This window comes from Parasteatoda tepidariorum, chromosome 2 (genome assembly GCF_043381705.1).
Source record: "Parasteatoda tepidariorum isolate YZ-2023 chromosome 2, CAS_Ptep_4.0, whole genome shotgun sequence".
In the NCBI taxonomy this organism is placed as follows: domain Eukaryota; kingdom Metazoa; phylum Arthropoda; class Arachnida; order Araneae; family Theridiidae; genus Parasteatoda; species Parasteatoda tepidariorum.
In genome coordinates, this window is record NC_092205.1 from 65387460 (window position 1) to 65459548 (window position 72089).

General features: G+C 27.7%; 1 protein-coding gene across 2 annotated transcripts; it reads left to right on the forward strand.

Annotated features, from left to right (window-relative positions):
- Window positions 1-18590: 18590 nt before the first annotated feature.
- Window positions 18591-53176, forward strand: LOC107453572 (XPG-like endonuclease). Of its 2 annotated transcripts, none has more exons than XM_043041626.2 (14): window positions 18591-18708; window positions 18968-19125; window positions 20763-20943; window positions 24265-24354; window positions 26033-26119; window positions 28202-28383; window positions 32704-32801; window positions 35789-35976; window positions 38276-38362; window positions 42173-42312; window positions 43262-43323; window positions 44862-44984; window positions 48080-48144; window positions 52561-53176. In XM_043041626.2, exons 2-14 carry the CDS (start codon window positions 18968-18970, stop codon window positions 52630-52632), a joined length of 1533 nt encoding a protein of 510 aa, XP_042897560.2. In that variant the 5' UTR covers window positions 18591-18708; the 3' UTR covers window positions 52633-53176. The 2 variants fall into 2 exon arrangements, with proteins under 2 accessions (XP_042897560.2, XP_042897562.1); XM_043041628.2 differs by having other exon boundaries at window positions 18677-18785.
- Window positions 53177-72089: the final 18913 nt, after the last annotated feature.

Sequence of the window (72089 nt, forward strand, 5' to 3'; positions counted from 1 at the left end):
ATAGATGTATAGTTACTCAACGAATAAAATTACCATAAACAAAATAGTCTCAGGAAATTAGAAAAGGGGCATATGCGAATTCTTAGACAAGAGCAATTAAGTTTTTAGAGGGGAGAGGAGGCTTTCAAAACTCTAGTAGTGGATTGATAGCAGTAAATGATGAAGATGATTATGATTAACATAAAGCATAAATATATTGGTTAAAATATTGATGGATATAAGATAAAATATAATAAATAAAACAAAACAAAGTAAATAAAACACAAATAATACCAAATGACAAACCTACCGTAGTAAAGTACCTTCAAGTTAGTTCCACATAATTCGTTGCTTAACCATCCAAGCGTAGAGCCCCTGGGTAAACTACGTCCTGCCAAATATCCTGCCACGCACTAGTTTCCCATTCAATTGCATGGAAAACCCGGGTTTTTTTTATGCATGATAAGCTGCGTCAGAAAGTTCGGAAAAAGTCGAAACCAATGCTCAGAGGGTTAACTATATTCATCGACACTGATGAAGGTTCTTCGTTATAGAAATGAAACTATTGACAAATAGCATGGTTACTAACAGATATATTTTATTAAAATACCTTCATTAAGGTACAAACATGGAACACATCATTCCGTGTTCGGATACAGTTAAAAGCTCTTAACTATAATACCGAAACTATACCTGTTACCTGTTCCGTGCTATTATTTTTTCACGCTGTTTGGCAATATTCATATACGCCGAAGAGCCATTGCATTATGACCACCCAGCTAAAAACATGTAGGACCACCTTTAGCCCTCAAAACTGCTAGCACCCGCTGTGGCATTGATTCCACAAGGTGGTGATAGGTAGTCTGAGGTATCTGGTACCAAGTGCTGACCAACTGGTCCTGCAATTCCTTCACATTGCGAAGGGGTAGCGTGGCAGCACGAATTTGGTTTTCCAAGTAGGACCACACATGCTCTATTGGATTAAGGTCAGGTGAATTTGGGAGCCAAGACATGACTTGAAAGTCACTGGAATGTTCCTCGACGATTCGACCCTTATGACATGGTGCATTATCCTGTTGGTAAACACCGTCCCCGGCAGAAAAAACTGTTGCCATGTATGGGTGAACCTGGTCTGCAACTATGTTCAAGTAGCTTACAGACGCCAGGAATTGTCATTTCCTGCCACGCACTAGTTTCCCCTTCAATTTCATGGAAAACAAGGATTTATGTGTCCTAATGGGCCCCTTGAAGACATTGTTACTGGACGAGAAACCATGAAAACCTGGGCGAGCCCATTGTTATAAATGGAGGGTGGTCATAATGTAAGGGCTGTTCGGTGTATACCAAAAACATAAACTCTTGCTACACTTTTCTACTCTTGGATTGAATTAGAATTTTTCTTTCTAATTATCTCTTTAAGTTACATTTTGATAAAAATTATTCTATCATTTTCGCTTAGTTTTCCTTTTCATCGATAATTAATCGTGCACATAATAAAATTAATCCTAAATTTCTCATTCAACAGATCTTCCAATTACTCTGATTATTTTGAAAGAAAACCAAACTATTTAAATGTTTATACATCTACAAAATACTTACTATGCATTAATATTCCCGTTACTACAACAATTATTCGTACATTTAAAGCAGGAGATTAAAATAGCAATTATTTGATAAGATATTTCTAAAGGGGCTCTGCGTGCAGCTTGGGTTGGTTTCGTCTCAAATACGTAACTCTCATAACTCTTACCTATCAAGAGAATAGGAAATAATTCTAAGTTATCTTTGCGTCATTCTCCTACGTTGTCTAAACTCTTGATTGTGAGTCCCATCATTAAAAGCTTTAAATTCATACACGATCATTTGAAAAGCTTTTCAGACTACGGACGTCACTTCAACAATTTTCATCTGCAAGACTTTACTCTAATGTAATTTCCTTGACTTCCACGATAAATCCTGAAAATTATTACCTACACAACCCTTTAATTTCCATCTGGAAGTTTTATCTTTAAATAGATTGTAACTGAACAGGATGCTGTGTAAATGGAGAGAACGGAAATTAAATAAGGGTGTATTTTATACGGATAAAGAAGGCACTTGCCAATCACATTGATTTATTTGTATCACAAATATTTTTAACATGATTAAATTCTTTAAAAAAATGTCTTTGTCTGTATCACCATATCTACGTAGATATTTTTTTTAAATTTAGTTTTGGCTTTAAATATATTTGAACTACTGTCGAACAAACTCAGATTCAGAGCCTTCATTACACATTTACACTAACTATGACATATTCTGAAAACATGTTTTCAATTTTATTTGATATATTTTTGAAAACATAACCATTTTTTAAAATCTATATATTCCCATAACCAGTCAATCAGTAACTGGTATTGTGTATAAGACCATTTAGGACGTCCAAATTCCCCTCTGTAGTTAACTAAGCATAAATATTGTATGCTAGTTTTACACTTAATTAAATATTAAAACTTCCATTGTGACTTACTCATAAAATAATTAAAGATGAGTAAAACAATATAGGATATTTATTACAGTTTTTCAAAACACCATATAACAAAAAATATAGTGATGGAAAAAAGTATAAAGTCACTGAAGAAAGTGATAAAACGAAAAGAAGAAAGGACGAAAGTACTTTTATAGTTTTATTTTAGAATAGAGTCATAGATTATGTTATTAAATGAAAAGCAAAATGAAACTAATGATAGAAAACATTGTACATTACTTTATTAGTCATAATAAGATTTTAATGCAAAGTAAGTTGGGAAAAAGTACAAAGGCGGCACAATTACTGCATCAGTAACCAATATGAAATCCTTTCTTTTCAAATACATTTATCAATATCGCTTAAATGGCCCCAGATAGAATTCACAAAATGCTGGCATCAATATTGTTCCAAGACATCTTGATTGCATTAATAGAATCCCACTTGCCCTCGAAATATCGTCCTGATCTGTATACTTTTCTCACGAACATGACCCAATGGTTTTCTACCAGATTCAGATCTGGGCTACAAGATGGCCACTCAAGGGATTTAACCACATTTTGCTTTCATCCAGGATTTAGTTGGATATAAATTATCGACTGCTGCATTCTCCTGTCAGAACATCTAGTCTCCGGGTTTTATAAGAGGAGCAACATTGATAAATTATCTCCCAATATATCTTGATAAATAATTCAATTAATTTAAGTTTGTATAAATGTATTTGGAGATGCACCGCGTGCTGCAAAAGTAGCTCAAACCATAACAGGCCCTGAACCAAATTGACGTTTGGAAAACTACTGTGGTTTAGTAGTACCAAAATTAATATCGACAGCCATCTGGTTCATTCAACCATCAAAAAACTCTAATTCGTACCTTTCTTGAAATCTTACTTTGCAAATGGTAAACGAGAGTCTTTGCGTAATTTAGTAAGCGGAGGTTTTCTTTTAATATTTTTAAATTGAATGTTCGGATTATTACTAACAGAGAAATTATTATTACTATTTAATTTTCGCTTTTTGTCTAACATACAGAGAAAGTCTGTAGAAAGAACGGCAAAGTACAGGGNAAACTCTAATTCGTACCTTTCTTGAAATCTTACTTTGCAAATGGTAAACGAGCGTCTTTGAGTAATTTAGCAAGCGGAGGTTTTCTTTTAATATTTTTAAATTGAATGTTCGGATTATTACTAACAGAGAAATTATTATTACTATTACTATTTAATTTTCGCTTTTTGTCTAACATGCAGAGAAAGTCTGTTGAAAGAACGGCAAAGTATTACAGTGCATGGATACCAGTTAAAAAGAGAAAAAAACTGTATTTTCCTTCAAACAATTTTTGTTTGTGAAATTATCTCAGAATTTACAATTATTTTTCTCGCTGTATCTTTTGTTGTGCACCAATATGACACCAAAAGGAGTATAGGTTTATAAAAAAATTTTACTATTTAGTAATTTGAACGTTGTTTTAAATAAAAATCCAAAGTTTATTGTTAGCATATCTTTAGTGATATTTCCTAATCGGTTATAGATCTTTCAATTACATAAAATATAATGTTTTTCTTTTCATATTAAGTAGTTCTTCTGCTTCCAACTTATAAATGAGCTATTGAGTGATGATCTGAATAAGTCAAAAAACCGGCCGCGCAGTTAAGAAAATGCATAATGACTCAATTACAGTCAAGTCATTACGAAGGTTTCTTTATTCATCCGAAATGAATTTCGTGAAGATTTATTGCCAGCATTGTGCCCCTATAGCACAAAACTAGTTTATCAAAAGTCTATCATTTAAGTAGACATCATTAGTCATTTATTTTGAGAGGAAAAAATCAATTCATGATTAAAGGAAGAATTTTTTAGCTTTGAAATTAGTATTTGCTATTTCTTAAGGAACTAATTCATATTAAATTATTATCCATGAAGTTTTTATAAGATTGGCAAAAGTTATCCAGAAAACTAACAAATATCCCTATCATTTGCAAATTAAATTGTAAATGTATTTTGATAGTTTAATAACTTACTGAGTAGAAGCACCGTTTTGTTATTAAAAAAAAAATATTCCTGTTTTAAAAGAGAAGAGGAATTCCTGATGAAAAGAGGAAATTAACAGTACAATATAAAAAATTCCAGATCAAATTGCAGTAAAAAAGACTAACACTTTTTGTGCATTATCCGTAAAATTTATTTTATTGCAAAATATACGATAATTTTTAAAGTAATATTTATTAAATTACAGTGATTCAAGGATTTTACGGTAATTATTACTATAAAAATTACGGTGTATCAGATATTTTGCTCTATATCATGTTCCGGAAAAATGGATTTCTACTAGAATTTATTGCTACCTAAGAACTAGTTGTAAAGTAGTAGTAGAAAGTTTCAAATATAAAAATTTTCAAAAAAACAAAATCTTTTACATAGTCTCTTGTGAAGGAAACAGCTTTCCAGCAATCTCCTAAACTTCTAGTTTTTAGAGGGCATTTTTTACTTTTAACTAATACAGCAACAATGCTTTTCGGTTGAGTATAGCTGAGTTTGGCTATCTAATTGAGCTTCTTTCAAACCCTTTTGCTTAGAAACAAATATGTTTTTCATATTATGATAAAAGATATAGATGACATTTTGACTAAAATAGAATTTTGAGTTTTTTTCACCCCTAGAATCTCGGTACATTAAAAGTTAAAACCCAAAAATGCTAAAATCATTTTGATAGAATACCGGGCACAAATAAAAAAAACAATTATCAAAATGTAAAAATTTACCAGTAGTTTTTTCGACAGTGCATTTTAGGATAGTACATCATCTTGTAAAAAATGTAAAAGAAGAAAAATTTTCACATACTTGACTAAACTTTAAGGAAAATTACTTCTACGGTCAACCTTAATATAGGTACTTTAAACTAAAACACGGTGCAAATTTTTTCACTCTTATTAAGGTACACGGAGAAAACATTTTTGTAAAATTACTGTACTATATGGTAATGACATTTTTAAGAAGAAAAAAAAACCTAATTCTAGTTTTATAAAACCAAACAGTATGGTATTTAAATCATTGATTTGATAATTTGTCCGATCATATGGAAACGGTTTACTGGAAATTACAATTTTCAAAATTATAGGTGTTATTACTATACATTTTGTAAAAGATGCAAAAATGAAAAGAAAGTTTCACCTAAAAAATGGTTTGTATGCCATGTGCTAAGATAGCATGATAAAACTGAAATTCTACTACATTTACCAGACTTTATCATGTATTATAAAACCATATTTTGTTTTCAATTTCATCAAATTCATTACAAAAACTTTTCGGTAAAAATTACAAAGTTTTATGGTGCTCCCATGGAGCCAGAAGCACGGTAAATTTTACATCATAGTAGTTTCTTTGCTTTACTTTTTTCTCAGTGTATCAAATAGAACCGTGTTACCATTCAAGTTGAGTCAAATTATAATGCAATCAAGTTAAAGAAATGCAATAATACGGTTAAAGTTAGCACCATATTAAAATGAAAGACAATTTGAGGTTCAACACACCACAAACCTTCTAACAACGTAAGCAAAATGTTTAATTTTTTTAAACGCAAATAATTATTATTTAAAAAATGTCATCAGTGCCGGATTACCCATTATGCCAGAATAGGCCATGGACTGGGGCCCTCAATGATTAGGGATCCCCTTAAAATGGATTTTTTGAAAATAAATTTTAAAAAATTAAGAAAAACAGTGATTATTTTTTTAAAAAATCAATTTCAAATATATATGTTATGATTATAAAATGTTATGATTATTTTTTAGTTCCAATTTAGCAAAATAAAGTCAAATTTAATTTGCTATTATTTATTTTCATTTTGAATATGCTTTTTTAAATGAAAAGATATATAAATACTTTTATATTTGAATAAATAAAAAATATACGAGAAAAAAATTTAATCTAAGGGCCCCAAAAATTTTAATGGCCTAGGGCCCCGCGTACGCTTAATCCTGCCCTGAATATAATAAATATTTTACATTGTACGGAACATCGGGAAACAAAGGAGAAGATTTTGCTAATTATTTTGCTCCCTTCTAAATAGTTTTCTCAAACAAAAGGGCACTGAAATTATTTCGATAACTATTCGTTTGATGTAAAATTGACACAGCAAAAGTATTCGAGAAATTACGCAAAACTTTATAAGACGCCTCTGGCATCTATAAAGTTCGAGCATATTTATCTACATCAGAACATTTTTCTACTAAAATACATAACTATGTAAGCATTCGATAATATTTCTCATTTGAAGAACCCAATTAATTTTAAAACAGCAGCGTTAGAAAAATTAATAAATAAAAAAATACTAGTACACCAAATCCATCCGCTTGATTTAATTTAAAATGAATCTGAAGAAACTTTGACGAGTCAGAAATAAAAATTCCTTTCATATATGTGCGCCAAAATATATTTCTGAAACTGTTTGTGCAACAGCTGCACGACTCGTTACAGAGTTGCACCAAATTTAAAATTGCAGGCGACATCCCTTCATTTCGAAACATTTCTTTTGAAGCTGGTGTATGGAGTCACGCAGGAGATATTACTTGATCCATCTCATATCTCTTCTCGCCCACCCCCTCCCCAGAGAATGTTTAAAAAGAAAACAGTTTTGAATTCGAATTTATATACTGAAAAGATATTAAAATTGAATTCGTCATTTAGGTGGAGGTTCATTTTTAATATGAAATTTGACACGTTATCAACTTTTATCAGTTATTCAAAAGTTTAATTAAGCACCAAAACAAGAAAGAATATGTACTTGTAATCATTAAACAAACTCTAAGCTTATTAAACATCGTATTCTAACCGCAGTATGAAATATGGAGCGTTACTAATCAGTAATTTAAAAGTTTATTTGAATATTAGTTCAAGAGAGAATATGTTATTGTACTTATTGGAAACATTTTAAATGTAATTTATTCTATACAAACATATCACTTGAACTATAAGCAAGACTTAACGACGAGTTTTAAGGACAGGTTGTATAGTTTTTCATGGTGTGAGGTTTTGGAACTCAATAAATGTAAGATGCCCAGTTTTGAAATAATTAGCGTTTTTTGAATAAAATATGCAAATTAAGCTTAAGAGGTAGAATCTAAAAACAATTAATAACAAGTAACAATTAAGAAATGTATCGACATCATTTTCATAATAAAGATACCATATCATTGTTTTAAAAGTAGAAAAATGTATTTTTTAATACATTTTTTATACAAGCATTCAAATTGTATTTTAAAACAGTTTTTGAAAAATTATTTTTTTAAGCAGCCGACCAGCAGGTGGCCGAGTGGTTAGCGTGCCTGACTGCGGAGCCGATGGTTGCGGGTTCGAATCCCGCACGGGGCATGGATGTTTCTTTCTCTCTCTCTCTCTGTGTTCTATGTCCTTTCTTCTGTGTGAATGTAACCCGCCCTATAAACGGGTGTGTGGTGGCGACGCTACTCCGCCACCGTTCCTTAGCCATAGGTGCTCACTGAGTGACTGCACTTTTAATTACACGCGAATGCACTTTTAGTTAAAAAAAAATGAATTAATAAATAAATAAAACTTGAATTGTGAAATAAGAAAAATATCACTTGTTTCGCCTTTATTACTATTTCGAAAGAAATTCTGAAATTTAGAGACAATATCATAGTTTTTACTGTTATCTTGTAACGGTTGCGGCCGTAACATATCTTGCAACTGATTACCTTTGCATAATCAACTTGATTCGTCTTAAATAAAAATACTTTTTTTTAATTCAAGTTTAGAATAAATAAATTTATAAAAGTTACATTACAGAGATTAAAATCATTTTTTTAAACCATCGTTTTAAAAAATAAGATATACTGATGAATTCCCCAATACACTTATACCGCCATCTCAACCAAGTTAAATACAGCCAAGCAAAGAAGAATTTAGTACCGATATCATTGAACTGGGAAATAATATCAAAGTAAAGGTTACATTCGTTCTTCTAGGAATGGTTTTACTGATTGTGTCATGTTGATTGTGTCATGCTGTCATATACTCATTGTTGATATTTTTTTTTATATTTATGGGACATCAACATTTACGAACACTGTATTTTTTTTTTTTTTTTAATATTTATCTTGGGTTGAAATTTATCTTAGTCAATATTTTATGATATTTATCGTAATTTGATCTTTTTTAAAATTTCGTCACTTTCGATAAGTAATGATATTTATCGTTAGCGAAATTTGTCTTATTCATGATATAGCGAAATACATAAATATCGTTATCGCAGTAGTTACAAAACAATCAATATGTAGCGATTTATCGATATATCACCTAGTTCTATATCTTTTTTCTGACATTGCTGTAAAGGATTTGTTGATTTTCACCTCAAACACATAAATATTTTTCCAAACTATTTATAATTATAAAAGAAACTGTTTTCTCATTTTAAAAAATTATCTTTCAAATTAATCGGAAAAAATTAATTAAATATCTTATTATTGTTTTCAGCGAGAGAACGTTTTATTCATCAAAATTTAAATAAAATTTGACGTTAAATTCATTGCAAACTTTACAAAGATATGTAATAATTGCATCCTATCCTAAAGTGTCAGCAGTAACTGAAATTTTGAGATTTTATTTATCATAAAATAATTATGAAAATTATAAAAAATATTAACTATTTCTAAATATTTTTTTAATGTTAATATTGATGATTAGTTAAAAATTTTATATCTTCTATATTTAGCTTTTTTTATAAAGAACAGGGTTGGAGCTTAAATGTTGCAATGAATTTTTAGGGTAGTTAGGACGCATCATCAAAATTGTAACTGCATAGGAACCCATGCCCGGAAACGTCGTCATACGTGCCTAGGGACCCTTTTCTATTATGATCTGTTCAGAAGCACACGAAAAATCAATTCATAATTATGAAGCGCCCCTAGCGGCTATGATGACATTTCATGATATAAGTTCCTAAGCGACTTTAATCCTAAAAATATGCTCTTTACTTCCCCTAGAAGTTTGCCTCAATATTTCCCCGAACCCTAATTACATAATGTTTTTAAACTTGTAGATTTTAACAAAATAAACTAAAAATGTCATTTAAAGAAAATGTAAGTTGAAGAGAGAAACTGATTACAGATTTGAAATCAGTGACGGGAAAATAATCAATATCCGTTAAAAAAATCTCATGCAATAGCAAACAAAACAAAATTGCTCTCTAATTAGTTCTATATTTAATTTCGGTTAAATTATTATTTTAATTAATTTCAATTATTTTACTTAAATCATTCTATATTTGTGATGCTGTAAGAATATTTTGAATTCATCACAAATATCTATCGATATTTGTGATGTTGTAAGAATATTTTGAAATCTAACCAAACTAAAATAAAGGATTCAGTTTTTTTCTTATTTGTTTATTCGAATTTCTCCTTGTTCTTTTTTTTTATTTATTTATTTATTTTAGCGAAAACCTGGAGAAATATTTACAAAACTTCGAATTTGATTTCAATTTCCAAGCTACATACATAATGTTTTGCATTTTTGAGTTTAAAATACTTTGCGAAAATAATTTGTAAAACTTTTTTTCCATACCAAACATTATGAGAAAACACCGCGTTCCTTTTTCTGTAGCCCTGATTTTTACTTTTTTGATCTTCTGTTTATCGTGTTACAGCGGTTTCAAATTTCACCGAGATCAAAAGTAGAGTCCGTTTAATATAAAATAAAAACAAGATAGTTATACGTTAATTATATTCGTCATCAATTCTATTTTTTGTTATATTCATTATTATATTATATTTATAAAAATATTAATTTTTATTTTTTTACCATTTAATGATTTTTTTTCTAACTCAAAAATTCTAAAAAAATTTCTCTTTTAAGGTAAACATATTATTTAAATTCATATATCAGTTTATAAAATGATTTTTAGCTTACAGCTTAAGATTTCAACTTTGAGGAAGAAGTTTAAAAAACTTTGTGTCATGACTCTTTCTAAAGAAATTTTAAATTAAAAAAAAAAATTTTGATTTTGTTTAAGTTTAGAAAAAAAAACTTATGCATAGAATAATTACTTGAAACTTAAGAAAAAACATTGAACTAATATATTTAATATAAAAAATTTAATTTTTTTCTAAGCGTTAAGGTCTTTAAAACTAAAGTGATTTTTCCGGTTAAATAAGATATTAAATATTTATTGCATTAGTTCTTAACATTTATTATCCAATTTTTAATGTATATTTTTTGATGAAAAATTAAAGAGAGCTTGAAAATGCTATACAATTCCAACTGGGATTCGGTATATTTTTGGTTTTAGTGAAATTTGTTTCTTCATGCATTGTATTCTTATGTAAAAAGTTATACTGTGTATTATCCAACTAGATGTAAACTTAATTTTTAAATCTTTTAATTATTTAATTATTTATATTACCTACATAGATCCCTGATTACCTACTTAATAACTGCTGTTTGTGAAAATAATAGGTTATAATAGCTTTAGTGCTGCCATCTATAAGAAGAATATAGAGAAAAATGTAATTGTCAGTATAAATTTAAGTACAACGCTAAATGTTAAAACTTCTACAAGTATTTACTTTAGTCTAAATGCAAAAAAACGACAAATAAATTGAGAATTTTAACTTTTATATTTTGGGAAATATAAAAATTGCTTTAATGTAAATCTTACTGATTTAAAGATATTTGATTCATTTTATAGGTTAGTTTCTTAAATTGCAATTTTTCATTCGTCAAAAATTAAAGAAAAATTCAAAATGAAACACAATATAAAAAGTGAAAAGTACCAATGTAATCATGATTAACTAGCAAAAATGATTTCAAAATATATCCGTAACTGAGTTGCCAGGTTAAAAAATAGGAAATGAAACGTAATAGAGGCTATAGCTTTTATTACGCAATCAGGGCCGGATTAACCTCTAGGCGCGTGCCTAGGGCCTACGAAATTCAGGGGCCTACGAAAAACTTGCGAGAAAAAAACTTGTTGACGAAAATAATTTCGCTTTAAAAATTATTAAACTATAATTTATGATTCTGAAAAATATATGTAAAAAACATTAGTCAATTGCTAAAATGACTCATTTGAAAAAACGTGACTAACATTTTATTAAAATAGTATTAAATCATGTTTTTTCCATTAGTAGACATTTAACCTACCTTGCAAATTTATTTATAAATAATTTCAAAAGATTTGCTTTTGACAATGTTAATTTCCTTCAGTTATCATAGTAGTATCATGAAAACTATGAAGCTATTTGTAGTATAAATATTTCTTGTAATTAATCTCACTATCAATTTCACTGTTTTCTTTGCTGGTTTGTTGTTGTATTGTTGACGTGAAGTGTTTACATAGTTATCGATCGAACTAATCATAATGGTATTATCGATATCAACTGCAATATCGGCAGCGTATGTTGGTATTGCAGATAAAGTTCGATAAACAAATTTGTAAATTAAAATCCATATTAATAAAAATGTTTAAAAAAATATGCAGGAAAATTTTAGCATATATTTTGAAAACAGGGAAGGAGGGGAGGGCCCAAAAACGGCTATGCCTAGGGCCTACGAAAGGTATAATCCGGCTCTGTACGCAATGGATGGCGCAATAGATAGGCGCGTTTTAAGAAAGTTAAGATCTGCATCTGTTTTATCCATTAACTTGGATTCTTTTACTATCATTACCTGTATTGTGCAAATAATAATAAATATTGTTTGATAATTCAAGAATTATAAATAATAAAAGGTCTAATTAAAAATGCAACGCAACATTTTAATTCAATCATTTTTAAAGAAATTATTGTTATTTTTTGAATAATATTTATCATTTAGTTGAAAATTGGAGGAGGTTGTTGGTTAATTATGAAATGTCGCACTATTTACAAAAAGAATTTCTCCGGAATCAATTTCACAATTAATGATATCTTTTATTACCATAATAAATAACTCAAAAGAACATCTTTATGTTCATAAAGGTGGAAGTCTATTAAAAAACTAGAATTCAAATGCGCAATAGATCTAATTTTGTTACATGTAATGAAATCTAAAATAAGTTAATTATTAAAATAGGTAATAATCCATGAAAAAACTTATTTAATGATACTGTTAATAATTTTATTTAAGTAATTAAAGAAATTAGTGTTAAACCCACAAATAAATTGTTCTAAACTTAGTATTTTTTGAAATTTTGGTCAAATTATAAAACATGGTAATTGTACTATATTCATTACTAATTTTCCTTTTTGATCTCTTATAGAAAGCTAAACTTATTTTAATGATAGTATTATAATTTAAATTGCTAAATTTGAATATTTCACTATTATTAATTCCTTATTTAAAAGTTTAATGCAGAACTTTTTACAGAAGTAGTATTTTTTGTATAGTTGTTCTTAGCGTTTGTCTATATAGGTTACTATAAAATTCTTTTAAAGTTGTGTAATAGCATGATTAATTTAAAAAGAAAAAAACGTTTAATTGATTTTAATAATTTCCTTTTTCAAGCAATATTGCTTATGGAGCGATATATATTGATCCATAAAATAGCAAAATTTAACTATATTGTTATTTGTTACATATCTCGTACGACAATTTACCTGATCTCTCCTTTCGAAGTCTATTCATTTATGAGTAGTTGATATTTTAAGAATAAATAGGATTATTGGTTTAAATTAAATAGTTGTTTGAAAACAAATCGTATCCATTTAAAAAAAAATGCAAAGTTATTTCTAAAGTATATTTAATAAATAAGTAAAAACATTTGCAACTAAAACAATATTAAAAAAAGAAAATTTTCTACTTGCATAATTAATTTATTCCAATTGTTGAAACGATAATTATCATAATTACTTTAAAAACATTTCATTTTAAACTAAATAGTTTTAGCTTCTGCTTTAAGGCACGCTTTTATGTAAATTATAATATGTTAATAAAATAATATGTAGATGACATTAAAAGCGTTAGAGAACGTTTTATTTTCATTTTGTTAAACTTATACAATAATGTGTATTTAAATAATATTACAAGCAAATTATAACAGTAACAATAAAAGCCAAACATTTATATATTAAATTACCCTTACCTGGCAATATTAGATTTCGTGTGATTTTTTAATTGATTTTCTCATATTGAAGGAACAAATAAGTATCTAAGAGTTATCCACGAAAAAAAAAATACCATAAAAAAATAAAGAAAAGAGAAAATAAAAAAACTTCTTATTCAGATGTGAAGCTGAGATTACAAAAATTGGTTCATGTTTCAGTTTCCGAAATGGCAGACGATTATGCAACAAAAATTTATTTTATTCGCTTAAAATCATCTGCAGACGATTAAGTTTTACATAATTATATGTATCTAACTGGAAACCGCAAAGAAGTGAAAGAAAGGGTTTTCACTGGGTCACCGCAACTCGGAGCCGTTGAAGCTCGCTTCAAAATAAGTTTAAAACTTTTGAAAGGTAAACAATCGTTCGACGGTCAACTTTCTAGAGAAACAGTTCAAAGTGGCGTCATTTTTTTAAATTTAAATCTAATTATTTCTTTAATATATTAACTGATTCTATCAGAAGACAAACTACAATAAAATTAAAGTTGAATTCTTAAAAAATAGTTTAAAACAATGCACAATTGGGAACATTCGTACTGAATCGGGTTTGATCATTCTGCTTACAAAACGCGAATCAAATTCCCAATTTCTAAATATATGTATTTTCAAATTAATTTTTATGTTTATGAAAAAGTTGCAATAAAAAATATTGAAGGTGCAGCGTTGGGAAATATATTTGTATTAAAAGGGAAAGTATGTTTTGTAAACAATTTTAATTCAACACAAAATCATTTCCTGTTGCTCCTTCTCCCCAAACTAACTTCCTGTCGTTTAGCTATGGGTGAGTTACGAAACGTCATTCTGAAAAGTCCCGTAATGAAAGGCCACAAATTCTACGATACTGTCGGAATTACAGGGATAAGCAACAATTTCTTCAATTAAACACTGTTTTACACTTTGAAATATTTACATACATACTTACAGCCGCGGATCCAGCGAGGGGGGGAGGTCATGGCTCCCCCCCCCCAAATTGAAAAAAAATTTGATTTTTTTAATAGTTTTCAAAAGAAATAAAATATTGTAAAAATTATCTAAGGAGGCATATACACACCTAAGTAGGTCGGAAAAATCGATTTTTTTTTTCCATCTAATTATGTTCTTCACTGTTTCAAGAATCACTGTTAAAAGATTTAGAATACTTGAATTAATGTACTGTTCTATTGTTCATTATGAAAAAAATAAATGAGAAGACTGCATTAAAAACCCAAGTTTTTTTTTCTTTTTTAAATACTTTTTTTTAAAAAATTTATAAAAATAATTAATTGTGGGGGGGGTATCAGAGTCTATGACCCCCCCCCCAGGAAAAATTTCTGGATCCACCCCTGCATACTTAAATATTGAGTCATATTGTGGCCCATATTGTATTGAGCCATATCTTTTCAGTTAAGACCATTATATTTTAGAATGTTTGAAATTTTATTCATAAGACGAACACTATTGTTACTTAATTAAAAATTTCCGTTTAAAATATTCTGAAATAATGAGTTACTTTACATAGTTTATTATTTATATTAATTTGTAAATGATAGCAAATGATTAAAAAATAAACAACAGTATGGCCGACTTAAAGTGTGTTTGCATTAATTGAAAACAGTGCTGAAAAGGAGTTGCAATTTTTATTCAGGAAGTTTGAAAAAAAATTTGAATATTTCCGATTGGCTCCTAGCTTATGCAATGTACAAAAATATTTTGATAGTTGAGTGACATGGTGATTTGTCTTTAAAAAAAAGTTAAAAAAGTATTGAATTTGAGATATTTGTGTATCTGTATATGCTCGAATATTCACTTCAAATAAAAAGAGCTTAAGGGTTTTGGGCTATAATTTTTCTTAAATAAAAAACAAAATTTTTACTTTAGAGACGTTATAAAAGAAACTATTTTAGCTAATCGCCTTCCCTCTGATAAGTTTTGTGATTCTTGTGTACTGACACCGAGACTTTTTTGACACAGGTGTTGATACGAAAATCTACTTATTGAATTTTATAATAAAGAATATCACAATTTCTTAAAGTTATTTTCAAGTTAGGTAAATAAAGTTTTAAATAAATATTTAATGCTTCATAGTTTAAATTTAGTGTTTACAATATAAAGTTTAACTTTTTTTCTCTTATAATTTTAGTTTGATCTGCTGGATTAACAAGCTAATCTAACAGGAAGTAACAATTCAATTTTGAGATGAGCTGCGGGACACTGCTAATGGAAGATGACACAATCTGGAAGAAAACTAAAGACCGTAAGTTCGATTCTGCTGAAAACAAAACAACTGATGTGTATATGACACAAGGTGCACTTTAAATCTGTCGCAGCTAAAAGTCCTCTTATTGGTTTTCGTGAAGAAACTTGAAGAAAGACATAAAGCCTGTGTGATTTATCCCTACTGTTTGTGTCATACATACACAATATTAATTGCTGCTGATCATTTTATAAAATCATTCAAACAACATTCAGAGATTCCCTGGTTTTTTACTCGGAAATATAGTTGCAAGTAAACAATATAACTTTCAATTGAAGGAATAAAACTGCATGAAATGGCTGTAAAGTCTCGAAAAAACTTTTTACGTAAAAATAATTTTAGAACGTAAATATTTATTTAAGAGAAAAATATAAAATAGAAAAGAGAAACGTGAATTACCGGTTTTGCACTAAATTTTAGCCACGGATTTGCACGAAATGGAAAAATTATATAAATTAACAAAGAAATCTTTTTAGTAAATAATTTAAGCCACATATTTGCCCGAAATGGATTCGCACATGGAAAAATTTTATAAAATAACAAAGAAATTTATTAGTAAATTATTTTACCCACGGATTTGCCCGAAATGGATTTGCACATGGAAAAATTATATAAATTAACAAAGAAACAATTTTTAGTAGATAATTTTAACCACGGACTTGCCCGAAATGGATTTGCATATGGAAAAATTGCATAAATTAAATTTGTGTATAAATTTGTGTTCTATTTTATTTGTTGCAATTTTTGTAAAAAATTTTTTGAGTGCTCCTCACACTATTGTTTTGATATATTTTGCTTTGGCTATATTGATACAATATCAGAAAGCACTCTTTTTTACAGATATAATCGTGTTGGCTGATGAAAAGATAATATCTTTGATTTTCCGGATTTTTTTAAAAAATTTTTTAATTTTTTTTCCCAAGTTGTTTGTTATTTTTTTATTATTTTTTTTCTTTCCCCCCTTTCTTCATATGTCTGTAATTTGCCTTTGTTTTATCTTCATTTTGAACTTATCTTAAGAGTTCTGTTTACTTGCAGCTTATGCGCAATAAATGAAACTTAATTTTCTTCGTGTTTTTTTGAATTTATTTATTTTGCTGTATATATATATATATATATATATATGTTCTTGTCAATTATTACGAAGAAAAAAAAAACAATTTTATTTCAGGATTTTAAAGAAAAAAATTATTTTTTTAAAGTTAAAATTTCAATTCAGTTTAAATACTAATTTAACTTTATAATAATATACTAGTATGGTTTTTATTAAATAATTTCCGAATATGAATAATGTATGATAATTGTTAAATTACAAATGGTTAGAGTATAATTTGAGATGACTGGAGTTAATAAAATTGATCAGGTTGATTAAATTGGTCCATTTCTAAAAAAATTAGGAATACGTTTTAAAATAAACACCTACAAATGACTAATGATGTAAAATTTATCACAAAATTCATTACATAAACAACAGAAAAAAATATCAATAAAAAATATCAATAAAAGTTTAGCAACTAGAGTATTATTTCTTAATTAAATTGGAAATATTTATTCCAAAAAGTCAACTGGACACAAAATACACTTTGGAATACGAAAATTCGATAATGTAATTTTATTTAGTATTTCTGTATTGCTAAGTAAGTAATGCGTCGAGCAACATAATAAAACTATTGTTTCATGTTTTACTGCTTCACAAAATTACAAGAATTTAAGTTCAAAGTTATATTTCCAAATTAATTTACTACCATGCAAATATCCGTTTTGCTTACTCCAAAAATAAAATACAGCGCTAGATGTACAAAAAGCTAATATTATTTAGCGTCAAAACTGAATGCAAAATAATGTTATGGTGAACGCTAGATAATATTAGTTTGTGTAGAATCTTATGTTACATAATGCATAGAGAATAGCGACCTTTTGTATCTAACGAATGTTAGAAAGTTGCGCAAGATAGCGTTAGATTTCACTGGTTTTCTGATGTTATTTAATATTAGGTGCTACTTAGGAAGTAATATGATTGAGAAAAGTATAGAATATAAAGCTTAAATAGACCTTTCATATTAGATCATTAAATTTAGTAGAGCGATTTCGCAAACATTAAATTTTAACTCTAATAAAAAGATAAGATACCTATTTTTTTTCCCTGTTTATTTACAAAAATTTTGCCGATGTTATGGATGTTCCTTCTCTATAATGAAACGAGATTCCATTTTATTTTCGCTTACATAAGAAGGAGCATCAAGCATTTTTCTTTTGTAAATTTAATAAGTCACAATAAGGAAACATCCCCGAGGAAGATCCGCAGACATGCCATCGCAATTTTGATCTTCTGCAGAGAGGATGGCTCCCCTGCTTTGGTATCCCCACGACCTGCACGTGAAGTCGAACACTTTATGGTAGAACAGTTTAACGAGGACCAATACCACACACCGTCGGTCCCTACGCAGATTGATCCAAGTGGTCACCCACCCACACAGTAACTACAGTCAGTGATGCTTGACTTCGGTAATCTGCTGGGAATCGCGTCTTAACGATCGTGTCTTAACACTGCGGGACAGTTTCTTGCCTTAAAAGTTATTAATCTATTTGAAAATCAAGAGCGAAACTATCGCACCTCCATTTTCAATGACTCTCCTCTCGCTACTGGTGAACGTATGTGAAAAGTTGCATAGGTCGAGAGTTCTGTTCTACGCCATCTGTAATCCATTTTGATCACCAATAGATACAGTTACATTTATTTACCCATGTAGTTATAAGCTTCTGCATCTGGCAACGTACAGTTCTCAAATAAAGATATATTTTTCATCTAGTTTAAATTGTTGAATTTGGTTTTTGTTCATATTATTGTTAAAGCTTATTAATTTTAATTTAGTTTACATTTACAACGTTCAAAAGTTAGCAGGATTTCAATTTTTTGTTTTCTATTTAACAAGCCGATCTTTGTTTATAGTTGGTTTGGATGATTATTACTGTCAGATTATTTTTTATCTTATTTTCTATATATATTTCAATTGTAGTTGAACAATTTAATTGAAATATTAGTTTAAATTTCTTCCTCGTATACTTTTTAGGAAATACTAACTCTTTTTTTTGGAAATATATATTTAAATTGCTGACATATGTTTTTCTAATTATCATTTATTGAAAATACAGATGGGTGTTCAAGGTCTTTGGAATATACTGTCTGAGTTAGCGGAAAGAAAACCTTTGAATTATTTATCGGGTAAACGAATCGCTGTCGATTTAAGCGGCTGGGTGGTTCAAGCAACTCAATGCAAGGGTCTGGCAAATTCAAGAAACCCTCATTTAAGGTTAGTGTGAAATTAGTATGTAATACTGCATGAAAATATTTTTTCTGTCTTGACTTTTCAAAATATTAACTATCAATTTTGTTTTTGTTACCTTCTGAAATACTTGTTTCTTATTTCTTTATAACCCTTCTTTATAATTTTTTTTGCGTTTTATTTTTTTATTTTCTACTTCGTAACTGAAACAAACAAATTTTCGTGTGGTTAGCTTGAAAGTAAAGTGAAAACCTTGCTTTCTGGAATTCAACTAAATAAAGATGCCAATTAACAACTCTTAACTTTTGTTAATAAAAAAGAAGGTAAAAATGAAACAACACGCTAATTTTATTTAAAATTCTTATTTAATCTTATCTCATTTAATTGTAAATCTTATGTGTAAAAAAGCACGAAAATGTTTGCCCGGGGATGGCTACGAGTTATATCTTTCGAGTTGGTGATGCTTTACAGTGTTTTCATTACAGAAAAACAAAATGGGAGAGAATTTGTCACCCTTTCTCAAAAACAGAGTGAGATTTCAAGAAGTTAAGTGAGATTTCTAAAAATTAAAAAAACGCAAATAGACTTTAAAATTTTTTTTTCTCTAATTATAATGCATTTTTAACATCTCCTAATATTTAAAGCATTGAATATTTTTGCTGCATTATCATATGGAAAATGTTCTATATCTACTTTTTCATCAGCTATTATATTTATTTGGCTGAAAAATATCCGGATTTGTTTCGATTTGACCGTTTCTACTGACATTTGTTTAATTTTCATTTGTTCGTTACGGAGTAGAAGATGTCGCCTTAGCAAGGTATTTGTCCATTTTACATTCATGCACAAAAAATTTAAACTTCTTACATGAAAAACCTTACCTACGATGAACACATGATAGCAGAGAAATGTGTTCTGAAAGGGGTTCGGGAGGGGGGTGTTCTGCTGTTCGCGGCGGTTCTGAAAAATACTGGTAAATAGGGAAGCTAGATAACAAGGACCGATGTTCAAAATAATGAAAGATCGAGGAAGAAAAGTGAAACGGATTTTATTCAAAATTTCAGAAGACGAAATATTTTCCAAATTTCGTATATTTTGAAATTGATTAATAGAGTGCGCAAACTTCTTGCGGTAATCATTTTTCAACGCAAAAAAGAAAAAAATATGCGAGATTCTCACAATGTAGTGAAAACACTGCTTTATTCTGTGATTTAAAAAAATTTTTTTTTTTTTAGTTTCTTGCGAGCTGCTGCCCGCAAGACATATGACAGGGAATGAGGCAGAGATTAATATTAAATTAACAGTAATCATAAATAAATGAAGAAACAAGGATTGTGTTTAATGGTAACTTTGGGTATCCGTTTTAAGTTTCTTTACTAGTAATTTTTCTGCTAAACTGTTAGTATGTTTTGCAGAAGAACAAAAATGGCAGAAATATTGAATATTAAGTAGATTTTGATTAAACAGAAAATTTTTCTGTTTCCAGCATTTTCTTCAACTTTGAAATTTAATTTCTCAACCAATTTGTTAGGTGGAAATACAACTGGTGGAATCTTATCTTTAAGCATCATAAAACACTAACCAGTTAAAAACTATTTAATATTATAATTAGTAATTAATATATGGTTTCTAAAAATTCATATTTTTATTTTATTTTATTATAGGAATTTATTCTTCCGCGTATCCAGACTACTTCAGGATGGTGCATTTCCAATTTTTGTGCTTGAAGGTGACATGCCAGCTTTGAAGAAAAATGCTTTTAAAGAACGAAATCATCATAATTCTGATAAGAATAAAAATTCTGATAATATTAGCCGTTCAACATTTGATCGTACCTTGTCACAGGTATCACACACAATCTTTCAGTTTGTACTTGTTTTCTCTTAATATAGCATAGATATTTCAGCTTCTTTAAATATTTTGTTTATCTATTAATCAAAGGTGGCACACTAAGTAGGTAAATATTCGCCTTACTGTACATATACAATATAGTGGAATAATCCATTCTCCATTACCATTATCTTGTCTGCTATCAAAATCTTCTTTTGGTGTACAAAAACATTATTTTTTTTCATTTTAAATTTTAGGATTTTTAGATATGTTTACTACTAATTAAAAAAGGTCCAAAGCTTTTTTTTTTGATGAAATTTAATAAAAGGAAGTTTATCCAAACTTATTTCAATGCATGAAAGAATTTTTAAACAAATTTACTTTTTTTTTTTATTAATTAGTAATGGAGAATTAATGAATTATGAAATTTTTAAAAATGGTATATTAATATTTTTTTTAAAAAAATAGTTTGGCTAATAGAGAAAATTATTTCTAAAAATAAGTTTGAATTTACAATATTAATTTGTAAATTTTTTTTACATCTCTGCATGGAGATGAAATTTTGTCTTCATATATTTAATTTTGCAAATACTATTTTAAAGTTCTGATAGAGTTGGTGGAAATTCATGATCAAACCTTATTCAAGTAAAAAGGTTTGTTTTTTCATAAAAATTAAAAGAAGGTAAAATAGTTAAATTAGTCTTTATTTCTTTGTACAATTTCAAAGATATTAATAAAAAAATAATTTAAGTTGTTTGTAATAATCAGTTTTGTATGTATGACAGATTCTGATGTATCCTATTTCAGGAGAATATTTGAGAGAGAGTGTTGTTCAAATTTANAAAAAAAAAAAAAAAAAAAAAAAAAAAAAAAAAAAAAAAAAAAAAAAAAAAAAAAAAAGTGAATAGAAATATTGAATTGATATTTTTAAATAACATAATATAATTTATTTTTGTTAATGAAATAAAATTTTCAGATTATTTATTTCAACAAGATTTAATTGGTGCTTCTTAATTATGAATTAGTAAAAATATAAACAAAGTTGGTCTTGTGAGTTAAAGAGTTTAACATTTCAAATAACTACCATTACCAGTGGTAGTTATTTGAAATGTTGAACCATAGGTCTTCTGCCACCAATGATATATGATTTATGCCAATCCCCTTCCATCTGTATATTCTTTTCCTTAATTCTAAATTTATAATTTTTTTGAATATTATTTTAATAAGATATTCTTTTATTTGGCAACTGGACCAAAAATGTATTATTAAACTTATTTGCTCTAGTTGAAAATATATTTATATTTTATATAGCATTTTCAGTAGCATTACATTTATTAAATATATTTATATAGCATTATATTTCCATCATATTTTATCTGATATTTTTTATGTGAAGCACTATCTACCTTTATTATCCTAAACTGTGATGAATAAGTATTTCCTTAAAATTCCTTTGTATTAAAATTTTAGATATCAATATATTGTATCTAAATCAATTATCTCTATCCAACTATTAATATTCATCATTATTTCATATAAGAAATTTGTAAAAAATCAAATTAAAATTTTTAGTTTAAAAATCAATGGAAAAAAAAACTAAGCTATTATGTCATTAGATTTAAATTAATATACTTAGTTAGGAAAAATTAGGAAAGTTTTCTAATTATTCTAAAATTTTAAGACATTTTGGTACTTTTTATTTTATTTATTCATATTAAACTATTAACAAATTCAAAATAAACTTTAATATACATTTTTAATGCTTCTTTCTCATTGTATTTTTTATGAATAAATATGCTCTAATACAGCACCAGTATTTGACATAGAATAGTTTATTTGCTTTGTGACTTTGGTTTTAACTTTTGTCCTCTTTAACATTATATATGTTCCAGAGTTTTCCCTAGGAATGAAACCAGGCAGGTGCTTCCTCTCAGAAAAGACGCTTTGAATTTTGAAAAGGACACTCACTTAACACCGTGAAAATTTATCAAAATATATAATATCATGTAATCACTGAATTTCATGCTCACCAATTTTTAAGTTATCGTCTTATACACTATGTTACGTTATACTTTACGTTATACGTCTCATATGTTATTTTTTATGTGTATATTTTAAAGTTTTCACCCATGTAAATAAGAGAAAAATTTATAGTTTATAAATAACAGTTAAAGGTTTTCTAAGAGACAAACAATCTCTGTGCATAATTTTTTTTAAAAAAAAGAAAAATGTAAACAAAAATTTTTTTTATTTATAATAAACAGCTTAAAAGTTTTTTTTATAATTTATACTGAAATGTATTAGAAAACAGACAATTAAAGGTGCATTTTAATAAAAAGGTATTAAATTAAAAATAATTTTGAAATTTAAAATCAGTTTAAAAAAACATTAATATACCCCATTGAAAAAGAGAAACTTATAAAAACTTAACCAGTTTAGAATAATCCTAACAAAATAAATATTTGCAATAGTAATCAGAATTAAACCTATAAACACAGATAATTTTTTTGTGCAATTATTATTTTAACAGTTAATTAAATCTTCTTAAAAATGGAATATGAATAAAAATTCAATGTTTTTAAGAGATTTGGATTTATTTTTACAAAGAGGGCACATTTATAGGGATCAAATGGCAGGCAGGAGAGCCACCCTTTTAAAAACATTTCAAAAGAACATTGATATATTCTTATCATCCCATATTTTCACAGGTGTAATTTTAAAATCAATACCTGTTTGATAGCAGTGCTTTTCTCATATAGTGCAATACAACTTGCTGGCATAAACTAACAATAGGATATATCTTTTATTTGAGTGTAGTGCACTAACTATCTGATGTGATTATTTTATTTTTTCTTAGCATTGTTGTTAATATCTAAAACCAAAAGCAAGGATGACTCAATAGGTACAAAATTAAGTAATAAATGGTTATCTCGGATAGTACAGTGAAATAAATACTGGTATGATATGTAAAAGAAAATCTCTTATTTATTCAGAATTGTCTGATGAGAGTATTTGTTTTTGGGATCTATTTTTTTCTCAAAAAGCTACTCTATAAATAAAAGTTATTTCAATGTATCAATCATAATAAATTAATAAATATCCATATTATTAATTATATTTTAATGTGTGTATTTACAGTGTTATTATGATAGATACAATGTATCAACTAGTTAAATGACCTGCTTACTCAAATAATTGATGTTGGAATACTAGTATTTATTTATGTGTTGCTGTAAAGGCTCAATTGGGGCTGTATTTCTTTTGTATATTTCATTTGTGTTGTATATATTTGTTTTATTTAATGGTACATTTTACTGTCACACTTAATTTTAATAGTGTAGAGATTTATTGCAAATTCTGGGAGTGCCTTGCTTGAAGAGCTGTGGAGAAGCAGAAGCATTTTGTGCCTTTCTTTGCTTGCAAGGGGTAAATGATCTTTTTATTAAAAATATACTTTTGTTGTTTTAGTTAAATTAATGTTTTTATGTACAAGGTGTCTCATAACTAATGACGTGTGTTAAGGGAAGATAGGACATAGCTAGACAAGCATACATCACTATACAATGCATATCCGAATGCAAGTCATAACACGCTAGAGGGCGCCTACCTGCTCATTTGCTCTGTGGATCATCGATAAGATGTATGCATTCGCAAATCAGGATAAGGCTGAGATACGTTACATGTACAGAGCTGCAGATGACAATGCAAGGGCAATTCAACGATTTTGCCTATAGCATTTTCCTAATAGATTCTTCCCTGATAAGAAAGGGGTTCTTTTTCAAGTTGTATGCTGGATGACGGAGGTGCCAGGAGTGCAATAACGCCGTCCGTAAAGGACAACATTGTGCATCACATCAGGGTGAGGTCTGTTTCATATTAGGTTCGTGAAAGGATGAAAAAGTCGTGATTATGCAATAACCACAATATAATTTGAAATAAATACTGTCTGATGTGGCCAAAGGGTAGGCTGTATAGGAAAGTAGAAATTTCCTTTTCTTAAGAAGAAATTTCCTTTTCTTAAAAATTTTCTTATATTTAGAGGATAATGCTAGTATTATGTATGTAAAGTAGTGCACCTTCGCAACAACTGGTTGTTGGCTAAAGAGTTTCTGAAACTTACAGCTTCACTTTTAAAAAGTCAATGATGTTGGAATGCGAACCTGGTGAGTATTGTGCACTATCTGCCTTTACTTTATTGGCTGGCTGGTACCCATTGATCTGGAGCTGAATAGGTTTTAAGCAACTGCTGGTATTAATTACATATTGTTTCTGGAATGTAGTTTTGTCTTGTATGATCTCCTCCTTCCTATAATAAAGGATGACTCCACTTATTTTACTTGAGATGTAAAAGTCAAATATTAATTTGTTTATTTTAGAAAAGAATATGAATTTGTCTTTACCTTTCACTTTAAAAACTATGAATTTTATGCAATTTAAAGTTTATCCTATTAAGCTGTTGGCTTCAATCTTAATTTGAGGTAACATGGAGATGCGTTTGTGTGAAATATTCCTGTTTTCTCCAAGAGTTTCAATAAAGAGACAATGTTTGGTGGAACTTTTAATTTTTAGATTACACTATTTTAAGTGCATTGTTGTTTTTATTTTTTTTCCTTTTGCTTCTTTTTCTTCAGCATAAATACTTTTTAAATGTATTTTAATTTTTATGTGTATTATCATTTTTAAATGTATATTAGGACTTTTTGACCAATATATTTTTATTTTCTACTTCGCTTAATTCCCTGTGTTACACAAAACCTCTCCTAATGCAATCTCTTTTTTTCTAAAAAAGGAGGGACTACATTTATACAAAAAGGGCACGGAGGGTGCGTTTACCTCTGTGAAAAGGCAGGCAGGGTGGGCCAGCTTTCCACAAACTCTTCGGGAGGGAGAGGACGGTATATATATATTTCCGAACATAGGTTTTAAAAATTGCTATGTACTACATTCGTTTATGTTTGCAAAAAATTGTTGTAATTTTTTTTTAAATTCAATAAAAATTTATACCTGTAATATGTATGTAATATAAGATATATATAAGCATTACATATCTGATAGTTCATTGAGGAAAGGAGTTTAATTCAAATATATTCTATTACTTCTGCAGATAGTGGATGGAGTTATCACTGAAGACAGTGATGCCTTTTTGTATGGTGCTGATTCAGTTTTTCGAGAATTCACAATTGATCCTACCGTAAGAAAAACTTATATTGTAAATTTTTTTTTCAGTAAAAGAAATTTATTATTATATTCCTAAACTGCATTAGCACTTAATATATCCAGTTTGTTGGAGGAGAATAGTAGAAAATAAAAGGATGTATCTCAATGAGTGATATAATCGAGATGTAAAAGAAAATATATCAAACTACATTCCGATTAGGACAACTGTATTAATGAAATCAACTTTAAACTATTTTAATTTTGTTGTTACTTAATGTTACTGCTCTTCTTTCTTATTCTATTTATTATTGTTTGTACATGGAAGTACAGTGCCCGCCGCTAATAAAATCACCGGATAATAAAATCAGCCGCTTTATAAAATCAAATCGGCAAGAACCGAATCGTTACAATATTAGTACAAGTTAAAAACATCCTTTAATAAAATCAATGCCGCCGCTTTTTAAAATCAAAATTTTGACTACATAATAAATCAAAGGTGCAATATTTCAGCTTTTTTTGTTCTTATTTATAAAATTTTATTTTTTCGAAGTTTAAAGATTTTTTTAGAAGAAGCAACAGTTACTCACAAACCTGTGAAACAGGTGTGGTTAGCACTTTCCTGCGATATACATAGTGTAAGAGTTAAGGAAAAATGTGGGTGGTAAGCGGCGAGTTCATAGAAATCAATTTATCAATGTTAATTCCTTGACTTGAATGAAGTTTGGAGAAACCTATCTCACTCAACAGGGGGTCGAATTCTTATCTTACTTTTTATTGAATGAACCATAGAAGGGAGAGAAGTTTCTTTTGTTATCTATCTTAACAGAGAACATGAATAGATTTCCAAAAAACTGTCTGTGCACATGTTCCATATTATTTAAGCCGTTTGAGTAAATTGTAGTTAGAGCACATATCATTTTTAAGTTCGTCTGGTGCTAAATTTTATCAGCATGCCGAAAAGGAAAGATTTGAGTCTTAAAGATAAATCCAAAGTGTTGCAAAACTATGATACGCTTCCTAAATGTAGTCAACGTGAAACTTCAATGGAGATGGGGCTAATAACTGTTTCGAAGAAATGATAAGCAATGAAGAAAATGAAACGGACAAGAATTTTTCACGTTACGTAGCTATTGACGATAACTTGCAAACATCAGGAGAAAAATCTGAGTCTGAAATTGTTACAGACATCAAAAATTGCAAAGTTATTTCCAATCAAGAAATGGAGGAATCAGACTCAGAAGATGAAATAAACTCATCAGTGGAAGTCAGAAAAGCACTTAATGTATTGCGGCAAGCTTTAGAACAAAGAGGAGGAATATCGAAAACTATAAAAACTTCTATTAACTCTCAAATGATGTTGAAAAGTTAATTTTAAATACTGCAACTCAAGCAACCATTGATCGTTTTTTTGCAAAACTTTTGTAAATTTAATCTTATGTAGGGTTTTACTTTATTAAAATAATTAAATTAGTTAAAATGAAGCATTAATGTGGTCATTATTTCAGCTTTTAAAGTTGTGCATAAAAATTTGTTTTTTTCCTTCAAATGTTGAATCGCCTCTTAATAAAATCAGCCGCTTAATAAAATCAAAAGAGCATCAAACGAAAGTGATTTTAATAAGCGGCGGGCACTGTAATCACAAATTCTTCTTTCTATCTCTATTGATACCTCTAAAGGTGCACAAACTCAAGTTCAAGTCTTATGGTAAGAATAAAATTTTTCATTGCAAATTTCAATGAATTTATAGAATTTGCTCACCAATTTTTGCTCTTTTAGAAAAAAGATTCATTATTTGAAGATTCTAAAAATATTCATATAATTTCTCATAATTCTTAGGAATAGAAAATTGTTTTCCTAAAATTCTAAATTTTTTTTATTGAACTGTAATAAATAAAAAGCAATGTAACTAAATGCATGATGTAGCAAGGAGGCTTCTATTTAACATGATCAAATTTGGTTCTTATATTTTTAACTCCTTTGAAATCGCTCTCCCTCTATTCTTAGCATGAGGATGACCATATTCAAGTAAATATTTTAAAAAAAGCACTTGTGTGTACTTAAAATTCAGTTGAGTTCCAATTATAATTTTTAATTACATGTACTGTAACACTAATAGGATCCTCATGTGAACCTGTACAGTCTCAGCTCAGCAAAGAACAAATTGATACTTAGCCGAAGAAATTTAATTGGTTTAGCTTTATTGCTAGGATGTGACTATGTGAAGGGAGTACCAGGAATTGGGAAAGACAGTGCTTTAAAACTGCTGCATGAACTCCAAGATTGTGACCTTCTTAAAAGGTAAAATTATTAATTATAATTTCTTTTTGCTGATAAACATTTTTTTGAATAACATTTGTAATCATTAGATTATAACAAAAAAATGTTTTTTTTTTTTAATAATTATGTTTCTATTTTTTTTCTTCAAAAACCAAAAAAGAAGAATCATTTCACAACTAGCAAATTTATCAAACTCTTAACTCATAAAATTTATTTATTTATTATTATTATTTTAAATCTGAAATCAGTTTGGAGCTTGCGTGTTTGACGAGATTTTAATCTCAAATAAAATTTCAGACTTAGCTGAATTCCAAGATATGTTTGAAATTCTGAAAATAAGAATGCTTCCAAGTTCAAATATATTTTCGGACTTTTTTGAATTCTTGCACAAACCAATCTTTATATTCAACAAAGTTTGAATATTTTTTCAAACTTGTCAAATTCCAAGATCAGTTTATGTATGATGGTATTTTGCAACAGTCCTCAGAGACTATATAAAGAACTCAGATTTTTAAATCCACACTCGTCGGGTGATTTTCCATTGATCGGCAGATCATGCGTATTTTGCTAAACTTTGACAACAAATTTCAGAGAGTGTTTTTAAAAGAAAAAGTAGTTTTGTTCAACTGTACAATCACCACCAGTGTCCTGCAGGTCAACTTTTAGGGGAAAAAAAGAATTCCATATTTAGAAAAGATTCCTATTTGAATCCTGGACAAAGGGCCCTACAAAGCAATATAGTGCATGCAGTTTGTCAGCAGACACGCCCAATGCTATCCAAAAGACTTTCAGAGTTTGATCCTATAGATAGAATGGCAGACGTTTTGGAAACTTTGCAAGGTTATGTTTTATGTCCGGACTCAACAAGTTTGACTTGCTAGGCATGAAGAAAAATTTGCAGAAGATGCTGTCTAAAAGTGCGATGGCGGCGAGCAGAAATGAACGCTTGGACTATTTACGGCAGGCTAAAAGAGTAATTGGTATGGAAAGTTTGGATTTTTATGATTATTTGTGATGTATATATGTATTGTTTTGTAAATAATTTATCATGCCATTTTATTTTGTAAATTGCCTTAAATAATGATTGTTTTACGTTGAACTGTTGGGAAATTTGCCTTTTATGTTTCTAGTTTTGAAATTTAGCTAATACCTAAGACTAAAATTTAACTAAAATTAATATTAGAAAGCATGCCGATATCATTGAGGATGGTTTGGTAAAATGTATTTGACACTCCTATTGTATTTGTCACTTTGATTTTATATTTTAAACGATGTAATGTAATGTATTTTATAACTTTAAATTAGTTTCATTCTCAGACTCAAACTGTTTCAACCTACAACTCCTGTAACTTGGATTCCATTGTAGTTGGAAAAAGTTTTCAAACTTGTTGAATTCTCCAAAATTCAAACCTATCTTCGAATTCGACCAAGCTTGAAATAAAATATTAGAATTTAGACTGTCATCATTCCAAATTTTTGTCATTTCTGATTCCTCCAAAATTATTTCAGATTTGAAAATATTTTTCTAAAATTTTATTTCGAGATTGAGATTTTAGATTTAAAATCTGAAAGAGTCACAAAACCGAATTTTGAAAAATATTTTCTTTTTCAAATTTGGTATTTTGCTCATGGTGCGGTCTTTGTTTATTCGGTATAAAAAGGAATCACCTTCCCACACCACACTATCACTCTGAATTTGTACATCGATGTCTAAATCTGTCAGTTGGGATCTGAGTTTTAAATTCAAATGAGATTCAAATTATGAAAAAAAAAAGGAGAAACAGTTTGGAAAGGTTGTAGTTGGTGATTTATATTTTTAGATTTATTTGTCATTAGTATTTATTTGTCACATGTTTTTCTTGGCTAAATCAAAACTTCATATCAACTTTCACTCAGCAGTTTTTGTATATCTGGGGGATGAAATTTAGCTTTTTGGAAGGTTTTTAATTTTATTCAATGTCTAAATCTGTCAGTTGGAGTCTGAGTTTAGAACCTGGGTTTCTAGTTGGGGTTTGAGTTTCAAATTCAAATGAGATTCAAATTGTAAAGAAAAAAAACAGTTTGGAAAGGTTGTAGTTGGCGATTTATTTGTCATTAGTATTTATTTGTCAGATGTTTTTCTTGGCTAAATCAAAACTTCATATCAACTTTCACTCAGCGGTTTTTGTATGTCTGGGGGATGAAATTTAGCTTTTTGTTAGGTTTTTAATTTTTATTCAATGTCAAACAAAATGTATTTGACCTTTGACCTTGACTTGGTTTTATTCCCCTCCTTTTTTCAAAATAGTATAAATTGTATTCATTGCCTGTGAATTTCTTGGTAAACAGTTTATTGTTATTGTTTCAAGATCTACAAGAAAATCAAACTTGTATCCTGACTCTCACACATGGTTTTCGCCGATTTTTAAGTTGACATTTAAGATGTTTTTTTTTTTTTTTTTTTTTTTTTTNTTTTTTTTTTTTTTTTTTTTTTTTTTTTTTTTTTTTTTTTTTTTTTTTTTTTTGGATTTTGTTTGATGTCAAACACTGAATGTCTAACAAACTGCAGCACTTGTTGTCGAGCGCCTTCATGTCACATGCCGGTTTGAGAATTCAATGAATCTTTCCAGTGTTTTCATCGCAGAAAAAAAATGGGTGAGAATTTCTCACCCTTTCTCAAAAACAGGGTGAGATTTCAAAAAGTTAAGTGAGATTTCTAAAAATAAAAAAATAAAAAGCACAAAGAGACTTGAAAAAAAATCTTTTCTTTAATTATAATACATTTTTAACATCTTCTAATTTATAAGGATTGAATATTTTTGCTGCATCATCATATGCAAAATGTTCTACATCTACTTTTTCATCAGCTATTCTCATTAGGTTGCTCAAATGAGTGTTGGTTTCGTTTTGATCGTTTCTACCCACGTTTGTTTCATTTTCATTTGTCCGTTTCGGAGTAGAAGATATTGCCTTTACAAGGTATTTGTCCATCTTGCATTAATGGGCAAAAAATTTGAACTTCTTACATGAAGAAACCTTAACTACGGTAAACACATGGTTGCAGAGAAATGCGTTCTGAAAGAGGTTTCGTGGTTCGGAGGGATGGTGTTCTGTTGTTCTTAAAGGTTCTGAACAATACTGGTAAATAGGGAAGCTAGATAATGGGCAGATGTTGAAAATAATGAAAGATCCAGGAAGAAAAATGTAACGGATTTTATTCTAAATGGTGCAATGGGAAATTTTTTTCAAAATGCGAGAAATTCGCGAATTTTGAAATTGGTTTATAGAATGCGCGAATTTCTCGCGGTAATAATTTTTTAATGCGAGAAAAGAAAAAAATATGCGAGATTCTCACGTTCTCGTACTGTAGTGAAAACACTGCTTTCAAATATTAAACCGTGAAAATACTTTAATAAAATGATTTCTTTAAAACCTCATAATATTTGTAAACATTTTTTACCCACTGTAGCATCTAATTATCAATAATTAGCTCGTTTAATTGATTTTAAATTCTTTTGCTAGTTTTTTAATAATTCCTCTTGATTCTATTCATTCCACAAAACTATATTTATCTATTTGCACTACCAACATAATACACATTATTTTAGTCAAAGTATGGGCTCTGATTTTTAAACTAAGTCATTCTGCTTATGATAAAAAGATGGATAAATCAACTAAAATGCCATTTATTTTATCAAACCAAAGCACCCATTTTCTCCAATTAATCAAAATGTTTATTTGTTGCTCACATAAAATTGTCAATTAGATGTAGGTATGCAGCACAAAGCCTGGTGTCAAGCTGAATTATAACACTTATTTTCTGTCACTGCAACGGAATAAATAAGTTGTGTTCATGTAAAATTAATAAAGAAAAAGAAAGAGAAAATAAAAACACCTTAAAATTGAATTTGGTAAACATAAGCATTCAAATTAAACAGATTCAGAAAATCAAAGTTTTATTGTGCTTTTTTTAAAAAATAAATTTTTTAATGTATTCTAATGCAGAGTCGAAGTATAGTAGTAATTCAATACACTAGGACATGGAGAATTTCATGAAATATGTGCATATTGCTGATTGATTCCTAGGTTGATGGAAGTCATTCATCAGTATACATGATATCTCTTTAGGAATAGAATCATCAAAATATATCAATTGTTATAAGTAACTTATTAAATACCACTGATTTGTTAATGATTTTTCTAAATCTTCACAGTATAAATTACTCAAGGTTTGATAGTGTTTGGTTTCATTTATAATTATGTTTTCTTTTTCATTATTATTGTAAAATTATGTTTTCTTTTTCATTATTGCTACAAAAAACACAAATTTATTTTGATGAGGTGATTTATTGTTTCTTTCAGATTTGAAGAATGGAAAGAAAAATCAGAATCTGAACTATTTCCAGGATATAATGCGAGTCTAAAGAAATGTAGTCACTGCACTCGCTGTGATCATCTTGGTAAAAATCTATTGCTTCTTACGTATTAAATCTTAAAAAGATTATAAAAAATGTGTTTAAGCAGTTTATCATTTAAACAAATAATATGTTTTCAAATTAGGTAATGTTGACCAATCTCCTTTTCTAATACTTAAATTTGTGAATACTTCAAACACTTTTAACATATAATTTTAATCAATTCTTTTAACCTATAGTTTTTCTGTATTTTTTAAGCATAGGAAATAGTTATATAGCTGCTCCAATTTTTCTGAATTAAAAATCTTTTTATAATTAACTAGCAATTAGCTTAATTTCTTGGAAAAAATGCAAAAATGTTTACATTTTTAAATCTAAAATACATGTTTCGTTTTTTCAGAATTTACTGTAATGTACAGTTTTAATTCACATACTTTAACTTAAACATATGTAGTGCTTTAGCTACCATATTTCGGATTATGCTAGCTGATTCAATTTATAAGTGCACCTCCCATTTTTCTCTTCAAAATGAGAGATTTTGTATTCACTGTATAAGTTAAATTCTGAATTAACTATTATTAAAAAAAATCTAACCTATTACAAAACTGTTATCCAAATATAAGCAAAAATTAATTAATAATACTTTAGTATTATTAATTAATTTGTGATAAAAGATTTTTTCAACATCTTTTTATTATAATTTATAGATAAAAAACTTGTAACCCGGTTGTCAAGTGGTAGTGATTCACACTCCTGTTCCACATTGTGTCAGAATTTTTTCAATCTTCCTATGACAATTTTACCTAACAAATACTTTTTTGAAAGACCTTTTTAATAGTAACAAATATATTACTATTTTAACAATATAGGATTATGATTATTATATAGTATCAGAGATATATTCATGTATAAAATAAAACTATGTAATTTTTTTTAATTCTTAATGTAAGAATTTTTTTATTAATTAAAGGAATACATATTTTAATATTATTGGTGATATTCTCCCATTCATCCATGGCAATGACTACCGAAAAATGATTGGCATTGAAGGCATGCAAATCGGATTCTTCAAAAAGGGGATGCTCAAATGCAGTCTTTGTTTAGAGATTCGTTTGTAATAAATAATATAGTTCTTAAAATAAAATATATTATTTTAAGAGCTTTGGGGAAAACAATAGTAATAAATGATGAAAAATCGATCAAATAAATGATAAAATCATTCCAGTGAAAGGTAAATACTCTAATTAGCGATAGGAATTTCTCATGTAAAATTTTTCAGAATCTAAGAAAATATGTCTAAAATATATCAGGATTATTCAAAACCATGTATAACTTAAAACAATAGTTGTCAAAAAACAATCGAAACAACACATGGATTTACCATGCAAGGGGCAAAAATTGAGCTTGTTCTTCCCTTCAGTGGGTCGATAAAATTTGTATCAAGCATTCTTTGGAAATAAACACTAAGCCTGACTTCAAAACCTAAAGTCAAGAAAACTCGAATTGACAATGTAAAACATGGCTTTCATTCATGGGCTGTTGTGCCTCTGAGTTTAGTTTTTTTTAGTTTAAATAAAATACTCATTTTGAAGAGCATGTGTCAAGTTTTGCTCTTTCTGTCTGAAATAATGATGCTCAGTCTTCAAAAGTGTTTTGATTGTGTTGAATTCCTATATTTGGTGAATTTGAAAAATTTAACCCTGTTTTTAAAAGATTGACTTTCTGTATCAAATCATTCAGGGTGGGTGCATGAAAAAATGCTAATATATTATTTAAATCTTTTGAAAAATTTGGTGTTTCCAATTAATTAGATGATACCAAAAATTATAATCTATGTGGGAATCAGGCGAGAAAGATGAAGTAGAATCCCTTGAAGAAATTAAATCTCACCAGGATAGGTAAAGTGTATGATGTAAATTGATGTTTTATTATTATATACAGTTTATTTTGTGATAATTATGTTGTTTTTTTTATGTTTGAGTTTATGGTAGTGATTAGGTTTAATTTTCTGTGAGAATCAGTTTTTGTAAGAAAAAAAAATCTTTGTGCTAAAAAGTGTTAGTGGTATCTAAATTAAACCCTAGTTTTTATAACATTAAAAAAATGTACAATGCTCCAAAAAAAAGGACTTTTGAATTAATAATCGGAGCTTTACTTCCTAATCTTAATGGCTCGAGGGGGTGCCCTCAAATATGCTAATTAATAAGTGCGGATGATATTTTAAGTTATGAAATCAGACACTAAATGTACTTTCCAAAATGTCAGATTTTTCATATTTATTTTTGATGATATTTTGAGCCATTCGACCAATTTTGCCATGTAAAATTATATTCTTTAAAATGTTGCAAAAATGTGTATACCTTACTATTCAACATTTTTCGACTATGATCAAATGAAATAATAAATATTTACTAAAAATTACTTTATCTATGGAATATTCTTTGGATAAATAAATTTTATAATTGTGTGCAAAATTTTTCAATTTGCTTAAAAAGTTCTCAAGATAAAATGAAATATGCGAAAAGTAAAATCTTAAAAAGTTCTTGAGATATAGCGAAATACGCCAAAAGTCCAAACTTTGAAATGCTCTCCTAACCAAACTATTTGAACTAAATTTTGCAGTTTGTGATTACTCCCTTTATTCTGGGGGTCAGAAATCGTAATCCATTGCAAAAAATGTATGTTTATTCAGAGAAACACTTTTTTGTGTCTGATTTTATAACTTAAAATATCGTCTGCACTTATTAATTAGCATATTTGAGGTCACCCCTTTGAGCCATTTAGATTGAGTTCTAGAAGTTAAAGATTCAATGAGGTTCAAAAGTTATTCAGGGTGTTCCTTTTTTTTTGGAACTCTTTAAATATTTAGTATAAGAAATTTACACTGCACTTTAAACTACAATAAATATAACTTTCAATAAACTTCAAAATGACAAAATATTTAAACTCTTCCAAATTTTTTTTAAAGAAATTTTTCTTTTTTTTTTCTCACTGTGTTTTTCACTGTCTCATTATGTTCGTCTCTGTCATAGGTACCCAGAAAGAACACAAGAAAAATGGATGTAAGATTTGTGACAGTAAAATAACTTGTTATTTAGCAAATAAAAATAATCCATGTGTGTGTGATTGGCATAAAAGTGAAGAAGTTTTGCTCAAAAGGAAAACTGAAATCAAAATCTACAATGCCGTGAAAAATATTCCCGATTTTCCTAGTACAGAGGTATTGTTATGCTAATATTTCTGTTTCATAATTTTCAATCTCCTAAGATATTATTTACTTTTGATCAAAGGTCTATAGATTATGGTTGCCACTGTGCCTTAAAGAATTGTGGCTGTGATGTAAACAGGGCAGATTGTGCTCCCTAAAAATTCCGAATTTCCAGAATTTTCGCTAACAGTGATCCGGAAGTTTCCGAAAATCAAATTTTCAAAGGTGGAACTTAAAAACACTGTTTATTTTATTTGTTTGTAAGGGAGAGCCAGAGATATACTTTATAAGCTTATATTTATGATTAATATTCATTTTTATCAGTAAATAGTTGTTATAATCATAAACTCCAGAAAGAAAGACATATTTGTAAATTTTAATCACTTCTCCAGATCATCATAGGTATGTGTTAAATGGTATAAGTATGTGCAAAATTTTAAGTAAACTAAGAAATATTGAGAAAAAGGAAAAAAACCTTGTTTACATTTTTTCAATTTTAATTTTTTTTTTAACTCCAGAAATTTTCAGGAATTTTGACTTGAGTTCACAATCACCCCTGTGTAATCAATAGTAGCTATAATTTAAAATTGTAGCAAAATAACATCTAACCTGATATTTGTTGTTTGCCTTAAAGCCTTGTTTGAAAATTATGCTAGTGTACAATGTTATTTTGAGACGTGATAGCACAGTACTTAAGGTGTATTACGCTTGACAGTTTAGAGCCTAGCCTGCCTCAGATCCAGGCGTAACAGCTTATCTGGGAAGAAAAAATGCTGGTATGCAATATCAACTACATTAATCTTGCTGTTGGTCTCAAAATTATGAAACTTTTACCTTCATGACCCCTTTCTATGAATAACTGGCTTTTGCCTGAATGCTGTACTTAACTTGATATGATTTTAGCATGCATAATTATCTGCATTAAAATTGTACATATAAAACTTTATTTACATTTAGATAGTATTAAATTAAAAATTAATTGGACTTGATTAAATTCAAGAAAGTAAAAAGCTGTTATTCTACTTTAGATTCGGAAACATGTTCTCATTTAAGGCTCCTAGAAAATTTGAAATGTTTAAGACCCTGCATTCAACTTTTTTTCTTTCGATACTTTTTATATTTAATGCTAATTACTGCTGTGGATTTCCTGCATGACATTACAATTAACTTTTTCCCTCAATATATGTATTATTTATTTTATATTGAACATTTTCAAAAACATTGAAATACAGACAAATACATTACAAATGTCAAATACATTAAAATACAGAGTACTTTTATTTCTTAAATTCTGAGTTCCTATGCATTAAAATTAATAAATAAATAAATACATACTTAACTAAATACATAATTGGACTGTTGTTGCACCTTTTTAATTTGAGGATTGTACTCTGATATTTTTTTGGAAGAGAATATTTTCACATTTTGTCACAGTTTGCACAGTTTGTCACAGTCCATTAGCACTTTCAACAGCTGTAACTGCCATTTTCACATCACTCCAGTTTTTTTTTCTTCCCAGGGTAAATGACAATACTACCCCTTTTTTTCATATATGATTGATTAATTAACAAATAAATGCATTAATACACTTTTTAACTTATGATGATCAATTTTTTATTAATAAAAATCTTAAAAACAGGTATAGCTGTCAATTACCTACATATCATCAAAGATTGTATGACAACAGCTGTTATTTGTGGCAACATGTTAAATAAAAGTCATATTTGATTTATTGTGAGTTTCTGTTTTGTAATTATCTACGTTTTCATAAAAGGAATAAAAATTTATTTTTGTATATTGGTAAAATTTTTTCTATTGATTTAATTGATGTTTTTGTCCTTTAAAGTAAGTGTGTTACATTTTGAAAAAATTGTTGTGATCTCAATTTTAAAAATAAATTGTAATGTTTTAACATTGATGAATATTTTATCAAGTTTAGAAATACTTGCATATTTTATAATATGAATACCTTTGAATAACCTTTTTTATGAACGGTTTACTTAGAATAAAAAACTCGGTCTTTTATAGTTTGGTCTTGCTTAGTAATTTCTGTTTATGTGGAGTAATCAAAAATACATGATCTCATATTTATATATGAAAAAAAAATTTAGGGAGGTTTTTTATAATGAGATAAAACAAAAAGCAAAATAAATATGTCCCTTAATATAAAAAGTATCTCCCTTACCCTACTTGTAGTATTTATTTGAAATTAATTTAATTGGTATAAATAATTAGCATTATTTTTATTCTTTTATTTATCATTCATATTTTACCATAATTTTTATTGATATTAAATATTTTATAAATGTAGGTAATTGAAGAATATTTATGCTACGTCGACAAAATACCCAGTGAAAGTGATTTAGATTGGAAATGTCCTAATTTAGAAGCCTTTCAGGTTTGTTATAAAATATTGACTACTGATGTTATTAATGTTCATTGATTATTATGGTTGTATATTTGTTGTCAAAAGATTAGGAAAAAAACTCAATTGAATTGAAATGTACGTATGGACCTTAATTGCAATTGCTTATGTCTTTGTTTTGTCTTATTTTTTTAAAGAAGAGAAATATTTTATTAATACTAAGATCAGGTTTTGCATAATACAATAATTTAGAAGATATCAGTTGATGTTCAATGAAAATCTATAAAAATATGATTCTGTAAAAAAAAAAAAGCTTTTGTGAAAATTCATTCTATACTGTTATGTTCTTTCTAAGTTTTTTTTTTCTGTATGGAAACAAACAAACTCAAACAATTTGTAATTAAAAAGATCCCTTTTATGAACATATTTATCTCAAAGTTTATATTCAATCATTTTGTTAATTAAGTCTTTTTTGCATGCTTTAAAATATTGGTTTTGTTTATCTTGATATTTGGCAAGAGTAAGATACATTATATTTTTAAATTCAATCTTAGATTGTGGTAATGAGCTATAAAACTAGTCCTGTTAATTACATAGTCCTGACTTATTACATGACATGTTAATTACATAATCCTGACTTATGACTTATTACATGACATGTTAATTACATAGTCCTGACTTATGACTTATTACCTGAGTTAATTACATAGTCCCAAATACTAGTCCTGTTAATTACATAGAGAGTAATTTTATTTAAGCATGCCAAAAGTATGTAGAATTATTTATTTAAACATATACAGTCTATATTTAGTTGGAAACTTACGTGCAATAAGTACTATTAATTTATTCTAACAAAATAATTAAATTATTAAAAAAATAGCCATTTTATTTCTTCTTTAAAGATTTCTAAAATTTATTCATTCTTTTTGACAAAATTTCATGCTCGTGTGTAGTGTTATTTTTTCAAAAATGTGAAGCTTTTAATAAAAATTAAATTTTTTAATGAAACTATTAGTTTTTTAATTATGTTATAAATTATGACATTTTATTGTTCACATTGTTGTAGCGCTGAAATTTTTTATTAAGCATTAAATCAAAGCATACAAGTCTTACTTATTGATTAAAAGGATATCTTTAAGAATACTAGTTTCAGAGATTTTTTTGTGGTATTAATTCATTAGTGTTTAGTTAAAGCATTATGATGTATTTCTTCATTATTAAATGTATAAAATCAGATTTGAAGATGTTTGGGGAAATATAATACTTTACCTTTGAAAGCTCTGTAGTTACTGAGAGAACCCAGAAAAGATAAGAATTAGAGCTTTGACTCATAAGGCTTCTATTAACAAAAATGCCAGAATATTTAAATATTTACTGTATTTAAAAAATAGTTAATTTTTCATAGCCCTATAAAAGTTGGACTTGGAAAAAATTTGTTAAAAGCTAAAACTTATTTTAATTATATTTTACATCTAATTGAAGAGATTTTATATTTGTCCCATTTTACATAGTGAACTTTATCTTTGACACCTGATATTTTGCACATAGCACATAATAGTGGTATGTTGTATTTCCTTTTTTTTTTTACTCTTAGAATTTAAAGGTGCCTTGTACTTTAAACAAATACATCCTAAAAATAATGAGTACATTTTACATCAATTGATTTCAAAACTCTAGAATTTTGTACTTATTGTAATAGTAACTTATAAAAATAATAATTTTATAACAATATAAAATAAATCTCTAGATAGCATAATTTCAAAACTAAATCTTGCTTAACCAAGTAACTGTCAGTATTCATCTGAACTAGTCTAGGTAATATTGTAATATAAGGAATTAATAATGATCTAAGACTAATTCAAGGAATAAATTGCTACTTTCAAACTTAGTTCTTGGTCTTAAGTCACTCGTCAGATTAATATTAATCAGTGAATTCATTGATTCTAAATTAATTAATTTTTAAAACTGATTCAAAGGTGTTGAGAGCTGAAGATTGATACAAATTTTATTTCATTTCTTCACAGGTATTATTTAAGGCATGAAATCTCAGTTCTAAAGGTACTGGCCAGACTAAAATCCTACAATAAATACAATTTTTAAAATGACAGATGTTGCTCACCACTAATTTTACATAAAATATGAACAATTTTTAAAATGACAGATGTTGTTTAAAGAACTTTTTGATGATCAAGACCATAAAAGAATATACAAACAAATTTTTTTTCAACAAGAAAAACAAATTATTTTAAAGGTTGTCAAAGTTTCAATGGTTCGAATATCACCCACATATCATTAAGAACCTATGAAATAAGAAAAAGCAGAATATAAAAATATCAGATATATTCTTACTATTGTAACACTTTGTATATGCATACCAGTGCCTTTTTTCACTAAAATACCATTGGAGAATTTCATTGCTTCAGTAAAACTCTTTTAAGGGAGAATGCTTAAAAATCCTGAGCAAATCATTTCATGCTGTCTTCATTCTATTATGACGGTTAAAGCTTCTTCCACAGGAAGCTCTGCAGAATATCTAGTTTAGTAGAATACCACAAAATTATATAATTTGTAGAAAATTAGGAAATCTTTGCCAAACACTTTTTACATATAACTTCTTTGGAATCTGAGTCAATATTAGCTAAGCAAAGTTAGTTCTGCTTGTTTTGCCAATGCAGCATCCATTTCATTAAAGATGTTTGTGTTTGAATACATGAAGATGATATCTCATCTATACCAAATTAATAATTTTTTGTGACCTAAACATGCAAAGATGATAATATATCTGTTAACATGCATTGCAGTCTTTCTATGATTTTTTTATTTTTTATCTTGGAATGTTTTAAAGTCTGAAACTCTTTCTTCCTATTTTTAATATTTGTCAGTTGCACATATTTCATCCAACTGGCTAGTGAAAATTTTGTGCCCCCTGATTATTTATAATGAGTGTCTTTTTGTTGAATGCATTTTCATGTTTATTAAATTAGACAAATTGTAATTAAATAGCTTTTCTTTTTAACTTGAAAAATTATAAAGAATTTCTTTAAATAGCTATTGTAAAACTAATTTAACTATTGTAAAATTAATTTTTAATTTTTTTCACATGAAATTTTTTAAAATTATTTTAACAAAAATTGCAAGCCATTTCTTTATGTGTTAATTTAAGATGGTGAAAATTTCTTTTATATTTTAGTTTACTTAAATTGAATGATTTTTAAATAAATTTAAAATAAGAAAATTCATTTTTGATTCCCAAAATATTTTTGTCTGAACTGAAGTATATCTTTATTGAAAATGACAATAATAAACTAAGAGTGTTATTTTTTTGTAATTTTATTGTTAAATTGTTTAAATGTTTGTAATTTTATTTTAGATTTAAATCAACTGTACAAACAATCTTTAAAAGCATGGAAATTTTAATCTCTAATTTCTTCAATAAGTTGAGATCTAAATGAAGATTAATATGCATTTTATTTTAAAAGTATCAGGTTTTTGAAACTCATACTCAGTTATGTCAGTTTGTACTTGATACCGAAAAATTGGCACTTTTCCATTTTTACTCCATAGTATTGCTACATAAAATACTTATTCATCATTAACAGATTGTGGAACATACAAACTAAATTGCAATTTATTTTGTTCTTTAAAAATAATACAGTGTTTAATACCATTTAATAACCACTACTTACTAGATTGTAATATTTTAAATTCAAATTTTATATAGTTTGGAACGTTATTTATATCGAGTCATACATTTTTGATTATTCTTTAAGAATAAACTTTAAAATTTACTCTTAGAAATGTATAAATGATGTTCTTACCTTCTTTGCATATTATTTATTTTAGGAAAAAGCATTTACTTTATGGAATTTTACACCAGAAAATAGTTCAGAAAAATGTTTACCAGTTATTACTGCTTGGCATCAGTTTCAACTTATAAATCTAGTTCCTGATAAAGTGCCAAAATTATGGATAGAACCGTCAAAGTAAGAAATTATTTGTAATGCTATATCAGAAAATAATACTTGATTTATGTTTAAAAAATTAATAGTTAATGAACGTTATGATATGCAGGTAATTGTAGAACTCTTAAAAGGTTTTTTTGATTTCTGTTAAGTAAACTATTGAAGGTTGAACTCCTTTATAGATTTCAAAATTGAAATACTATTTGAAAAACTGGTTTGCTTCCAGTTGAATAAAAATTCATTTAATTTGAAGTATAATTGTCAAATATTGTTAAAATAATGCTGAAAATGGCTTTCATTCAACTTTTTTTTATGTGTGTGTATATATTTATATACATATAAAAAGGAGGGAAAGAAAGAAAAAAACTTCTTTTTTTAGAGTGTTGCCAAAATTCTTTTGATTTATTTTCTAGTTGTTTTAAATATACTAAGTGTGAAATTTCATTGTTGTTGTTTTTTATCTATAAAGTCTATAGTTCCTTCCAAAATTTTTAAATTTTTTCTGTAAAATTTGATTTTAAAGCTGCTGTCAAAAGAACTATAAACATGATTGCATACTATGTTAATATTTTTTAAACTATAACTTTTTGAAACCTGTCATTGGGGGCAAGCTCAAATAGTCCAAGGAATTGTATTTGGATGACTAAGAAATAATTTTTTTTTTTAAAGAGCCAAATAAAAAGTGCGTTTTTTTTAAAAAGTTTCTTAAATAGTTTAATAATATAAAAAAGTTAATTTTTTACAAATTTTATTTAACAACAAAATTTAGCAATTGTTTTTTGTTTAACTTATTTTGTTTATTTATTATAACTTGGCATACTTATTATTTTTAGTGCTGAAATTTAAAGCTTGCATTTGTGTTAGGTTTAACTTTTTTTGTTTGTTTATTATATATCTTGGCATACTTATTATTTTTAGTGCTGAAATTTAAAACTTACATGTGATCCAAAATTATATTCATTAATTTTAGAATAATTAAAGAAAGAACTGTGAAAGGAGAAGATTGTATTGAAGTTCAATGGAAGAGATTGTGTAAGTTTTTTTTCCTCCATCATTTTTTTAAACAATAACATTTAGGAATCGATATGTTAAAAGTTACACATTATTTAATAATCGATATGTTAAAAGTTTCAATTCTCTGTAGGTAAGGAAAAATATTTAAAAAGTTTTTAAGTTATCAAGGATATGGTAAGAAAGAAAATTTTACTACAAGTACTTTGCTATACAGAAAATACAGTTTATGATTCATGAGTATTTGTGTACTGTGTGTGTGTAATATATATATATTGTCTTGCTCAATATATTGACTACTGTGCTCCAATCAATGACGAATGTTGTAACATAACATTGTTGTATCCTGAATACACAAAATTATTGCATATATTAGTTATGACCCATGCATACTTGACTTCTTTTTGTAAAAATATGTTATACATTAAAAAGAATTCTAAAACAGACAGTTTGTTTGACAGCAGTGTAGTTTATTAAATCTTAATAAAGTACAAGTACTGTGCAATATAATACTTTAAAGATTATTATAAATTTAAATTTTTTTTCAAGTTATTTCTTTTAAAATTTTGCATTAATATTGTATGTAATTTAACATTATCATTTGATGTTGCTTTCTGAGTTTTGAAGTTTCTCTTCAATAGAATGATGGCATGAAATCAGAGCACTTTATTCTTCTGCCTGTGGAATTTCATTGTGAATTTTAATTATTTTAATCAAATGTCTATTCAGAATCTCTAGAATATTTAAGCAATTTGTAATTTTGACTTTACTTTTCAGTCCTTTTCCTAATTTTTAATTCCCATTTTAAGCATATAGCGTTATGCTTGTAGGAGCAGCCACTGTCGCTTAATAGCATATGTCCAACAAATGGAAAAATGATTGCAAAAGCAATTCAATGATGAGAACAAATGAGAAGAATTTCGAACAGGAATAATCTGATTGCTTGAACGCTTTGAAAAGAAATTTACTTATGTTATAGGTGCAAAAGAAGACTTTGATTAAACTTTTTTTTGATGGATTTCGATTTTTGACCCTCAAAATAGTGGAGAATTTTTTTTAAGGAGCATGGTCCCTCATTTTGGGAAGCATAGTCCCAATAGTTTGGTCAGAAGAGCGGTCCACAGCTTGGACCCCTTTTCTTGATTTTACTTCTAGCGCATTTCACCATATCATGAGTATGTTTTAAGCAAATTGAAAAATGTTTGACATAATTATAAAATTTGTTTATTCAAAGGTATTTAGATGCAAAAAAATTTTTTTAAATAAGTATTTATTATTTTTTATTTGTCAAAAAAGTAATAAAAAAGTAATAGCTGCTTAACATAATTTTTGCATTATTGTTTCTGGCTGTTTTTTAATAGTAATTTAAAGAATGTTCTATAACTTTTTAGTCTTAGCTTTCAGTTGTTCAAAAAAATAATCCATGCTATATGTATAACTGTAAAATGGTAGATATGTTATAATTTGAGTTTTTTGTCCAATTTTAAACTTTGAATCCTGTAATAATTTGCAAATTGTGGTTAACTCTTTTCAATGTTTTTTTAAATTTTTTTTTATAGATTCAGATGAAACAACCCCTGACTTTGGAGAAACTTATTCTACTGTTGAATTTGTTGACAGATTTTCCAAGGCTTATCCTCAAGTTACTGATGAGTTTTTCAATTCCTTAAAACAAAATAAATGTAAGAGTCTATCAAATATTTAATGCATGTTTAATTTTCTGAGACCATGTTTATATGCAGTTTTAATGGTGTTGCACCATTACTAGAAAAACTTCTGGGCTAATTGACTAAAAAATCTCAAAATATTAAGCTTTTAACTCTAAATAATATCAAGGAATTTTATATGATGATTACGAAGAATGCAACGTTTGTACCAACATTAGCAATTCATTATTTTTTAATGCAGTTTGTGATATTCTGTTATTTTATCATTGTGTTACTTTACTTTTTTTTTTAAACTGAAATATTACTAATAGCATATCTGATAATCGAAAAATCCACTTTTATATATAAATTAAAAATAGAACCAAACTATTTAATTAGAAATCAATGTTAAATTTCCCTATTTATAGAATTATTTGTATTTTTCACCCCTCACTTAATTGCTAAGAAAAGAGAGAGAAAATTGTTAAAGAAATGTTTCCTCAGCTAGAATGGAATTTCTGTGTTTTAGTTAAAAATATGAGAATACAATATGTAATCAGGGTCACTCCAATAGAGACTTCCTTCCATCCTGAAGTTTTTTTTCTCCAGTTTTTGATGATTTTCGGCATAATTTCTTCTAATGGTAGTAAAGTTTATGTTTTAGTACATTATTCTTTGTTTTGCAAATTTTCTTTAAAGTTATTTTCCCCGTTGTTAAAAATTTAAAAATGATGTGCCACTTTGTTCCAGCTCTGTCATGGAGGGGCATCTAAAATGTTGACAAATCTACCAAGATTCTGCAGACATTAGTTATTTTTTCACTCACTACTCTATAAAATATTTTGCAGAAAGTCTAGCATTTGACATCAAGGAGCATCTAAAATGTTGGCAAAATTACAAAAAACTCTGCAGACATTAGTTATTTTTCTTTCACTCTATAAAATACTTTGCAAAAAGTAGTTGTTGGCAGTTCTGGACAAAGGAGTTTTTCCCCCCTCTTTGTCATATTTTTCTCACAAAATTTTTAAAATGTAGGAAGCTATGAAGTGGAAAAATGTTTAGTTAAAATGAAATGTTCTGTTGAGTTAATGCTCAGCTATAAATAAAATGAAAAGTATTATATTCATATAAATTGATATTTGATATAAATTGTGTATATTATATTTATTATTAGCATAGGTTTATTTTTATATAAATTAATTTTTTTTAAATATTTTATGTCCTTAACACTAACGATTCTTATTATTCATCATGAATAATTTGCTTATTTGGATACAGTTGGCTTAAACTTATTACATTCCTTTAAGAGAGGTTGATTGTATATGACAGTGGTTCGCAAATGATGTTCCATGGAACCCTAGGGCTCTGTGGAAGGGTTCGAAGAGTTTGAATTTTTAGATCAGTAATGGTCTTTGAAATCTGTTATTTTATTTATTTCTAAACAATAAATCATAATTTATTTAATATTTTGGTTATTTTTTATGAAATTTAAGTAAAATGCCAGTAAAAAAATTAATTGCAAAACTTATAAAAAAATTGCATTAATATTTCTCATTGAACTTTTCAGTTCAAAATAAAATAACCATATTCAAGAATAACAAATTATGTTTAGCTCATAACTATTTTCAAGGTTTATAAGAATTCTTTTTCAAAAACTATATTTCAGTTTATTTTATTAATTTTTGCAAATGTAAATTAAAAACTAGACTAGGCACCATTGCAGGCCTGCAAATGCAGCTGCTTGACATAAAACCTATTTTATTTGTTAAAACCTATTTTTTTTTTTTTTTGATGAAACGATTGTTGAAAAAATTTTGTTCTTCACTCTAAATATTATCAAAATAGCTAGTAGTCTTTCTTAGATTGGTATGTTCATAGTGGCTAATTAATTTTATTTATTTATTTGTAAAACTGCCAAAAAGATGCTCAATCTATTAGGGGTTCTATAGCCGTAAAAAATAGGGAACTGCTGGCATATTAGACCAAATGGCACATTTTTTTATTTGTATGGTACAGGACAGGATTGATGATGAGCCACTATAACAGGTCAAATTCCAAAAAAATTGAAAAGTAATATACAAAACTTCCATGTCTACTGTTATGTGGGTTTCATAAATTTAATTTCTAAAAAAATCTGTAAAGAAATTTTTTCTTTCTGAAATCTCTAAAGTCACTGTGTTCTTAATTTTCATGATCAAGCAAAATTTGGTCATATTTTAAATAGAAAACAATCTGCTGCTCTGCATTTTTTTCAAACATTGTGATACAGAATTAATGTTGTTTAAACAAATAATAAGTAGGATTTACAAGTAAAAAAGCAAATTTGCAATGTATGAACTTTTAAATTTTATTCTCATTTTTAATTGTTTATTATTTCTGTTACTTTTTTATGGAGGATGTATGCATTAAATTAATTTTTTAATAAAAATTTACGAAACATGACTTCAATGGAAACAAATTTTTTTTTAAATGATATTATTGTTATCCTTCAAACAGTATTAAGGGATTTCCACTTAGTATTTATTCTGCTCAAATTTTAGAATAAATTTATTATACTGAACAATTATTCCTAAATTTTATCTTTGGTTTTGAAATATTATTTTTGAAGATTTTATATTATTTTAACTTTTCATTTCAAATTATTTACAATTTTCTAAAGGATAGTCTTTAACTTTGAGTTAAATTGTGGCATTCATAATTAATATAGTAAAATTATATAAATGTACTAAATAAAAAATGCTAGCTTTTTTTTTTTAAATTCAAGTATTTTTTGTAAATTCAAGTATCCAGGTATTTATCATTTACTTCTGTGTTGTACATTTTTATAACATGTCAGTTTAAAGAATTAAATGTTCAATTTGGGACCCCATTTTTCCCGGAGAGCACACAGGTTTTCAATGAGGCCTTGGACCCAGGTTAAGTAAGAAATAAAAAGCCTTTGCTACTATGTATGCTTTGTTCTCAGGCTTTATTATCTTTGTTTTAACTATACTGTTAAACTGGAATTTGTTAAAGATGCACTTATAAACGTTTGCAAATATTGTTCTTGTTATAACACTGATTTAAATTGCATAATATTTTCTATATTCTCATTTTTATCCTTAATTAATTAGTTTGTAATACATTTTTAGTGAAATCATCTACTAAGCCAAGGTCAAAAGCTAAGAATGATTTACAAGCTGATGACTCTTTGAAGGTAATATCTATATCTGAACCCATATCTGTATTTCCTTCAAACACTAATAAAGCCATTGTTCCACAAGTATTAAGCACATATGAAAAATTAGACAATTCTGAATGTAGCTTTAGTGAGCTTCCATTGCTAGAACGAATAAAAATTTTAACTATAGATGAAGAAAGAAGAGATGTTGCTTCTTCAGAAAAGCAGAATAACGAAAATATTTTAAATATGAGCAAAGAATCTAATTGTTTGTTTCCATTTAATCTTGAAACTGATTCCTCTGCTGGGATTCACTCCGCAGAACCTGAAAAACATTTATTATCTGATAGTAACTATGGTTTTACAAATCAAAAAACTGATTTGTGTTTGAATTTTGATGATTCTGATAGTTTCATTGAAACACTGAATCCAAAAAGTGAAGAAATGGACATTACTTCCAAACGTTCTAGTATTCTAGTAAATACTTCTAGTTCCTCTTTACCTTCAATTCCTAATATGAGCCAGATTTATAAGCAAGAGATAGGAAAAGAAACTCTTGAAAATTCTGTTTCGTTTCTTACACATTTAATAACTCAAGGCAATAATTCTCTTTGTCTGGAGTTTACAGATTCAGAACAAAGTTTTTCTATGATCCTAAAAGAAGATACTAGTCATGAACAATCACATAATATATCAAAAAAGAGTATTTGTAAAAAGGAAATTTTGACGCCATTTTCAAATAAAATAGTCAAGTCAGATAAAGAAAATATTTTTCCTGGCAATTTTAGTCCAGTTTCTAACTTTGAGAAGTCTATCAATGTAATAAATAACATGAGTCCAAAACCTCTCTATTCAGTTAAACAATCCCCTTTTTATAAAAGATACGAAAAGGCAAAATTTTCTAATTGTAAATCTATTGTGAATAGTACTCCTTATGACAAGTTTCTTTGTTTAAAAAGTGCTTTAACACCAAAACTTTTGGAGACATCTAATATAATACAAAGCAATGATCAGCTTTTTGAACCACTGATTTTTGATAGTAGTTTAGAGGAATCTATTTACTAACAATTGATAGTATAGCATATGAAACAAATAGATCTGTTATTATCTATTAAGCTGCTTTAGGAGTATTTTAACTTTATTTAGAGCTTGTATATTTACTCTGCAACTGTCGCATTATTTAGGATAATTTTTACAAAATTTCTCTACCCTGGACTTAACTGTTTGTATATTATAGTAGATATTTATGTATATATTTATAAAAAATATTTTCATACACATTAAATATATGTTCCTGTATGTATTATAGAGTTATTATGTATATATATTCATTTTAGATATGAGGTTCTTTTATTTGCTTGTAATGTTCTGTATATCAGAGATTTTTTTGCTTTTTACCCTTTTCTGTATGAAAATTTTCCTGCCCCTGGTGCTTTAAATTAGGATTTTTTTAATATGATTTATTAAGAGATCAGTTGCTATTTAATTTTGTAAAATTATAACTTTTGTCTATTAAACTGAGGTTTCTTAAGGGAGCTTTGTTATGCTAGTATTTCATATTTATATTAACAGTTTTATTTATATGTTGTACTCCTTAAAAATAATTCTTAGGTAATTAAATAATTGTTGCTTTCAAGCAAGAAAATTGTAAAGTTTTATTTAATTATAAAAGATAAGATAGATCAAAGATGATTATAAAATTTTTCACGTTATATTTTCTAATCTGTGTATCTGTTAGAAATATGATATAGGTATCACTCCTCTTGTTGAAAAAAAAACTTTGTGTTATTATTATTGTATTAGATATACTTATCACCCTATAAATTAAATAAAAATATCATATTACTCAATAAATTGCTATGTACAGAATAGTCTCATTAAATGTCTTTCAAATGCATTATTTTAATATTTTTTTCTTTTTCTTCTGTTATGCAATAGCAGACCTTTATTATGTTATTTCTGATTATAAATATTTATGTTCTGATTTTTAAATTTCAATTAGATCCAGTATATATTTGAACATAAATTCTTTAAAAAGTTTGATTATTAGAAATAAATTATGTTAACTCATTCATTGGCTTTTGAAGAAACTGATTTGAAGGTATTATCTAGCTATTTATTTTTTTCTTTCTTTGTTTTTAACTTTCCATTTTATTATTTTGACTATTTTCATGGTGTTATTTATGTTTGATGATAAATTTTGTTGATATTATTCATTAATTTAGAAAAATTTACTTTTTAATTTCTACTTTACTCTCTCACGGTAAGTCCTTTACTACAATTGGCAAATAAGGAATTCAAAACGGACCCTACTTGTTTTTATCAAAATGTAGCGAACACTGAAATTTTTGTAAATTAATATTTTACTGAAAAAAACTTTTTTTTATCTTTAATTTATTACCTAAAATAAATATAAATATTTACATTACTGAAATAATGCAAATTTATACTGAATTAAACATAATGAAACACATATATTTTATGACAAGAGATAAGAATAAGGTATGAAAATATTTCATACCTTAATGAATATTTCAACATAAATTGAAATTAACTTAAGAATCAATTCTTGTACTTCTCTTCACGAATAGCTACTCTATGTTCTTTACAAGCATAGTTTTTATAAATTATGCAATACCTTTTTGTTTTTCTATATTTTTTCTCATTGTTTCACAAAGGGTGGATCTTCTCTTACATCCGCATTCATAGATCACTGAAGTCAACCATGACTGACAGTGGTTGGTGAGTGGGTGGGTGATAACTTAAATCAGTCTGTGAAAGGGCCAAGTGTGCCGAGTTTCCAAGTCCTCATTTAACTGTTTTATTGTAACGTGCTAAACTACTTGCATTGGCCGTTGAGCAATTAAAGAAGGGGAGTCATCCCTTTTGCAGAGGATTAGAATTGCTATGTTATGTCTCAAGAATGCTCCCCAGACCACTTCCAATAGGCTATTATGCACCTGTAGTGTGGCGTAAATAAATTACTATTTCTTCCACATTTAAAGCTCATTGCATCGATTGCCAAACCTGCAAAGTATTTGTACCCATCTGAATTTAAAATTTGTTTCATTTGTACCTTGTTTCATTACTATACTAACGTTATGAGTAGTTGCAAGGAATTTCTACAAACTATTTTTTTATCACACTACTCACTTCACTATGTTTTTTTTTTTTAAAAAAAAGTAATGCACTGCACTATAAACTATGAAAAAAAGCAGCGACTACACTATTTTCGCTACTTGTATCATAGTATATCCGATAACTGTTTAAGAGTTGTAAGTATTTGGCTGTTTTGTGCCTGTGGCAACTGAAAAATTTAATTCATACTTTCATGGCTTAGTTTATATGTGGACTCAAAATACGCATTTGAACCGAAAACTGTTGAGTTGTCACATGTTAAAAATCGTGGAAAAGAAATCTTGGAATTTTCAAACTTTAAAAAAAAACCTAACATCAAACTTGAAAATAATCTTTAGGGTGCTTAGACTTAAGTAGTACTTAAAGGTGCTTATTTTTGATTTTTTAAAAGCCCTTAACAGTGCTTTTTTTCATTGAGTGTTTTTATAAAGTGCTTAATTTTCCCAATTTCCAAAATGAGAGCTGTTTTTTTTCACAAGTAAATTTTTGCCACAAATTATGCAAAAAGCGTAGGTTTTCACATTGTTCTATTCAACATTTTCACAATTCCTTCAACCATTATCCATTTCGGCATATCGTCGGTTCGCCGGTTCATACATTTATTTAAATTAGGAAAATGTGCATAAATTCTATGCAAACTTTCTAAGTGCTTAAAATTTTAAAGATTAAAATTTATTATTTTATTTTACTTGTCTAAAAAATTATAATTGTTACAATGTTGAAGTATAATGATTAACAAGTATAGTGATAAAAAAGATACTGGGTTTAAAATGAGATAAAAATTTCTTTGCAAAATAGCTAAAATCTGAAGAAAAATAAACTTGAATAAAATTCTAGAAGCTTTGTCATTTTAATTTGTATACAAATTTTAAAATTTCATCTTAAAACAAGATTTCTAGCAAGTTTAGAACTCAAAATTACGTACTTTTTCTTGCTAAATTCCTATTTCTTTGTGGCACAGAAGTGTTGTTTTTTACTTTGTTTGAGAAGTACTTTTTCCAACTGCATAGGTAGAACCAATCTTTAACTTTAATAAAAAAAATTTAAAAATTGACATCGCGATTCTTGTCACGATTTTTTAGTGAATTTTTTTCTTTAAGGAATATGATAATTTGCTTTAGCAAAGTAGCAAAATTGTTTTCAATTTCAGTATTTTTAGATGGTCTTTGTTTCGAATTTTGCTAAAACTATCGCCGAAATTAGCTTTGGGAAGAGAGCTTAATTTTAAAAAAAAATGCCAATCATTCCAGTTTTTTACATACGTATTAATATATATATATATATTTGTGTATTTTATTATTTCATGCATACCAGATGACACAATTCCTTGTCTCTCGTCCCAAATCTGTTAAGGAAAGATTCTCCCCATACACTTCTCCATCTTGAGGGAAAGTCTAAACAAAACAGAAATGAAGTTACTGGTGAGCCTTCTGTGAAAAAACTTTGTTCCTGATTTGCTTTTCGTTATCAATATCTTATTATTCATTTCATATATTATTTATCTTATTATTCATATATTATCTTAGATCTTATTATTCATTTTAAATCGTAAATATTATCTTCATTTTATTTGTTTTCAAACAAAAATTCCATTTTTGTGGAGGGAGATTTTTAGTGCTAATTCTAATTGATAGAAATTAATGTAGCAAAATTTTTATTTTTTGCATGTTATTTGTGTTTAATCTTAAAATTATATTATTATTTTCATGCCTTTTGCAATTTGAAATTAAAGTTTTTATAAAATTATATATATTTTTGTACTTAATATATTGTTTATTACATAATTTTATCTCTTTAACTATATTTAAATACATATTATACTGTTTTGTGTTCATCTGATTCATTGTACAAATCATTTGATTCACACTCAACCATGTTTGTTATTAGAATTACAATCTGTAATTTTAAATAAATATATTATTTAAACTTATGTGACTGTTTTAATTATAAAGAAATTTTATACGGTATATGTCACTCTCTTATTAATATTCATTCATTTAAAGAAAGACATTGATTATTTATGTATTTTTTCAAAATATAAATTGGACTTTTACAATATATAGGTACAATTGCTTATCGGATAATGGAATAACCCACTTATATGAATAAAAGGTATTATAACCAAATCATTTTATATTATACTAATGTTAAATTTTCTTTTTTTAAACAGTTATTTGTATTCCCTTTCCTCGCTTATTTGAATAAAAAAGAGATACTGAAATGAAAGAAAAATAATTTGTTTTTTAAAAATGTTTCACCAATTAGAATGAAATTTCAGTTAAGAAGAAAAGAATACAATTGGTGGTCACTTCAATGAGGCTTCTTGTTCATTTTTTGCTTTAAACAGGTGTTAGGGATATAGTTTCGGAATTAATCCAATTTTGCTAGCAGTTATACTTTTGAGTAAACTCAGGGGGTTTTACCCCTGTTTGACTTACTTCACTCATACATCATTTGGCAAAAAGAAAGGTACTGAGTGATTTGTTTTGCAGTCAAGACTTGAGGTTCCCTCCTGGTGCACTATTAGCTTTGAAAACTTTTAAAAACCTGCTTACACACTAGTGTACAGTGTGTCTTTCTCTAAACGAGAATAATTATAGCTTACTCCAATGAATAACTGATGGAGTGAGTTGATTTCATGACAAGCACAAAAAGGAATGATTTGAGTTTATGGAAGATAAAAAAAGTAACACATTTCAAAAAATCACAAACTGAAATAGCTAACAAAATTAGAATTTCTCAAGTTTCAATGATGAAAAATGAGAAAATCGAATTTCGATTAATTGACGAATCAATCAGGTATGAAAACAGTCTTCAATTACTGATTATTTGGAACAAAATAATATTATGGTCCCTTATACTTGTCATTAAAATTAATTTAGTTTTATGTTACTTTAAATATAGAGATTTATGATATATTAACAGCTTTAATAACAATTGTTAATTGATCATAATATTGAGTTAATTTAATTAAAGCATACTATGCATTTTATACCATTAAAAAGTAAAATTTTTAAAAAAAATTAACATTTAAGAATTGCTTATTGACCCCCCCCCCCNCCCCCCCCCCCCCAATTAATTGAATAGAGTTGGCTGAAACCTATGGTATCCCTCTACGCGGGGTCGATTGTAGATGTCTTTCTCATTAGGTATTTTGATACTTAAAATTACTGCAAAGGTGTAAAATTAAATATAGAGTTCATAAATTCAGTATTGGTGAGTAAAAGTATCAAGAATTTTTGAGACTGTAATTTTAAATAATGTTGGAAAAGAATTGATTGTTTCAATTTGTAAAAAAATTTCTGCAATCTTTTTTTTTTTATTATAAAAAAAATTGTAAAAAGGTGTTTTTGTTCAAATTTGGAAATAAAAATTCCTCGCTAATGGTGTGAAAACTGTGATAATCTTATGTTTTTGTCATGACCAATAGTTCGAATAAATGTGTAAAAAAAGTTTCTGCAATTGTACCAAAATCACAGTTTATATTTAAGTTTTTTTCTTAATTAAAATATAATTTATGTATGTAAATGTTCTTGAGTAAATATCAAAATCTGATGCATGATTAATGAGATGAAGATAGAGAAATCAGAACCAATTTGTTGACAAAGGAATTCTAACCAGAATGAAAATTGACCATGCAATATTTGCGACACCTTCATGAAATTAACAAGGTGAACAGAGAATGGATACATCTCCACGAAAACGCTCAGCTGCACGCATCGTACGAAACATTGGCGAAATTAAATGTATTAAAAATTGGGCATCCAGCTTATTCACCAAATCTTTCGCTTACCAACTTAAATAATTTTTTATTTTTTTGTATATCTTTAACAGTTTTTACGGGCTAAACAGGAGGAAAATGAAGACAGTCTAAAAAATTTGATATCGGAGTTAATTAATCCTAAGGATCAGAATTCCTTCAAGACAGGCATCTATGTTTTAGAAGCTCGTTGTTAAAAGTATATACTGAAACAAATGCAGCATACTTTGATTAAATAAACAGCTTTTAAAAAAAGACATACAGTTAGATATATTCACTTAAAATCCCGACATTTGATAAGCGCCAAACTAATATATTTGTCTTTTATTCATAAAAAACTAAAGACATTTTATTCATTTTGTCTTTTGTTCAACAAAAATAAATGTTTTTAATTTCAAAGAGGCACCAAAATTGACGAAAAAAGGCGTTGTTAGACAAAACTATTAGAAAATGCTGTAAGCAGGTTATAGATTTGGTAATGTTTAAAGCTAGCTTTGCCGCAAGTATTAGTAAGCCAATTTTCTTATCTCTTGTTTTCTTTCTCTTTTTTTTCTCAAAAAATTCAGTGACTAATTATATGAACCACAGAATGTTTTAAATTCTCGCATTCTCTGAATGGTTTTTTTTTCTTTTGAAAATAAAAAATTTAGAATTTTATTTATTCAGCAAATAATTAAAAAAAATATTAAGTAAAGTAAAATGTTCGAACGATAACGAACTTAATTTATTGTTTTTCCAGTAATGAAATTAAAACTCACAAAAATATTTGAATTTTAGAAAATACTAAGAGTTCGTAATAACTGAAAATATAATGAATAAACATGAAACCTTGAAAATTAAATATAAAAATATAGTTAAAACAATTAATTTTTATAAATGTTATGAAAAAAATAGTCTGTACTAAAATCGAGCTTTTCATCTAAAATTTTTCGGTAGGGCTATAAAAAAAAACTTTTATGGTTGGAGCTCAATTAGTAAAGAATATATATTTTTGATTGATGATATTTTATATTTTTAATAACTTATACAGATTCTCACACATTACAAGCCAAATCACTACCTATAGATTGTTATATATTTGTTATAAAAATTGATACATTTGTTCGATGATTATATGATTTATTAGAAAAATTTATGCCACATTGCAATATATTACTAGCTTACTTTCATTTAAATACCAGCTGAATGATGTTAAAAAAAATCTATAAATCTGAACCGGAATAACATTACAAATTCATACACAAAACTGAAAAAATAAATGCCAAACACAATGAATAAAACTAAAATAATTTATTTTTTATTTTCATAATTTGTCCTCCCCGCAAACTTCACGTTAAAGATTAAACAACACACATTTTTAGTAGCTCATCCCATCGAAATAGAGATTATTTGTATTCAGTATCAATTGGAATAATGTTGCTTGAGGTCTATCCGTGATAATCAAAATTTACCACACAATCAATTATCGTAATTTCAGAAATGCTTATTAACAAAGCATTATAGCAGTAATAGCATAACGATTTTTAGCGTTTCTCCGAAACTAATTTTTATTATTTTTTCATTAATTTTACTTTTTAATAAATTTCATGATCCAATTAGTACCCATTACCAAATTAAATTAAGCATCAATGGTGATTTTTCACGTTTCTCCCAAACAAACTAGTACTATTTCTCCATTAATTTTGATTTTTAGTACATAGTTATTTTTTTAAATTTCAATTAGTACTTATTTAGAGGCAATAGAGCACTCGCCTCCCCATGAGATAACTAGGTTCATATCCCAGCGGGGTCTGATTGATACTACGTCTGCTACCGGCTTACACCGACCACAATGCTGACGTAAAATATCCTCTGTGGTAAACGGATCGTTGGTTAGAATTCCCTTGCCACCAGGCTAACGGTGTGAGGTTTTCGTGATTTTCCTCTCCATGTAACGCAGATGTGGGTAAGTTCTATCAAAAGTCCTCCACGAAGGCTAGTTTGAACTGGAGTTTTCTTGTCTTATTACAAGACTCCAGAATTGAACATTGATAGTTTTAAACTCAGAATTTGCTAGGCTGTTCAACACTAAATTTAAAATAAACTAAAATTAGTACTTATTACAAAAAATCATTATTTCAGCCTAATTGACGCCAAAGGTAGCATGGGTATTCTTTACTTTTCTCAAGACGAATTACTACCAATCCTCGCTAATTCTGCCTTATAGTGCATGAGTATNGTCTTCGGATCATCCTCCGGGATGTTTCCCAGACCGTCGCCAATAGCCCATTGTGCAGCTCTAGTGCGACGTAAATTAACAACAACCAACCATCTTTACTTTTCTCAAAACGAATTACTGCCAATCCCCGTTAATTCTGCCTTTTAGTACATGAGTATTTTTTTTTTTTTTTGCTTCAGTTAGTACCTATTGCCAAAATTAATTAAGCATCATTTACGTCAATTTTAATACCGCGACTTTTTACGGCTCTCTTAAACCATTAAGTAACCTTTCTCCATTAAGTTTGCATTTTACCATAGATGATTTTTATATTTCATTTAGGACCTAATACCAAAATTAAATAAACATTATTGGCGTCAGTAATATTATGGCAATTTTTTACGCTTCTATTAAATAACTTGTTACCATTTCTCAATTAATTTTGTTTTTTAGTACAAAACTTTTTTTTTTAATTTCGAAAATCGTTGATTTTAAATTGTTTAGGTTTATATAAACACTTTTTAATACACACAACTATAAACAAAATAAGCGCGTTGCTTAAGATAATTTTAGGAATGCTAATTTGGTGACGTAGTCCGCCTTTACAACATCGTTCAAGAGATGAGTTTCTCTTTATTGGCAATTTCAGTGATATTTATAGGATCTCTGGCCCCACGATTCAAGAGTAAACTCGCTAAAAGTATCAATGCACAATGAACTTAATGAAAAAAGAATTTTGAAAAAAATTATCGAAATAATGAACAAAAATAATGATGCATTTAAAAACGTGCAACAAACTTTTCTTGACTTTGTTTGAAGTTAGCGAGTATCATGGATGTAATCTTTCAAATATTTTAAAATATAAAGCATAATCGCCAGCAGTTTTACTTTTACAGTAGTTTTTTTTAATTTCGAAAATCGTTGATTTTAAATTGTTTCGGTTTATATAAGCACTTTTTAATACACACAACTATAAGCAAAATAAGCGCGTTGCTTAAGATAATTTCAGGAATGCTAATTTGGTGACGTAGTCCGCCTATACAACATCGTTCAAGGGATGAGTTTCTCTTTATTGACAATTTCAGTGATATTTATAGGATCTCTGGTCCCACGATTCAAGAGTAAACTCGCTAAAAGTATCAATGCACAATGAACTTAATGAAAAAAGAATTTTGAAAAAAATTATCAAAATAATGAACAAAAATAATAATACATTTAAAAACGTGCAACAAACTTTTTTTTTTCTAATGAAAGTTTGAAGTTAGCAAGTATCATGGATATAATCTTTCAAATATTTTAAAACATAATCGCCAGCAGTTTTACTTTTACTAATGGTAAATTCTAGACTACAGAGAAAGTTTCAATTTTTTAAAAGTTTCTCCCGAATGATATATTTAAACTTTTTGAACGATTTTTAGGATCAGAGACTAAATTTCTCCCTTTTACCCATTCTCCAAATTTCAAGGCATTAGCATGAACTGTTTTGGATTTATAATTGAAAAACAAACCACTCATTTTATTAGTATGGAAAATTAATATATGTAATTTGCTGTAAGCCAATTACATATATTAATCTTCCCAAAGGGACAGTCGTTGGATTCTGTCCCTTTTACCCATTCTCTAAATTTCAAGGCATTAGCATAAACTGTTTTGGATTTATAATTGAAAAACAAACCATTCATTTTATTAGTATAGAAGATTAATATATGTAATTTGCTGTAAGCCAATTACATATATTAATCTTCTCAAAGGGACAGTCGTTGGATTCTGTCCCTTTTACCCATTCTCTAAATTTCAAGGCATTAGCATAAACTGTTTTGTATTCATAATTGAAAAACAAACCATTCATTTTATTAGTATAGAAGATTAATATATGTAATTTGCTGTAAGCCAACGAATAACCGCTCAGCCAACTGCACCTAATCGCCAATAACGGAACAATTGATTTAAAGTTTGTATTTAAAAATATGAAAAAGTCAATGTTTCATTTATAGCATTTTTCTTATCCTTAAATATAAACACAAAAATACTTTAAAATATGAAAATAAATTCAGTATAATTTTTATTATTTTTGTCTAGACATTGCCAACCATTAGAACATTTGTAACAAAAGTACAGAATGCCTGTATGTAGGATTCGAACTATATTCTATATCTTAAGACCGTCATTTTGACAAGTCGGAAACAAAGAAATATTGTCTTTTTCTGCAATTCAAAGTTTTGTTCGGTTTAAATTCAGCTTCACTCTCTCTGTCAAAGGAATGACATTTCTTGAATTTGGTTATCGAAAGTAGGGACATTTTAGTTTGTCTTCAGAGTAAACTTTAAAATAAGACAAATGTGGCCAGGAATGTTTTGGAATAAGGAATAACAAAAGAAAAAAAAGGTAGATTTTCCGTGCGGCTTTCACATATTTCGTTTTCTCAAAAATGTTGTTTGAAATTGAGCTTGTAACAAAATGGTAGAAAATTTGTACTTGAAGTTTAAAATTGAATCTGTGATATAAAATATTGGATTTTTTTTATCTAAGTAATTTATAGGTGCATTTTTTTGCTTCTTAAAACAAAAGTGATATCAGTTTAGTTTCTCAGTTAAACAGAAATCGGTTTAGCAGATATTAATAAGTTAATATCTGTTTCAGATTTTTAATCGAATTCAATAATGTCAGAGCAGGTGATTTTTTTATAAGTTGAACTTAATTATCGCATTTCGTTAATATTGTTTTATTTTATCTTTCTGGTAAGGGAGATTATATGCTTCTTTAAGCAAATTATACATTCAAATGTTTTCTTTTTTATGCAATCAAAACAAATCTGGCCATGTTATCTGCAGACAAAATATCCGGTACTATGTGCAGGAAGAAAATCACTGAAGGAAGTGATAAAATGTAAGAAGAAAGGAGTTATATGGTATTATTTTATAATATAGCCATAGAATATGAAATAATAAAATCAAAAAAATACATTGCACTTTACTACTTTATGGATCAATTTGAGTTTTCAACACAAATAAAGTTAGAATAAAGTATAAAGTTGGTGCAATTATTACATGAGTAATCAATGTGAGAGCCTTTGTTCTCGATTACATTTATCAATCTTGCATTCATGCACCTAGATAGAGTTCATAAAATACTGTTATCGATATTTTTCCAAGACATCTTGATTGCAATAATAGAAACCCACTTGCTCCTGAAATATCGGACAGATCTGTAAACGTCTCTTTCTAATGTGCCTCAAAAATTTCACCGGGTTCAGATCTGGGCTACGAGATGGCCACTCAAGAGATTTAACCTCATTTGCTTCCATCCAGGATTTTGAATATGAAGTATGGGACTGCCCATTGTCCAGTTTGAAGGTCCAGACTCCCGATGTTATAAGAGGAGCAAGAGGCGATAAATTACTCTCAATATATCCTTATACATAATTGGATTAATTTTAGTTTGTATAAATATAATTGGAGTTGTACCACCTGCTGCAAAAGCAACCCAAACCATAACGGACTCATAACCAAAGGGACGTTTTTAAAGTAAGTGTGGTTGAGTCCTTAAATCGTATCAAAAATATCTACATCAGCCAGTGGCGTAGTGAGGGGTGGGCAAGGGAGGGGTGGGCAAGGGAGNGGACGTTTTTAAAGTAAGTGTGGTTCAGTCCTTAAATCGTATCAAAAATATCTACATCAGCCATGAGATCCATTCAAATTGAACTTCTTTTCACCAGAAAACTCCACATCACTCAAATTCGTACCTTTCATAAGATGTTTCCTTGCAAATGCTAAGCGTGCGTTTTTGTGTAATTTAGTAAGAGGAGGTTTTCCTATGGTATTTTTAAATTATGTGTTCGAAGTATTTTTCAAATAACTTCTAACAGTGTGGTTGCTACATAGTAACTGCATTTCATTTTTAATTTGTGCATATGGCATCTTGCCGTGACAAACAAGCTTTCAGAATCGTCTTTCTTACGTTGAGGAAAATATTTTTTGCCTTCCGCTATTTGCCTTTTCTACTACCATAGCTTTTAGGATTCTTACGGTAACTATTTCTTGCAGTCTTGGATCCCCCTATTTTTTTTTTTTTTTTTTAACAATTTGAGAGCCACTCAAGCCCATTTCTTTTAAAGCTAAAATTCTATCTCATTCCCCTTCCGTTAATGAGTTCCACTTGACATTGTATTGCGCGTGTGAACTACCAAAATTTGCTTTTATACAACTCAGGTTTGGTTTTTGCGCTGAAGCAAACCACTTTCTCCTCTTTTATGCCTGACAATATATTTTTTTCCAAGTTGTTTTTCAATGAATATATCAATCTTGCCATGATTTAAATAATATGCATAATAAGAATAAAATTGTTATGCAAAGCAATTAGGCTCTACATTTTCAGGTAGAAACTTAAATTTGAAAACATTCCATAACAGTGCAGCGGTGTTTCATATTTTGTGACTTTTTGCGCGGCTTTATACTTTTTTCAAATACTGTAGGGTATATACAAATTCTGAGATTTTTCGATCCTTGATGTAGATAAGTATACAATCTAAACACTGTACGATATTCGATTTTATAAGCATATTTAGGAATTACGCTTTCTTAATGTGTTGAACTAGCGAGAAAATTAGCATTTTTCTATATTGAATAGCATCAACTGAAAAGTTAATCCCATTCCCATGAATAAAACCAATTATTAAGTTATTATGTGCTCATAAAATGAACTTCCATGTAGTGATTTTTCGTTACGTAAGAAAATTCACATAAATACTTGATTTTTTCCCATTAAATAACATGAAATAATAACCTGCCCCTCAATGATCAGTCAAACCGAATAACAAACCTCTTTCCCATTGAAAGACTAAAAAAACAGTTTAATTTTTCTTTTCAATTCTTTTTCTTCAAAATTTTTTAATCAATGTCCTACTGCAGCAGTCGCAAGTGAAATTCCAAATTTTGATTAAAATATTACTATAAATTATTTATAATGTTATTTTATCAAACGCTTATTATTACAGGCGAAATTTTTGGAAAAAAAAATTAGAGTTACGTTTTTTTTTTATTTTAACATCATCTCATTTTATATTGCAGCAATGACATACTTATTTAATATCAGTATCTATTGACTGGGCCTTGTGACATTCACAGAAAAGTGTGAGCAAAATACGTATTTTTAACAAATTCTAAATTACAGAAAAAAATCATGACATCAAATGTAGAGTTTAAAATTCCTTCGACATTTGTAATATATGTAAGCTAAATGTATTAAGAAAGCTCTAGAACAAGCAATATACACGAAACTGTTTCTAAACTAACATAGAATTCTTATATTTTTATAAACATTGAATTTAAAGTAAATTCGTTGTTTTCTTGTTTCAAAGCAAATTGTATTAAACAACCTCGAATATTAATTACAGAACTTTCTATGTAAATAAATATTGAATTTAAAATTGATAACTATTGTATTAAAGCAAATAATAGTATGCTACCTATAGTATAAATTACAGAATAATCTTTGTTCTTTCTGTTAATCGATAACTATTGTATTTAAGCAAATGGTAGCAAATTACCTCTAATATAAATTATGGAACAATCTTTGTTACACAACAAAGAATTTGAATTTTTTTTAATATTTATTTTATTTTGATATCTACTGTGTTAAACAACAACCAATATAGAACAATCTATGTAACTAAATATAGAATTTGAAATTCATTCGATATTTATTGCATTTAAGCAAATTGCTCTAGTAAATATTAAAGAATACTTGCTATTAATATTGTCAAAAAGTTTATTTATCCAAAAAATCTGAAAAAAAAGAACGAATGCTATGAAAAAAAGACTAAATGTATGGATATTTTGTTGTTTATTCCACACGCCATTTCAAATGATATCGAAACCAAAGCAAATACATTTTTAAAGCTATTTCTCTTATCTCACGTTGTAGATTCTTTTTTTTTTTTTTAAATAGAATTCGTTTTTGTATTTTTATTTTTAAAATATTTGCGGGGAATGTTTGTATGAAAGGGCATTTGTTGTTACTGAAACCTATAAGCATTTTTGAATCTAAAGGGCTTAGGGTTATTTACATTTTGTTATGAACGCAATACATTATAGTGAAAAATCTGTGTTTTTAACTAGAAGTATTTTATAAATTTGCTTCGGAAAACAAATGTACGTGTTTTCGGTTTCAAGTAATATTTATGTCTGACATACTGAAATATCAAGGCATTCTCTTCGATTTCTGAATATATTAGAAATGCATTTCCTTACAATGTAGATTGTAGACACGGAAATTGCGTAATATTTTAGATTTAAAATATTACACTGAAAATACTTCGCGGATTGCATTCCTAGAGCATGCGCACTGCGGTTAACTGTGTATTTTCAGGTATTTTAAAATTTTTGAATCAGGTTGAAGAAGTCTTAACCTAAATTTAGATTAAATAACAATTACTTACCATAATATTGTATTAATTGTTTAGATATTTTAAAATGACGTATGGCCGAGATAGCCTGGTCGGTAGGGCGCTGGACCCACGTCCGAGAGTTCGTGGGTTCGAACCCCGCCGGCCGGTGTAGTAAAGTGACTGATACACGTTAAATTTGTCGAGTCGCAAAAGTCCTCCATGTTCCCATAACAAATCAATACCTCTGGGAGTACTCGATTGAAGATCGATCGTTCTCTGATTCAGATCAAAATTACGATCTGTGGATGACTGAATGGATGTATGAATGGGTCCGCCCTATAAACGGGTGCGACGTATGATGTGGCAGAAGTCGAATTCTTGGCCATAGATGGTGCCACTGGAAAACAAGAACAATCGCACCCCCACTGCCTAAAACAGGCATACGTCAACAACAAAATGACGTAAGGGCTGTCTAAAGATTATGTAAGTACCGAAGGCGAAGAGGTTTTTCAATTAACTTATTTTTGCTAAAATGATAAAGGGGTGCATTTCTCACTATGCTATTTCTTCAGAACAATATGATTATGCTATTACTATTAAGTTATTTTAAATCAGTTTTTTCTCAAAGGAAAAAAAGCATCTCGTAAGTTTCAAAAACAGTTAATTATGTGAAAAAAATTGACTTTCGAAAATTTGTGGGGAAAAAACTTATTTGAAAAATATTTAAACGGTGTAATTAGTCTCGTTGTTTAGCATTTATCTAAATTCTTTCAAGTATAAACGATTTTTAAGCATAGGAATAGGCATCATTTAGAACCTAAAATCTAACATAACATAAACCACAATTGATTTATCAACCTGTTATCTTTCACTGTGAAGGTGAATAGCTTTCAGTAATGCTTGTTAGATTAAATTATTTGCTTCTGAGAATATTTACTTATTGATGATGAGTCATTTTATGAGTTTCTATTTTTAATGTAATTGAAACATACGAGTATACGTTGCCAACGAAAAATTTAGCAAGCTAATTCAGCCCTTTTTCTGGGATTACATCAGTCTTCTGTATATCTCTCTAACTAACTCAGTGGCGCGACAGCCCTTAAGAGGGCCAAGGCCGACTGTGCCCATCTCAGTTTTCTTGACCTTTGGGCTCTGGGGTGCAGGAGCATATGTTCCGGTCAGGTGGTCAGCCGAACGCGGAACCCCCAGTGTTAGTTCCCAAGCATGCTTGGTACTCATTTTATCGACCCACTGAAGGGATGAAAGGCTGAGTCGGCCTTGCCCGGCCCAAGGATAGAACCAAGGACCTGTGGCACGACAGCGCGAAGCGCTACCGCTCAGCCACCGGGCGTCCTTCTGTATATCACTGATAAATAAATCATACAATAATTGGTTTTGATCTCGCATCATTCAAGCTATTTAATTCTTGGAAAATAAACAGTAAAAGTCATTTTATAAAAGTATTTTTTAGTATGGATATATGGTATGGAATTATTTTTATCTAGAAAAAATCCTGGTATTGATTAATTCATCAGCAATAATAGAGAGTTAATATATTTATATCAATGGTAAAGGTAATGTTAGCAAAAAGGAAACTTTTTGATAGTATTAACTTTTTATAAAATAGACTCTTACGCATTTTAAACTTAATTTTGAACATTTATTAATAAGAAAATAGTAAATGTAATTTAATTCTCTCTTTTTTTTTATTTAATTTAAAAGTATGAATTAAGATATAACGAAAAATATTCTCCTCAATCATAACCATTTTTTAACTATTTCCCTTTCTCTTAAATACGCTTTCTTTTTCTTTTAAAGATAAAGTTAAGAAATGTTCTAAAGAAAAAAGAAATATCTTTTCAATTATAAAAGTTAGTCCTTTTTTTCATTAAACCTAATTATATTTTATGCCTTCAAAGCTTTAATAATTATTCCTGTAAAATAATAAAGAAAAGTTTTTGTGGAAGGACAGGATAAATGAAATATTAACTTTTCTTCTAGTATGAAGAATATTTTTTAGAAAACATTATATTTAATTTTCCTTCGAGGACATTTTTTAAAGAAAAGTAATATTTATGAAAATAAATTTTTAAAAAAAATTAAATTATTTGAATGTGAATGTGTGAATTAAAAGCATCAAGTAATTGTTACAATTTCTTTTGCATTTATATTATTATTATTATTATTTATAGGAACTTTAAGAGCATTTAATTGATAAAAAGAGATTTTGAGTACTAATTCTTTACTAACTTTAGTATGCTAAACAATTTTTAGTATGTGTTGATGGTATGACACTCTTTTAAACTGAAAAAATTTTGGAATTGAACAATTCATCAGCAATAACAGGCAGTTAATATATTTATATCAATTGTAAGAATAATGTTAAAATAAATCAAACTGTTTGTATTAACTTTTTATAAAATAGATTCAAACAATTTTTTAACTTAATTTTGAGCATCTTTTTCTTTTTTATTTAATGTACAAGTAAGAATCAAGATATAATGAAAAATACTTTCCATAATTACATTCAGAAAGCGGAAATATAATCATTTAACTATTTCATTTTCTTTTGAATACACTTCTTTACTTTTAAAAAGATAAAGTTGAGAAAAGTTTTAAAAAAAAATTTCCTATTCAATTATAAGAGTTGACTTCTTTTTTCATTAGACTTAATTATATTTTATGCCTTCAAAGTTAAATCATTCATGCAAAATAATAAGCAAAAGTTTTTGCAGATAGACAAAATAAATAAAATATTAACTTTTCTGCTAGTTTTACTAATAATATTTTTAAGAAAACTTTATATTTAATTTTTTGAGGACATTTTCTAAAAGAAAAGTAATACTTATTAAAAAAAAGAAAAAAATATTATAAACAACATTTATTATATTATTAGATTAAATGTCAATTTAAAACAACAAGTGACTGTAGAACAATTTCTTTTGGCATTTATATTAATATTATTATTTATAAGAACTTTAAGAGCATTTATTAATAAAAAGAGATCCTTAGTACTAAGTCTTTGAAGCCGGATAAAGAAATTTAAAGTGCTTGGTTTCGTAAAACTGAAAAAATCTTAACTTTTTCTCAGAACGTTTTATAATTTTTTAATTTTTTTAACCGCTTGCAATTGAATGCCCTGATGCGTCGAAAAAAATCGACTTTAATCTTTCAGTCAAGTGAAAGAAGATTTTGCTTTATCTAAAGTTTTAAACTAGTTTATTTTTTTAATCTAGTCTCTAGAGTTTAAACAGACATCGCATAAAGATTTATTTTTTTTACATTTGCAGCAAAATTTTCCCTAAGGTCTTAAGAAATTCTTTCAAGTTTTTCTTAGGTTATTTTTTTAAAACAAAACGAAGCGTGCAATGCCTTGTTTTTTCAGTCATAAGATTTTTTTTTTGCTTCGTTAAGCAAAATCGTGTTTATTTAATACTTTTTTTTCAAGTAGTTTTATGTCATAAGAGAACTAAGCAAACACTTATTCTGCAATTTATATGTAAGAGAAATAATAACTAGCAAGATTTTTTTTTTATCTCATTTATTTTGTTTTCTATTTTTTTGAATCAGCTATCAGCACATTTAATTAATAAATATATACTGCAAAATAATTATTTATTTATAAGAAAAAATATTTATTTATTGAAACAAATATACTTTATTTTAAAAAAAGTGATTTAAGTGAAGCATAAAAGGTATAATCTATTTGCACATTCAATTTAAAATATAATTTTAATAATAAAAATGTGGAGTTTATCTCTTTTGAATTCAATATGCTTCTTTTAAAATTTAATATGTTTGTAATGGCGAAAAAACTACAAAAAGTTGAAAAGATTCAAACATAGCATTATTTAATCAGTTGAACTAATATCAAGAAGATACTAACGATATCAAGGGGTACTGAAGTCGTAACCTATAATGAGTGTCCTTAACTCCCAGTACTTTTACTTGATATGTATATATACAGGGTTATTCACAATTCCCACCGGGGTTTCGAAGCGTTATAGTAAAAAAACGAATATGGCAAAAAAGAACATATGAAATTATTCCGAAAGTAAAGTTTTAATTTAAGCAGTTGCCGGTAGATGGCAGTAACATGNATTTTCATAAATATACAGGGTTATTCATAATTCCCACCGGGGTTTCGAAGCGTTATAGTAAAAAAACGAATATGGCAAAAAATAACATATGAAATTATTCCGAAAGTAAAGTTTAAATTTAAGCAGTTGCCGGTTTGTAGTAAAGAAAAATGGCGTTTACAGGCGGAGGGAATTATGAATAACCCTGTACATATATATATAAGTAAAACGAATAGAAAAAAATATGGCAAAAAATAAGGATTACTGAAAATAGAAGAAGAAAATTATTAAAATAAAATATTTTTTTAAAAAATAATAAAAGAAATATTTATTGAAATACCGGAAAACGAAATCATGAAAAGCTATAATCTCCTCATTCTCACACGATTATATCGGCGAAAAGGAGTACTCATATACGGAAACTTCATGGGTTGTAAATATATTATCCTATGCATCCATTTCCTTAAATATATTTTTCATAGTTAAATTAAACAATGCATTACAACGTAACTTTTTAAGATCAGGTGTTCAATCAATTCATGTGAAAGTATGAAAGTGAAATTAAGTAATAAAAATGCATATTTTGATTCGTCATATATTCCAAACGCCTTGTTTCGTGCAAAATTCTTTCAATTTTCTTTTTCTTTTTACAAACAAAAAAATTTACTATTCCTGGTAGACATCTGAACCATAAAGTACTTTTGTCTAGTTTCGCTTTTTTGTTATTGCGTAATAAATAAGTCAAAAGGGCAACTATATTCAAGGCTTACTCCGGGGAAATGCTTATCTAGTTGCACTTTAACATGCTTATCTAAAACGTCAATTTATTTAGAATTCAGAAAAGTGAATTTTCCGCATACATTGAAATCCTGAAATATGGATCTGTTCCATAATGATTTTTACATTGAATGACGTCCAGAAGAGTCTCTAGCCCAATTTTTTTCATCCGACATTTTCTTTTTGAATATTTCTTTGGAACAATATTTTTTGCTTGAAGACTTTTTGAGCATTGTATAATATTTGAGTGGCATTGTATTTCGCGAATAAGATTATACTTCCCTCTTTTTCTGAAATTTATTATAGTACCCCTTTTTGAGAAAGAAAATATCGTTGTATCGTAAAAATGAGATACCTCAATTATTAAAATTTCCTAACTTCTTTCGGCAAAAAAAGCGAAATACATTGAAGTTTTTGTTTTTCAATGTTGTTAAGGAGACAGACAGTGCATGTATTGTTCGAGTATGCATCTAAGGCAAGTTCACGTGAACAAACATATAAATAAATAAATGAAAAACTACTTCTGCTTAGAAATGCATTAGGTATAGACCTATCACAATCAATTACAATAGCACAATCTTAAAAAATATTTCTAATTTCTAGTTATGTTAAAAAAATCTAAGAACTGCCACTGTTTTGAGTCTTCAACTTTGCATTCAATTTTGTTTTGTTTCGAAAAAAATATATGACTTAGAAATTTGAATGCAAGAAAGTATTTAAAAAGTGCACTAAAGTGACTATGGCATAAAAATTTTTTACATTCGAATATTAGTTCAAGAAAACTTGTAAAAAAAATAAAAAAAATACGAAGATTAACCTGATGCTTACGAAAGTGCACATACAGAGTTGAACTTTGATGAGGTTAATAAAATGCCTATCATTCTTATGAGCATCATTTTTATTTATGAACTTGAGAGGAATTTTTTTCTAGTAAATGCAATATTGAATTTTAAGTGCCTTCCTTGTATGACTTTTTTCTCTTATTTTTTAAGTCAAAAACAATTTAAGCTATTAAAAAATGTCTTTTGCTACAAAGAGAAAGAAAAAAAATTAACTATCTCACGCGTTCTGTATTTTGAAAATTCACGGTTTTTTATTGAAAAGGAAAATGAAAAAAAAAAAAGAATTTGTTGCCTTAAAGTCAACTAGATTTACTATAATTGTTAACTCCCTTATAAAAAAAAATTCTACGTATAATTAATGCTATGCCTATTGCATTGTAAAACAAAATAATCGAGATATTTTTGTAGCAATTACGATATTCTGCATAATACTATTTCAATAATTAATAAAATACTTTTTAAAAGTACTTAAAACTTCAATTCTAGATGGAAATGAATTTTTTTACAATAATACCAATACAGATATCAATCATTAAAATTATTGTGTTCACTTTCGGAAAATTTATTGTGATTGCAAACCAGGATGGAAACCGTACTATTTATCAATTTCCTACGTATATTGTATGTCGACTGACTATAGCTATATTATTTTTGGCAAAAATATGTAAAAAAAAAAGTTTCTTTATTCTTGGCCAGGATATGATTGTAATTTATATTCGTTTAAACAAAGAGTGTGGAGATATGAGCACTTTGGTATAAGGAAATATAAGCCGAAAAACAAGTTCTGAATTTAGGTTCATAGTAAATTCCATTTTACGTTAAAATGTCGTCAGAAAACGATTGAAACTTGCATTGTCATCAGATTTGGAGCTCTAGTAGAGTTTGAATACTGTTGTTAGTTGTAAAGTGGTTGAAACTTCGATTGCAATATTCCACTACTCTCTCACATACTAAGGCGAATCGAAAAGAATGTATCAAAATGAATAAAAAAAGAACATTTAACGCATGTGGAAAGTAAATTTTAATTTTTAATTCAGTTAATTTTCAATTTAAAACTTTTTTCAATGTTTTTATTTTTTCAACCGTGGAAACTTTATACATGATATATATATATATATATATAGCACAATAAAAACAAAGAGAAAAACGAAAATAATTAATAAGTTTTATTAACTGTGCATAAGCTGCAAGTATATAGAACTCATAAAATAAGCTAAATATATATATAAATTATATATAAATTAGCTTATATATATATATATATATTTATTTTCTAACATTTTTTATGGTCAACTTTTTAAATTATCCAGTATATTATTACCTTGCACACATCCATTTCGGGCCCATCCTTGGTAACTAGCACAGCATAACAAATCACTTCAGCAATGCAGTAAGAACGGCACTTTAAATTCCTCTAGTTACACTCAATTTGCGCTTTTGTTTTCATATTTTATAATCTGACAATCTTCTTGCAAAAATATTTTTAAATCATTCTTGAAAAATTTCCCGTTCATGTAAGTACATCTGATTTCGCTACTCGCTTTATAGTTTTTGTTTTGTTTTATACTGTTTTTTCTTTTTCTTTTAATTTCTGTTTTTGCGTGTTATTTTTACTTATTGTGTTCTATTTTATTTGTCGTAATTTTTGTAAAAAAATTTTTTTGAGTGCTCCTCACACAATTGTATTAATATATTTTGCTTTGGCTATATTGATACAATATCAGAAAGCACTCTTTTTTGCGGATATAATTGTGTGGGCTGATGAAAAGATTATATCTTTTATTTTCGTTTTTTTTTATTAAATTTCATCCTTTTTCTTTCTTTTTTTTTGAAATCAGTTGTTCGTTATTTTTTTTATTAATTATTATTCCCCCCCTTTGCGCATGTCTATAATTTTCCTTTGTTTTATCTTCTTTCTGAACTTATATGTATATATATAATTTTTATTTTTACGGAATTTTTGTTAGAGCAAAGGCTTTCATTCAGGTCAGAATTTCAAAAATATACTTTTCTAGAGAAAATAAGATTTTATTTGTTGTTTTAAAAACGTATCTAAAAAAACCTCAAAAAACGCTTAGGGTTCTCTTTTAAAGTGCTGACAATATTGCGCTGTTTTACATAAAAAACATATTTCTTTCATCTTAAAGTCAGATAAGAAATTCTTTGTTGTCCGTAAGGGTTTACGAACAGACGTTTTGTGTCAACAAAATATATTTGTTTGAAGACATTTTTATTCTTTCCAATATTTAGACACGCTGTTTAAACTCAAATACACTATTTCAGAAATCTTTGATTGTGTGAGGGAAATAACCAGCTTTTACAATACCTATTGAAATTAAAATACATATACAACACAGGCTGATTATGGTTCAAGCCGTTTCTCAATGTTGTTGGTGCATTCTTTTTGCAACTTTTAATAATTATTACGAAATGAATATTAAGAGCTGCAATAAGCCTTTCACACAATTGCTAAATTATCTCTTTTTCAAAACCAATTAATGGGTTTTTACAGAAACCGAAAATCAAATAGGTATTCGAAAAAAGAAAAAGTCTGTGGGTGAAGCTACAATTATATTTAAGCTAAATGGTTAGGTTCAAATTTTATCACAATAGAATCGGAAACAAAATCTGTGAATCCGAAACTGTATTAAGATATAATACCTGTGCTAAATGATCTCTCTGGTGAGGTTTTTCAGATACCTAAAAATCAAATAAGAATAAGAGAAAGTCTATGAATTTAGTTGCAGTGATAACCAAGCAAAATAGTTAAGTTTCAATTTTTCCACAAGAGAAAACTGTAACA

Coding starts and splice junctions, on each gene's coding strand:
- LOC107453572 (XM_043041628.2), top strand. Junction 19,126..20,762: donor TCAAGAAACCCTCATTTAAG/GTTAGTGTGAAA, acceptor ATTTTATTATAG/GAATTTATTCTTCCGCGTAT. Junction 44,985..48,079: donor TTCCTTAAAACAAAATAAAT/GTAAGAGTCTAT, acceptor ATACATTTTTAG/TGAAATCATCTACTAAGCCA.